We start from the raw sequence: 72,089 nt of genomic DNA, 5'->3' as shown, positions 1-72,089 counted from the left end.
AACATAACTGTTATGGTCATTGATAAGACAGCGTGTTGTAACGTCGTCAAAGGGACGAGGGTTACGTAATGTCCAACAGTCCCGTAACAATCTAAAAACCTCATTTCTTACCCCAATTACCGACTCCGTCACTTGTGGGAACGTTTTGTTTAATAGTTGTAGCCCGAGGTTCTTGTTCTCACTTTGGTGAGAAGCGAACATTACTAATCCGTAAGCATAACATGCTTTTTTATGTTGCATGTTAGCCGCTTTTTCTAAATCACGAAGTCCAATATTCGGATATATTGAGTCAAAATAATTTCTTAACCCCATTGCGTAAAATAGCATTTGGGTTCCCCGCAATATATGCGTCAAAGTAAACACATCGTAACTTATGGATTTCCCAATGTGATATCCCCCATCTTTCGAACGAAAGCCTTTTATAAACCAAGGCATTCTTGGAACGTTCTTCGAATGTCTTACAAACTGATCTCGCCTTAAATAGTTGTGCCGAAGAATTCTGACCGACTCTAGACAAGATTTCATCAATCATGTCTCCGGGTAAGTCTCTTAAAATATTGGGTTTTCTATCCATTTTGTGTTTTTATACTGTAAAATAGACAAGAGTTAGATTCATAAAAAAAAAATACTTATTAATACAAGCAATTTTTACATATATCATAAAGCATAAGCACACTATATTACATATATTACACCACAAGAATACAACTATCTTATTCCGACTCGCTTGTTTCTTCTTCTTCGGTTTTGGTTCGTTTTACCAGGTTTCTAGGGATATATGATGTTCCCCTAATACGAGCCGTAATTTTCCACATTGGTTTAGAAAAACCTGGTGGTTTAGAGGTTCCCGGGTCATTGTTACAACTTAAGGACTTCGGGGGTTGACGATACATATAAAGTTCATCGGGGTTGGAATTAGATTCCTCTATTTTTATGCCTTTCCCTTATTATTTTCTTTTGCCTTTTTAAATTCAGTTGAGGTAATTTCTATAACATCATCGGAATTCTCGTCGGAATCCGATTCATCGGAGAATTGGTAATCCTCCCAATATTTTGCTTCCTTGGCGGAAACACCATTGACCATAATTAACCTTGGTCGGTTGGTTGAGGATTTTCTTTTACTTAACCATTTTATTATTTCCCTCACCGGTTCTATTTCTTCATCCGGTTCCTCCTCTTCCGGTTCTGATTCTTCTTCCGGTTCTGACTCTTCTTCCGGTTCCTCTTCGGGAACTTGTGAATCAGTCTACGAATCATTCCAATTTACATTTGACTCTTCATTATTATTAGGTGAGTCAATGGGACTTGTTCTAGAGGTAGACATCTATCACATAATATCAAACGCGTTAAGAGATTAATATATCACATAATATTCACATGTTAAAAATATATAGTTTCCAACAAAATTTGTTAAGCAATCATTTTTCAAGTAAACACGGTCGAAGTCCAGACTCACTAATGCATCCTAACAAACTCGATAAGACACACTAATGCAAAATTCTGGTTCTCTAAGACCAACGCTCGGATACCAACTAAAATGTCCCGTTCTTATTGATTAAAAATGTTCCATATTAATTGATTTCGTTGCGAGGTTTTGACCTCTATATGAGACGTTTTTCAAAGACTGCATTCATTTTAAAACAAACCATAACCTTTATTTCATCAATAAAGGTTTAAAAAGCTTTACGTAGATTATCAAATAATGATAATCTAAAATATCCTGTTTACACACGACTATTACATAATGGTTTACAATACAAATATGTTACAACAAAATAAGTTTCTTGAATGTAGTTTTTACACAATATCATACAAGCATGGACTCCAAATCTCGTCCTTATTTAAGTATGCGATAGCGGAAGCTCTTAATAATCACCTGAGAATAAACATGCTTAAAACGTCAACAAAAATGTTGGTGAGTTATAGGTTTAACCTATATATATCAAATCATAATAATAGACCACAAGATTTCATATTTCAATACACATCCCATACATAGAGATAAAAATCATTCATATGGTGAACACCTGGTAACCAACATTAACAAGATGCATATATAAGAATATCCCCATCATTCCGGGACACCCTTCGGATATGATATAAATTTCGAAGTACTAAAGCATCCGGTACTTTGGATGGGGTTTGTTAGGCCCAATAGATCTATCTTTAGGATTCGCGTCAATTAGGGTGTCTGTTCCCTAATTCTTAGATTACCAGACTTAATAAAAAGGGGCATATTCGATTTCGATAATTCAACCATAGAATGTAGTTTCGATCACTTGTGTCTATTTCGTAAAGCATTTATAAAACCTGCATGTATTCTCATCCCAAAAATATTAGATTTTAAAAGTGGGACTATAACTCACTTTCACAGATTTTTACTTCGTCGGGAAGTAAGACTTGGCCACTGGTTGATTCACGAACCTATAACAATATATACATATATATCAAAGTATGTTCAAAATATATTTACAACACTTTTAATATATTTTGATGTTTTAAGTTTATTAAGTCAGCTGTCCTCGTTAGTAACCTACAACTAGTTGTCCACAGTTAGATGTACAGAAATAAATCGATAAATATTATCTTGAATTAATCCACGACCCAGTGTATACGTATCTCAGTATTGATCACAACTCAAACTATATATATTTTGGAATCAACCTCAACCCTGTATAGCTAACTCCAACATTCACATATAGAGTGTCTATGGTTGTTCCGAAATATATATAGATGTGTCGACATGATAGGTCGAAACATTGTATACGTGTCTATGGTATCTCAAGATTACATAATATACAATACAAGTTGATTAAGTTATGGTTGGAATAGATTTGTTACCAATTTTCACGTAGCTAAAATGAGAAAAATTATCCAATCTTGTTTTACCCATAACTTCTTCATTTTAAATCCGTTTTGAGTGAATCAAATTGCTATGGTTTCATATTGAACTCTATTTTATGAATCTAAACATAAAAAGTATAGGTTTATAGTCGGAAAAATAAGTTACAAGTCGTTTTTGTAAAGGTAGTCATTTCAGTCGAAAGAACGACGTCTTGATGACCATTTTAGAAAACATACTTCCACTTTGAGTTTAACCATAATTTTTGGATATAGTTTCATGTTCATAATAAAAATCATTTTCTCAGAATAACAACTTTTAAATCAAAGTTTATCATAGTTTTTAATTAACTAACCCAAAACAGCCCGCGGTGTTACTACGACGGCGTAAATCCGGTTTTACGGTGTTTTTCGTGTTTCCAGTTTTTAAATCATTAAGTTAGCATATCATATAGATATAGAACATGTGTGTAGTTAATTTTAAAAGTCAAGTTAGAAGGATTAACTTTTGTTTGCGAACAAGTTTAGAATTAACTAAACTATGTTCTAGTGATTATGAGTTTAAACTTTCGAATAAGATAGTTTTATATATATGAATCGAATGATGTTATGAACATCATTACTACCTCAAGTTTAGTAGGTAAACCTACTGGAAGTGACAAGAAATGATCTAGCTTTAAAGGATCTTGGATGGCTTGAAAGTTCTTGAAGTAGGATCATGACACAAAAACAAGTTCAAGTAAGATTTTTACTCGAATTAAGATAGTTTATAGTTATAGAAATTGAATCAAAGTTTGAATATGAATATTACCTTGAATAAGAAAGATAACCTACTGTATATAACAAAGGTTTCTTGAACTTAGATGATTACTTGGAATGGATTAGAAAGCTTGGAAGTAAATTAGTAAACTTGAAGGGATTTTTGAAGTGTTCTTGAAGTGTTCTTCCTATGATGATTATAGCTTGATTCTTGAAGTGATTTTTGATGAAGATGATGATTAACTACTAGAAAAATACGTTCATAATAGTGTGTGTGTGTTGAGAGAGAATTAGAAAGAGAATTGGAAGTGAAATGGAGTGAATGATGAGTGGTAATTGGTGAGTGGGGTTAAAAGGAGTTCTAGTTAGTTGACTAGCTCATGGTAGAAGTTAAAATTGATTAGTCATACATGACATAATCAAGAGTGGAATCCCATGCTAGTTTCTATTGTTATATACCCATAGTAAGTACGTTTTGAAGCTGTGTATAATACGGGTAAGAATACGACTAGAATTCTTGATGAAAGAAAAGAATGGGAAAGTAACTGTAACCATTTTCGTTAAGTATGAGTGTTTTGATATATGTCTTGAAGTCTTCTAAAAGTATTTTAATACATCTAAATACACTACATGTATATACATTTTAACCGAGTTGTTAAGTCATCGTTAGTCGTTACATGTAAGTGTTGTTTTGAAACCTTTAAGTTAACGATCTCAATTAATGTTGTTAACCCATTGTTTATTATATCTAATGAGATGTTAAATTATTATATTATCATGATATTATGATATCTTAATATATCTTAATATGATATATATACATTTAAATGTCGTTACAACGATAATCGTTACATATATGTCTCGTTTCGAAATCCTTAAGTTAGTAGTCTTGTTTATATGTATATAACTCATTGTTAATATACTTATGGAGATACTTACTTATCATAATCTCATGTTAACCATATGTATATCCATATATATATATCGTCATGTCGTTTTTACAAGTTTTAACGTTCGTGAATCGCCGGTCAACTTGGGTGGTTAATTGTCTATATGAAACATATTTCAATTAATCATGTCTTAACAAGTTTGATTGCTTAACATGTTGGAAACATTTAATCATGTAAATATCAATCTCAATTAATATATATAAACATGGAAAAGTTCGGGTCACTACAGTACCTACCCGTTAAATAAATTTCGTCCCGAAATTTTAAGCTGTTGAAGGTGTTGACGAATCTTCTGGAAATAGATGCGGGTATTTCTTCTTCATCTGATCTTCACGCTCCCAGGTGAACTCGGGTCCTCTACGAGCATTCCATCGAACCTTAACAATTGGTATCTTATTTTGCTTAAGTCTTTTAACCTCACGATCCATTATTTCGACTGGTTCTTCGATGAATTGGAGTTTTTCGTTGATTTGGATTTCATCTAACGGAATAGTGAGATCTTCTTTAGCAAAACATTTCTTCAAATTCGAGACGTGGAAAGTGTTATGTACAGTCGCGAGTTGTTGAGGTAACTCAAGTCGGTAAGCTACTGGTCCGACACGATCAATAATCTTGAATGGTCCAATATACCTTGGATTTAATTTCCCTCGTTTATCAAATCGAACAACGCCTTTACAAGGTGCAACTTTAAGCATGACCATCTCTCCAATTTCAAATTCTATATCTTTTCTTTTAATGTCAGCGTAGCTCTTTTGTCGATTTTGGGCGGTTTTCAACCGTTGTTGAATTTGGATGATTTTCTAGGTAGTTTCTTGTATAATCTCTGGACCCGTAATCTGTCTATCCCCCACTTCACTCCAACAAATCGGAGACCTGCACTTTCTACCATAAAGTGCTTCAAACGGCGCCATCTCAATGCTTGAATGGTAGCTGTTGTTGTAGGAAAATTCTGCTAACGGTAGATGTCGATCCCAACTGTTTTCGAAATCAATAACACATGCTCGTAGCATGTCTTCAAGCGTTTATATTGTCCTTTCGCTCTGCCCATCAGTTTGTGGATGATAGGCAGTACTCATGTCTAGACGAGTTCCTAATGCTTGCTGTAATGTCTGCCAGAATCTTGAAATAAATCTGCCATCCCTATCAGAGATAATAGAGATTGGTATTCCATGTCTGGAGACGACTTCCTTCAAATACAGTCGTGCTAACTTCTCCATCTTTTCATCTTCTCTTATTGGCAGGAAGTGTGCTGATTTGGTGAGACGATCAACTATTACCCAAATAGTATCAAAACCACTTGCAGTCCTTGGCAATTTAGTGATGAAATCCATGGTAGTGTTTTCCCATTTCCATTCTGGGATTTCGGGTTGTTGAAGTAGACCTGATGGTTTCTGATGCTCAGCTTTGACCTTAGAACACGTCAAACATTCTCCTACGTATTTAGCAACATCGGCTTTCATACTCGGCCACCAAAAATGTTTCTTGAGATCCTTGTACATTTTTCCCGTTCCAGGATGTATTGAGTATCTGGTTTTATGAGCTTCTCTAAGTACCATTTCTCTCATATCTCCAAATTTTGGTACCCAAATCCTTTCAGCCCTATACAGGGTTCCGTCTTCCCGAATATTAAGATGCTTCTCCGATCCTTTGGGTATTTCATCCTTTAAATTTCCCTCTTTTAAAACTCCTTGTTGCACCTCCTTTATTTGAGTAGTAAGGTTATTATGAATCATTATATTCATAGATTTTACTCGAATGGGTTCTCTGTCCTTCCTGCTCAAGGAATCGGCTACCACATTTGCCTTCCCCGGGTGGTAACGAATCTCAAAGTCGTAATCATTCAATAATTCAATCCACCTACGCTGCCTCATATTCAGTTGTTTCAAATTAAATATGTGTTGAAGACTTTTGTGGTCGGTATATATAATACTTTTGACCCCATATAAGTAGTGCCTCCAAGTCTTTAATGCAAAAACAACCGCGCCTAATTCCAAATCATGCGTTGTATAATTTTGTTCGTGAATCTTCAATTGTCTAGACGCATAAGCAATCACCTTCGTTCGTTGCATTAATACACAACTGAGACCTTGCTTTGATGCATCACAATAAATCACAAAATCATCATTCCCCTCAGGCAATGACAATATAGGTGCCGTAGTTAGCTTTTTCTTCAATAACTGAAACGCTTTCTCTTGTTCATCATTCCATTCAAATTTCTTCCCTTTATGCGTTAATGCAGTCAAGGGTTTTGCTATTCTGGAAAAGTCTTGGATGAACCTTCTGTAGTAACCAGCTAGTCCTAAAAATTGGCGTATGTGTTTTGGAGTTTTCGGGGTTTCCCACTTTTCATCAGTTTCTATCTTTGCCGGATCCACCTTAATACCTTCTTTGTTCACTATGTGACCGAGGAATTGAACTTCTTCCAACCAAAATGCACACTTTGAAAACTTAGCGTACAATTCTTCCTTCCTCAATACTTCTAACACCTTTCTCAAATGTTCACCGTGTTCTTGGTCATTCTTTGAGTAAATAAGTATGTCATCAATGAAAACAATGACAAACTTGTCAAGGTATGGTCCACACACTCGGTTCATAAGGTCCATGAACACAGCTGGTGCATTAGTTAAACCAAACGGCATGACCATAAACTCGTAATGACCATAACGTGTTCTGAAAGCAGTCTTTGGAATATCATCTTCTTTCACCCGCATTTGATGATACCCGAAACGTAAGTCAATCTTTGAATAAACAGACGAGACTTGTAGTTGATCAAATAAGTCGTCGATTCTCGGTAGTGGGTAGCGGTTCTTGATGGTAAGTTTGTTCAACTCTCGGTAGTCGATACATAACCTGAATGTACCATCTTTCTTCTTGACAAACAAAACAGGAGCTCCCCACGGTGATGTGCTTGGTCGAATGAAACAACGCTCTAAAAGTTCTTGTAATTGGCTTTGCAGTTCTTTCATCTCGCTGGGTGCGAGTCTGTAAGGAGCACGAGCTATTGGTGCAGCTCCTGGTACAAGATCTATTTGAAATTCAACGGATCGATGTGGGGGTAATCCCGGTAATTCTTTCGGAAATACATCGGGAAATTCTTTTGCGACGTGAACATTATTGATGCTCTTTTCTTCAGTTTGTACTTTCTCGACGTGTGCTAGAACAGCATAGCAACCTTTTCTTATTAGTTTTGGTGCCTTCAAATTACTAATAAGATGTAGCTTCGTGTTGCCCTTTTTTCCGTACACCATTAAGGGTTTTCCTTTTTCTCGTATAATGCGAATTGCATTTTTGTAACAAACGATCTCTGCTTTCACTTCTTTCAACCAGTCCATACCGATTATCACATCAAAACTCCCTAACTCTACTGGTATCAAATCAATCTTAAATGTTTCGCTAACCAGTTTAATTTCTCGATTCCGACATATATTATCTGCTGAAATTAATTTACCATTTGCTAATTCGAGTAAAAATTTACTATCCAAAGGCGTCAATGGACAACTTAATTTAGCACAAAAATCTCTACTCATATAGCTTCTATCCGCACCCGAATCAAATAAAACGTAAGCAGATTTATTGTCAATAAGAAACGTACCCGTAACAAGCTCCGGGTCTTCCTATACCTCTGCCGCATTAATATTGAAAACTCTTCCGCGGCCTTGTCCATTCGTGTTCTCCTGGTTCGGGCAATTTCTAATGATGTGGCCCGGTTTTCCACATTTATAACAAACTACATTGGCATAACTTGCTCCGACACTACTTGCTCCGCCATTACTCGTTCCGACACCATTTGTTCCTTTCGTTCTATTAACCCCTGGTCCGTAGACCTCACACTTCGCCGCTCTATGACCATTTCTTTTACACTTGTTGCAAAATTTGGTGCAGAACCCCAAGTGATACTTTTCACACCTTTGGCATAGCTGCTTCTGATTGTTGTTGTTGTTGTTGCGGTTATTATTGTTGTTGGGATGATTGTTGTAGTTGCTGCTGTTGTTGTTGTTGTTGTTGTTGTTGTTGTTGTTGGGCCGTTTGTTGTAGTTGCGATTGATGTTGCGATTGCTGGGATAATTGTTGCGATTATTGTTGTAATTGCTGCTGTTGTTGTATTGGTGATTCTTATCACCGTTTTTCTCCCACTTTCTTTTGACTTGCTTCACATTGGTTTCTTCAGCAGTCTGTTCTTTAATTCTTTCTTCAATCTGGTTCACTAGTTTGTGAGCCATTCTACATGCCTGTTGTATGGAGGCGGGCTCGTGTGAACTTATATCTTCTTGGATTCTTTCCGGTAATCCTTTCACAAACGCGTCGATCTTCTCTTCCTCATTTTCGAATGCTCCCGGACACAATAGGTACAATTCTGTGAATCGTCTTTCGTACGTGGTAATATCAAATCCTTGGGTTCGTAACCCTCTAAGTTCTGTCTTGAGCTTATTGACCTCGGTTTTGGGACGGTACTTCTCGTTTATCAAATGCTTGAATGCTGACCACGGTAGTGCGTACGCATCGTCTTGTCCCACTTGCTCTAGATAGGTATTCCACCATGTTAACGCAGAACCTGTGAAGGTATGTGTAGCGTACTTCACTTTGTCCTCTTCAGTACACTTACTTATGGCAAACACCGATTCGACCTTCTCGGTCCACCGTTTCAATCCGATCGGTCCTTCGGTTCCATCAAGTTCCAAAGGTTTGCAGGCAGTGAATTCTTTGTATGTAAAGACCCGTCCTTATCCACCTGGACAAAGTCTTCATCATTTGGTCCCATTGCGAGGTACTATCCTAAGTATGCCATGGAGGACTCCAAGTAATGTCTTTAAAATGAGCAAATGCACAGCGGAAGACTTAATTCGTACCTGAGAATAAGCATGATTAAATGTGTCAACCAAAAGGTTGGTGAGTTCATAGGTTTATCGTATCCATTATTTCAATATATTAATAGACCACAAGATTTCATAATCATAAACATAATACACTCGCAAGTGTATGTAAAGCATTCTAAGTGGTTGAGCACTTGGTAACCATACTTAACATTTAATCACGTCGCATATTCCCTTTATTATGAAATCTCACTACACCGTACCAAGTGTAGTCACCGAAACGAAGTACTGTGCAACCGTTGAATACTGGTCGTCCAGTCCGGTTGGGGTTGTCAGGCCCAATAGATCTATCAACAGGATTCGCGTTTACATTACCCATGTAAATAGTAGTTACCAAGCTACAGGAAAATATGCCAGTGGTACAACTCAACGTAGAATATAATTTTAAGTACTTGTGTCTATTTCGTAAACATTTATAAAAGCAGCGCATGTATTCTCAGCCCAAAAATATAAATTGCAAAAGCAATTAAAAAGGGAGCAAATTAAACTCACCATACTGTATTTTGTAGTAAAAATACATATGACGTCATTGAACAAATATAGGGTTGGCCTCGGATTCACGAACCTATATCATTCATATACTTATTAACACATAGAATTGTAATCGAATAAGTTTACATATTTTTATTGGTGATATACTTGTTATATTTAATAATTTATAAGTTTTATTTAATTAAATAAGTATGTTTATTTTATATACACTTTTAAATGAATAATTAATAAAAAATTTAATATAGTTATGTTATGTGTATTAAATATATTTTTAAGTAACTAATATTTATATGATAAAATAATATTGTTAATACTTATAATTTTAGTGAAAATTTTAATAAAAATTATAATTTTAAAAATAATGATTCTTTTAATAATAATAATGATAAATATAAGACTACCTTTAATGATAAGCTTTCAAAAAGAAAATGCCCCAAACAAAGATTGAACTTGCGACCTCTCGTTAACCCATAGCACCCTTAAACCACTCGTCTGTCTCTATATATCTGTCTTAGATCGTGATTTAAACCTTATAACCTATCACGACCTCATCATCTAAAATTCATGTATCGTCTATCATCCTTAAACCCTAATCCTAACATCATTATCATATGCTCAAACATCATCATCATTCTCTCATAAGATCATAACATTAACACTTCATACATCAGGTAATCATCATCATTTAATATACCTTCATCCGTTCTCATTATCATAGTTTTCTAAATAAATATTGGGCTTCGGCCCACAACCACTTAATCAAGCTCAATCCTCTAATTAAGCTCACGGCCCAAGTGGAAAATAACAGCCCAATTCATTTACTTCATACCCTAATCTATCTAGGATTCGTTTATTTATATACCCCACCATAAACTTATTATTCCACTAACATTAATCTAGTTGTCTTATAGCTGTACTTTAGTTTTAAATTGTAAAGAGTCCACAACCTGTAAACTTATCTTCAATCACTCATCTAGTCCCACAGTTACAGATTCCCATGAATCAGCAAGCATAATTTCAAATTATTATGGTGGTTGTTTAGCCTGCAAATCAGAGAGAAGGAAGAAAAGAACCACGCAGCAGTAGGGTTAGATGCAAACAGGTGGTTTTAAGTCTCGTTTACAGCTGCAACAGAAGACGGAACACATTAATAATGAAGGTGAAGCGGTGGTTAAATCTAAAACAGAAAAATTATGAAAGTTGTTAATGGTGGTGTGGTTGTTGGTGATAGTCCACGAAAGAGAAAATAAGAAAGGGGAGGGGAGATAGGTGGTTTACTATGGTGGTTTATGGCTGCAAAAACAGGAATAAAAGGGACGGTGGTGATGGTTTAATGGTGATGAAAACAAAAAAAAAATATAGCCTAATAGTTTATAATGGTGGCGGTTTAGGGTAGAAGAAGAAACACAATTTAAGAATGGTGGGTTGTGGGTGATTTGGGTGGCCGTTGGTGGTGATTGTTCCGGCTTTTTACAGCGACAACAGAAAACAGAAAAGATTAATATTAATGGCGGGTTTGTTGATGGTGAATGAAAACAGAAAATAGATGGAGTAGTATCATATAATCGATGGTGGTTTCTTGAGTTGAGTTCGATCTTTATAGTAGCTGTGATAGGAAATAGGTATTGAATGGTTTGTTCCTAAATCGTAAACCGTATGCTAGTAGTAAAACAAATGGGTTCGTGTTGAATTTTTGAGGTGGTTGTTGATGGTAGAAGGTGGTGGTTAAAGAAGGTGATCAAAGTCGATGGTGAGGTTGATAGAGTAGCCGGATGGTTGGTGATACGTGGGGTGATTCTGGGTGACGATGTTTGAGGTGGTACAAGCTTATAACCTAAACCAAATTTGGTGATGGTGTATGGAATGTGTTATGAAATGTGTAGGATATGTATATATATATAAATACATTTATGTTGTAAGTTGAGTTAAAGAGACAACAAGTACCAATTAACCATGGTATAATTCAATCAAACATTAATCATAACTCTAAAGAGATACAGTATTTCACAAGTGGGTTAGGTAGTCGAATATTTATTAAAACGATCAAGGAATTTGTTTAATGTTACACACTTACACACAAGAAAAATAGAAAATATTAGTAGTTAAGTGGAACCAATTATGTGTCGTACAGGTTGTGTTTGTTATAAACACACACACACACACACACATATATATATATATATATATATATATATATATATGTATATATATATATATATATATATATATATATATATATATATATTAAGATGATATAATAATAAAAATAGTGAAATGTGACGTTTGATAATTTTGGTTGATAGGCATGGTGTCAATTGTCTAATAGAAATATTAATAATAATAATAAAAATAGACTAGTAACAAGAAAACAAATGTATAAAGGTGATGAGTTTGAAAGGTAATAAAGGTGATGGGTTTTTGATGATAGAAAGCGATTAATATGTACGCATGTGTATGTAGATGGAATATAGATGCAATGTTTGTCAAAACCACAACAGTAACATATAAAAAAAAAATCAACCAAAGTTAAAATGTGTGATGAGAGGCAAAAAAAGATGACAGTTTCTTCTTTTCACTAATTCGATTAAGTCTCCTTTTATCCATCGATCAATTGCCACTCATTTGATAGTCTTACTTTTGCATTTTTATGTAGCACCATACAATAATTATTATTATATTATATTTATTTCAATCCTTGTTGAAGAGTAAAGGTATTAGCATTCACCTTGTCATTAATACAATATTGTCTTGTGGAGTATGAGTCAGACTCATGATTTTGATCCGGATATTTTCAGACTTCGTTTAACGGGAATTGAATGTCTTGAATGCTTATTTTAACGAGAGGTAAAATTCAGAATCGGGTGCCATTTAATAAGTGTAACCAAAACTATTTATATTCAATATACTCTATATATATACATATTTATTTACAATTAATTGTTCGTGAATCGTCGAAACCAGTCGAAGGGTAATTGAATTCATGAAACAATTCAAAAATTTTGAGACTTAACCTAACAGATTTCTCTTATCGTGTCAAGAATATTAAATCGTATCGAGAGTTTGGTTTAAAATTAGTCGAAATTTTCTGGGTCGTGACAGTACCTACCCGTTAAATAAATTTCGTCCCGAAATTTGATTGAGGTCGTCATAACTAACAATAAAAATGTTTTCATGATGAATATGAGTTGATAATTAGAGCTTTATCATTATTGATTAATAAAACTATTCGATTATGTGAAGCGTACGAGTGAAGCTGTCACAAAAGATTGAGATAGAGATTTAACTTTTGACGTAGTCACGGTTGATTTCCGAAATTCAAGGAATTTAAGGAAATCTTCTAATCATAAGTAAATGTAATAGCACGATTTATTAGCAGACTGTTGGAATTACGGAAGAACAGAAATATCAAAGAAATATTTCCGTGATATGCTTAGAAATTAAGTAGAATGAAAGAGTTATGTAACATGGCACATGATGAGGGTGCGATATGTGAACCTTTATCACGTTCCATTAGAAATTTAGCATGACTTACTGTAATATAACCACGTTGGCCCGACGTCATTATATTATACTAACTCATGCTTCAATTTCCAACACTTCTCCACTATTCATTCATAATTCATACTTAGATTTTACAAAAGTTTCCAATATAATGGAATACAGAAAACACGAAGAGGTAGATAATTTCGGACAAGAATATTTATGAAAATATCCTCAGAAATATCTAAGATATTTTATGATGATATTTTAGAATTTCTAAGTTCGAAGGTTGATAAAGAAAAATTTTCCGCAATATTTTAACATGAGTGAGGAGCAAGATATTCGCTGAAAATTTCATTGGATCCAGAATTACCTGGTTTCTTTGAATACAGAGTTTGATCCTTGTATTTGTCCTTGGTCTCCTTCGTGGTTAGCTCAATCCGTTTTTCAGTACAAATTTTCTATCGAGCGTTCCTAACACTTCCCTCTTTATCATCAACTATTGGCCATTAAGACCATCTACAACATGCTACTTCATCAGCATTTTCAAAGTTAACGGATCTGGGTCATCGGTTATCAAACTGAGGTGGTTTCAGGAGAATTGTATTATTAGATGATTAAACGCTGATGGTAATATGGTGGAATATAAAAGATTCTCAAGTAACAATAAAGAGTACGCATATATATCAAGGTTATAATAAGGTTATTTCGAATGAAAAGTCAGAGCTGACTTGCTGGAGCTGTGACAAAATTTTCTACTTTGAAAGGGATTACCAAATCATTTTGGGTAATAATAACACTAAACTAATTAGTACAGCTACGTGTTAAACGTTTACTCAGTTTCCGAGGGTTTTTCAGGTGTATAACTATATGCATCAATCTTTTCTTCCGTAGATGAAGTGCGGCTGGTTCATCCTCTCGATCAAGGTGTTTTCAAGAATCGTGAAAGGTTTGAACGCAGATTGTAATCGTCAAGATACGAATGAGGTTTAAGATGAAATTAAGTGGCAAACTTGAAGAATTATTTAGTTTCATATGTTATAATCAGTATTTTAATTCATTTTAATTGTCCAATATTATTCATCCACGGTCGATAGTCCACATTTAACAGTCCAATAGTTCATATATAGTTTAATATATAACATTCGAATTAATTAATACGTATCGTGACCCGTGTACATGTCTCAGACTCGATCACAACTCAAAGTATATATATATTTTGGAATCAACCTCAACCCTGTATAGCTAACTCTCACATTACTGCATATAGAGTGTCTATGGTTGTTCCGAAATATTTATATAGATGGATCGATATGATATGTCAAAACCTTGTATACGTGTCCCGATATTTAAATGCGTAAATAAATAACAGGAATTAAATGACGATAAATAAAATTGCGAGAATTTAAATTGCGATAAAATAAATTGCGATAAATAAAATATAATCAGTTAGCTAGGAACAGTTAGCTAGGATTTCGTTAGCGTGGATTCTTAACAAAATTTCACATAGTTAATTTGTTTGTTTCTAACAAATTTTATTTTATCCAATGTTTTCTTCATTATGCCACTTGTCGGATTCTGATAAGTCAAAACCCAATATGAAATTGAATGAAAATGGTTATTCTGTGGTGAACGGATTTGTAGGATAGTAATTGACTGTTGAATCAGATTCGCAGAATGTACCGTGTAACTTATTAATTTGAAATCAAAATATTCCTCGAGTATTACCTACCCGTTAAAATATTTTCACCATTAACAGTTTGTACAAAAGAATTTTTAATTACAATCTTTATGAAAATATACATACATATATATATTCTTCAGATGTAATCATGGATTTTATGAGTTAATAAGATATTAATCTCATTTTATTTATCGTTAGAACTAGATTACATAATCTCTAAAACTTTAGAAATTACATAATTGCCATGTCGAGCAAAGATAATCGATGTAGAACGATATGTAGAACGAAGATAAAGTAGATAGAACGATACGTAGAACGATGATTACGCTCGAGGTACAGAATGAGATGTTGAGGCATGTGATGTTGAAACTTGGGTTGCTGGTGGTACTGGTGTCTGTGATGTTGCTGAAGCTGGTAAGTTTTACACAATATTTTCCAAAGCTACTACTCGTACGCGAAGCTCGTTGACTTCTTCTATTACTCCGGGATGATTGTCGGTCGGAATGAGCGGATGAATAAATTCAGAATTGGAGATAGTATATAATTATGACGAGATATTCAGGAAATGAGGGTGGAAAATGGTGTTTCGGATTGGTTCTCCGGTAAGTGCTTCAGGTTCTTTGCCAAGAGGTGAATTCAGTTGGTGGAAGGAAAGGATCGTCTTCTTCTCGTCTCCATTGATTAAATCAACTACGAACACATTAGATGAATTGGGGATGGATGACTGGGTGATTCATTCTGGTAACGCTGATTTCGGAGCTTAGGTGAAACTCCATATCGGAATCCGAGGGACTTGAACTAGTGGTGAGTTCCATCTTGCACGATCAGATAAAGTATTTTCGATAGGAAATAGATTATAGGATTTAGTTTGGTATGCTTCAATACATAACTTACATATGTATATACAATACTAGAATCCCATAAGTCACGGAGGAATCTTCGAAAGTTGTCAGGCAAAGGTTATAGTAACAGATATGCTAAGATATGAATCTGTCTATACATTATCTATGCAATAAAGGCAGTAAGATGTGTCTAAACTTAGGAATGCTAAGAAGGAAATTTTTCCACTAGGAATGATAAACAATACTTATAATATGCAACTAAGGTCGAAGTCCAGAACCGCTAATGCATCCTAACAACTATCAGTTAGACACACTAATGCAAGACCTGGTTCGCTAGGACCAACGCTCTGATACCACCTGTAAAGACCCGTCCTTATCCACCTGGACAAAGTCTTCATCATTTGGTCCCATTGCGAGGTACTGTCCTAAGTATGCCATGGAGGACTCCAAGTAATGTCTTTAAAATGAGCAAATGCACAGCGGAAGACTTAATTCGTACCTGAGAATAAACATGATTAAAAGTGTCAACCAAAAGGTTGGTGAGTTCATAGGTTTATCGTATCCATTATTTCAATATATTAATAGACCACAAGATTTCATAATCATAAACATAATACACTCGCAAGTGTATGTAAAGCATTCTAAGTGGTTGAGCACTTGGTAACCATACTTAACATTTAATCACGTCGCATATTCCCTTTATTATGAAATCTCACTACACCGTACCAAGTGTAGTCACCGAAACGAAGTACTGTGCAACCGTTGAATACTGGTCGTCCAGTCCGGTTGGGGTTGTCAGGCCCAATAGATCTATCAACTGGATTCGCGTTTACATTACCCATGTAAATAGTAGTTACCAAGCTACATGGAAATATGCCAGTGGTACAACTCAACGTAGAATATAATTTTAAGTACTTGTGTCTATTTCGTAAACATTTATAAAAGCAGCGCATGTATTCTCAGCCCAAAAATATAAATTGCAAAAGCAATTAAAAAGGGAGCAAATGAAACTCACCATACTGTATTTTGTAGTAAAAATACATATGACGTCATTGAACAAATATAGGGTTGGCCTCGGATTCACGAACCTATATCATTCATATACTTATTAACACATAGAATTGTAATCGAATAAGTTTACATATTTTTATTGGTGATATACTTGTTATATTTAATAATTTATAAGTTTTATTTAATTAAATAAGTATGTTTATTTTATATACACTTTTAAATGAATAATTAATAAAAAATTTAATATAGTTATGTTATGTGTATTAAATATATTTTTAAGTAACTAATATTTATATGATAAAATAATATTGTTAATACTTATAATTTTAGTGAAAATTTTAATAAAAATTATAATTTTAAAAATAATGATTCTTTTAATAATAATAATGATAAATATAAGACTACCTTTAATGATAAGCTTTCAAAAAGAAAATGCCCCAAACAAAGATTGAACTTGCGACCTCTCGTTAACCCATAGCACCCTTAAACCCCTCGTCTGTCTCTATATATCTGTCTTAGATCGTGATTTAAACCTTATAACCTATCACGACCTCATCATCTAAAATTCATGTATCGTCTATCATCCTTAAACCCTAATCCTAACATCATTATCATATGCTCAAACATCATCATCATTCTCTCATAAGATCATAACATTAACACTTCATACATCAGGTAATCATCATCATTTAATATACCTTCATCCGTTCTCATTATCATAGTTTTCTAAATAAATATTGGGCTTCGGCCCACAACCACTTAATCAAGCTCAATCCTCTAATTAAGCTCACGGCCCAAGTGGAAAATAACAGCCCAATTCGTTTACTTCATACCCTAATCTATCTAGGATTCATTTATTTATATACCCCACCATAAACTTATTATTCCACTAACATTAATCTAGTTGTCTTATAGCTGTACTTTAGTTTTAAATTGTAAAGAGTCCACAACCTGTAAACTTATCTTCAATCACTCATCTAGTCCCACAGTTACAGATTCCCACGAATCAGCAAGCATAATTTCAAATTATTATGGTGGTTGTTTCAGCCTGCAAATCAGAGAGAAGGAAGAAAAGAACCACGCAGCAGTAGGGTTAGATGCAAACAGGTGGTTTTGAGTCTCGTTTACAGCTGCAACAGAAGACGGAACACATTAATAATGAAGGTGAAGTGGTGGTTGAATCTAAAACAGAAAAATTATGAAAGTTGTTAATGGTGGTGTGGTTGTTGGTGAAAGTCCACGAAAGAGAAAACAAGAAAGGGGAGGGGAGATAGGTGGTTTACTATGGTGGTTTATGGCTGCAAAAACAGGAATAAAAAGGACGGTGGTGATGGTTTAATGGTGATGAAAACAAAAAAAAAATATAGCCTAATAGTTTGTAATGGTGGCGGTTTAGGGTAGAAGAAGAAACACAATTTAAGAATGGTGGGTTGTGGGTGATTTGGGTGGCCGTTGGTGGTGATTGTTCCGGCTTTTTACAGCAACAACAGAAAACAGAAAAGATTAATATTAATGGCGGGTTTGTTGATGGTGAATGAAAACAGAAAATAGATGGAGTAGTATCATATAATCGATGGTGGTTTCTTGAGTTGAGTTCGATCTTTATAGTAGCTGTGATAGGAAATAGGTATTGAATGGTTTGTTCCTAAATCGTAAACCGTATGCTAGTAGTAAAACAAATGGGTTCGTGTTGAATTTTTGAGGTGGTTGTTGATGGTAGAAGGTGGTGGTTAAAGAAGGTGATCAAAGTCGATGGTGAGGTTGATAGAGTAGCCGGATGGTTGGTGATACGTGGGGTGATTCTGGGTGATGATGTTTGAGGTGGTACAAGCTTATAACCTAAACCAAATTTGGTGATGGTGTATGGAATGTGTTATGAAATGTGTAGGATATGTATATATATATAAATACATTTATGTTGTAAGTTGAGTTAAAGAGACAACAAGTACCAATTAACCATGGTATAATTCAATCAAACATTAATCATAACTCTAAAGAGATACAGTATTTCACAAGTGGGTTAGGTAGTCGAATATTTATTAAAACGATCAAGGAATTTGTTTAATGTTACACACTTACACACAAGAAAAATAGAAAATATTAGTAGTTAAGTGGAACCAATTATGTGTCGTACAGGTTGTGTTTGTTATAAACACACACACATATATATATATATATATATATATATATATATATATATATATATATATATATATATATATATATATATATATATATATAAGATGATATAATAATAAAAACAGTGAAATGTGACGTTTGATAATTTTGGTTGATAGGCATGGTGTCAATTGTCTAATAGAAATATTAATAATAATAATAAAAATAGACTAGTAACAAGAAAACAAATGTATAAAGGTGATGAGTTTGAAAGGTAATAAAGGTGATGGGTTTTTGATGATAGAAAGCGATTAATATGTACGCATGTATATGTAGATGGAATATAGATGCAATGTTTATCAAAACCACAACAGTAACATATAAAAAAAAAATCAACCAAAGTTAAAATGTGTGATGAGAGGCAAAAAAAGATGACAGTTTCTTCTTTTCACTAATTCGATTAAGTCTCCTTTTATCCATCGATCAATTGCCACTCATTTGATAGTCTTACTTTTGCATTTTTATGTAGCACCATACAATAATTATTTTTATATTATATTTATTTCAATCCTTGTTGAAGAGTAAAGGTATTAGCATTCACCTTGTCATTAATATAATATTGTCTTGTGGAGTATGAGTCAGACTCATGATTTTGATCCGGATATTTTCAGACTTCGTTTAACGGGAATTGAATGTCTTGAATGCTTATTTTAACGAGGGGTAAAATTCAGAATCGGGTGCCATTTAATAAGTGTAACCAAAACTATTTATATTCAATATACTCTATATATATACATATTTATTTACAATTAATTGTTCGTGAATCGTCGAAACCAGTCGAAGGGTAATTGAATTCATGAAAAAATTCAAAATTTTTGAGACTTAACCTAATAGATTTCTCTTATCGTGTCAAGAATATTAAATCGTATCGAGAGTTTGGTTTAAAATTAGTCGAAATTTTCCGGGTCGTGACATTGTAGGTGCAACCTACACGATTTCCTGTACTGCTAGATCTAAGGTTATTGTTGGTATGTAGCGCAGCCTGTACTGCGGCTATGTTTGAAGCTAGAAAAGTACGGAATTCCTCTTCATTCATATTCACGGTGTGTCGAGTAGTCGGTGCTATTTCCTTCAAAATAGTCAAATGGAACAAGTTAATCATACAGAATATTAAGAGTAGTTAATAGTATTTCGTAGCATAATATGAACTCATTTATAAAAGCTTTTTCTTCATATTAGCGTTTTATAAGTTTAAATTCGGGTAGTACCTACCCGTTAAGTTCATACTTAGTAGCTAATATACAATTCAACTACTACAATTCTATATGAAAAACTGATTATAATAATATTTCGCGTTCAAACTTTTACACAATATTTTACAAACTTACAATACCGCTTATTTTACATATAGCATGAAATATAGCACACAATAAATTTGATACAAGATGGTTGTGAAGATAATTCTAGCTAGTACACAAGTCGTTCAGCAAAGGCAATAAAGACACGTAATTCATACGTCCAGAAACAAGTCATGCATTCTGGTTTTACTAGGATTACTTCCCATCCTTGGTCTTGTGGAACATAACTGTTATGGCCGTTGATAAGACATCGTGTTGTAACGTCGTCAAAGGGACGAGGGTTACGTAATGTCCAACAGTCCCGTAACAATCTAAAAACCTCATTTCTTACCCCAATTACCGACTCCGTCACTTGTGGGAACGTTTTGTTTAATAGTTGTAGCCCGAGGTTCTTGTTCTCACTTTGGTGAGAAGCGAACATTACTAATCCGTAAGCATAACATGCTTCTTTATGTTGCATGTTAGCCGCTTTTTCTAAATCACGAAGTCCAATATTCGGATATATTGAGTCAAAATAATTTCTTAACCCCATTGCGTAAAATAGCATTTGGGTTCCCCGCAATATATGCGTCAAAGTAAACACATCGTAACTTATGGATTTCCCAATGTGATATCCCCCATCTTTCGAACGAAAGCCTTTTATAAACCAAGGCATTCTTGGAACGTTCTTCGAATGTCTTACAAACTGATCTCGCCTTAAATAGTTGTGCCGAAGAATTCTGACCGACTCTAGACAAGATTTCATCAATCATGTCTCCGGGTAAGTCTCTTAAAATATTGGGTTGTCTATCCATTTTGTGTTTTTATACTGTAAAATAGACAAGAGTTAGATTCATAAAAAAAAAATACTTATTAATACAAGCAATTTTTACATATATCATAAAGCATAAGCACACTATATTACATATTACACCACAAGAATACAACTATCTTATTCCGACTCGCTTGTTTCTTCTTCTTCGGTTTTGGTTCGTTTTGCCAGGTTTCTAGGGATATATGATGTTCCCCTAATACGAGCCGTAATTTTCCACATTGGTTTAGAAAAACCTGGTGGTTTAGAGGTTCCCGGGTCATTGTTACAACTTAAGGACTTCGGGGGTTGACGATACATATAAAGTTCATCGGGGTTGGAATTAGATTCCTCTATTTTTATGCCCTTTCCCTTATTATTTTCTTTTGCCTTTTTAAATTCAGTTGGGGTAATTTCTATAACATCATCAGAATTCTCGTCGGAATCCGATTCATCGGAGAATTGGTAATCCTCCCAATATTTTGCTTCCTTGGCGGAAACACCATTGACCATAATTAACCTTGGTCAGTTGGTTGAGGATTTTCTTTTACTTAACCGTTTTATTATTTCCCCCACCGGTTCTATTTCTTCATCCGGTTCCTCCTCTTCCGGTTCTTATTCTTCTTCCGGTTCTGACTCTTCTTCCGGTTCCTCTTCGGGAACTTGTGAATCAGTCTACGAATCATTCCAATTTACATTTGACTCTTCATTATTATTAGGTGAGTCAATGGGACTTGTTCTAGAGGTAGACATCTATCACATAATATCAAACGCGTTAAGAGATTAATATATCACATAATATTCACATGTTAAAAATATATAGTTTCCAACAAAATTTGTTAAGCAATCATTTTTCAAGTAAACACGGTCGAAGTCCAGACTCACTAATGCATCCTAACAAACTCGATAAGACACACTAATGCAAAATTCTGGTTCTCTAAGACCAACGCTCGGATACCAACTGAAATGTCCCGTTCTTATTGATTAAAAATGTTCCATATTAATTGATTTCGTTGCGAGGTTTTGACCTCTATATGAGACGTTTTTCAAAGACTGCATTCATTTTAAAACAAACCATAACCTTTATTTCATCAATAAAGGTTTAAAAAGCTTTACGTAGATTATCAAATAATGATAATCTAAAATATCCTGTTTACACACGACCATTACATAATGGTTTACAATACAAATATGTTACAACAAAATAAGTTTCTTGAATGCAGTTTTTACACAATATCATACAAGCATGGACTCCAAATCTCGTCCTTATTTAAGTATGCGATAGCGGAAGCTCTTAATAATCACCTGAGAATAAACATGCTTAAAACGTCAACAAAAATGTTGGTGAGTTATAGGTTTAACCTATATATATCAAATCATAATAATAGACCACAAGATTTCATATTTCAATACACATCCCATACATAGAGATAAAAATCATTCATATGGTGAACACCTGGTAACCAACATTAACAAGATGCATATATAAGAATATCCCCATCATTCCGGGACACCCTTCGGATATGATATAAATTTCAAAGTACTAAAGCATCCGATACTTTGGATGGGGTTTGTTAGGCCCAATAGATCTATCTTTAGGATTCGCGTCAATTAGGGTGTCTGTTCCCTAATTCTTAGATTACCAGACTTAATAAAAAGGGGCATATTCGATTTCGATAATTCAACCATAGAATGTAGTTTCGATCACTTGTGTCTATTTCGTAAAGCATTTATAAAACCTGCATGTATTCTCATCCCAAAAATATTAGATTTTAAAAGTGGGACTATAACTCACTTTCACAGATTTTTACTTCGTCGGGAAGTAAGACTTGGCCACTGGTTGATTCACGAACCTATAACAATATATACATATATATCAAAGTATGTTCAAAATATATTTACAACACTTTTAATATATTTTGATGTTTTAAGTTTATTAAGTCAGCTGTCCTCGTTAGTAACCTACAACTAGTTGTCCACAGTTAGATGTACAGAAATAAATCGATAAATATTATCTTGAATCAATCCACGACCCAGTGTATACGTATCTCAGTATTGATCACAACTCAAACTATATATATTTTGGAATCAACCTCAACCCTGTATAGCTAACTCCAACATTCACATATAGAGTGTCTATGGTTGTTCCGAAATATATATAGATGTGTCGACATGATAGGTCGAAACATTGTATACGTGTCTATGGTATCTCAAGATTACATAATATACAATACAAGTTGATTAAGTTATGGTTGGAATAGATTTGTTACCAATTTTCACGTAGCTAAAATGAGAAAAATTATCCAATCTTGTTTTACCCATAACTTCTTCATTTTAAATCCGTTTTGAGTGAATCAAATTGCTATGGTTTCATATTGAACTCTATTTTATGAATCTAAACATAAAAAGTATAGGTTTATAGTCGGAAAAATAAGTTACAAGTCGTTTTTGTAAAGGTAGTCATTTCAGTCGAAAGAACGACGTCTTGATGACCATTTTAGAAAACATACTTCCACTTTGAGTTTAACCATAATTTTTGGATATAGTTTCATGTTCATAATAAAAATCATTTTCTCAGAATAACAACTTTTAAATCAAAGTTTATCATAGTTTTTAATTAACTAACCCAAAACAGCCCGCGGTGTTACTACGACGGCGTAAATCCGGTTTTACGGTGTTTTTCGTGTTTCCAGGTTTTAAATCATTAAGTTAGCATATCATATAGATATAGAACATGTGTGTAGTTAATTTTAAAAGTCAAGTTAGAAGGATTAACTTTTGTTTGCGAACAAGTTTAGAATTAACTAAACTATGTTCTAGTGATTATGAGTTTAAACCTTCGAATAAGATAGTTTTATATATATGAATCAAATGATGTTATGAACATCATTACTACCTCAAGTTTAGTAGGTAAACCTACTGAAAGTGACAAGAAATGATCTAGCTTCAAAGGATCTTGGATGGCTTGAAAGTTCTTGAAGTAGGATCATGACACAAAAACAAGTTCAAGCAAGATTTTTACTCGAATTAAGATAGTTTATAGTTATAGAAATTGAATAAAAGTTTGAATATGAATATTACCTTGAATAAGAAAGATAACCTACTGTATATAACAAAGGTTTCTTGAACTTAGATGATTACTTGGAATGGATTAGAAAGCTTGGAAGTAAATTAGTAAACTTGAAGGGATTTTTGAAGTGTTCTTGAAGTGTTCTTCCTATGATGATTATAGTTTGATTCTTGAAGTGATTTTTGATGAAGATGATGATTAACTACTGGAAAAATACGTTCATAATAGTGTGTGTGTGTTGAGAGAGAATTAGAAAGAGAATTGGAAGTGAAATGGAGTGAATGATGAGTGGTAATTGGTGAGTGGTGAGTGGGGTTAAAAGGAGTTCGAGTTAGTTGACTAGCTCATGGTAGAAGTTAAAATTGATTAGTCATACATGACATAATCAAGAGTGGAATCCCATGCTAGTTTCTATTGTTATATACCCATAGTAAGTACGTTTTGAAGCTGTGTATAATACGGGTAAGAATACGACTAGAATTCTTGATGAAAGAAAAGAATGGGAAAGTAACTGTAACCATTTTCGTTAAGTATGAGTGTTTTGATATATGTCTTGAAGTCTTCCAAAAGTATTTTAATACATCTAAATACACTACATGTATATACATTTTAACTGAGTCGTTAAGTCATCGTTAGTCGTTACATGTAAGTGTTGTTTTGAAACCTTTAAGTTAACGATCTCAATTAATGTTGTTAACCCATTGTTTATTATATCTAATGAGATGTTAAATTATTATATTATCATGATATTATGATATATTAATATATCTTAATATGATATATATACATTTAAATGTCGTTACAACGATAATCGTTACATATATGTCTCGTTTCGAAATCCTTAAGTTAGTAGTCTTGTTTATATGTATATAACTCATTGTTAATATACTTATGGAGATACTTACTTATCATAATCTCATGTTAACCATATGTATATCCATATATATATCGTCATGTCATTTTTACAAGTTTTAACATTCGTGAATCGCCGGTCAACTTGGGTGGTCAATTGTCTATATGAAACATATTTCAATTAATCATGTCTTAACAAGTTTGATTGCTTAACATGTTGGAAACATTTAATCATGTAAATATCAATCTTAATTAATATATATAAACATGGAAAAGTTCGGGTCACTACATTCTGCAACCGAGGCAGCAAAAGCAGCAACTGAAGCAGCAGCCAAAGCAGCAACCGTGAACACAAACTCACGAAATGGATGCTCATACAAAACTTTTCAAGGATGTAAACCACAGACGTTTAGTGGGACCGAGGGACCAGTCGTTCTAACCCGATGGTTTTAAAAGATGGAGTCCGTTTTCAAAATCAGTAATTGTGCGGATGGAGTCAAGTCAAAGTATGCTTCGTGCACATTGCAAAACGGTGCACTTACTTGGTGGAGCAATTATGCTAAAGCAGAAGAAGTAGATACGGCATATGATATCTCTTAGGAAGAACTGAAAAAGATGCTAATCGAGGAGTACTGTCCTCGAAACGAGATGAGAAAAATGGAATCTGATTTACGTAATCTGAAGGTTTTCGGCGCGAATCTCAATAACTATGAAAAGCATTTCATAGAACTAGCCTTGTTGTGTCCCGAATTAGTGCCAAACGAGAAACGAAAGATAGAAATGTATATTGATGGTTTATCGATCAATATCAAAGGAAATGTTACATCGTCCAAACCAAATACGATGCATGAAGCCATGACAATGGCACACCAACTCATGGACCAGATCACGGAGAGTTCGATTAAGGCACCAATTACCGAAGTCAAGACAACTGAAGGAAAGAGGAAATGGGAAGACTATAAGGGCAAAAGTACTCACCTGAAGAAGCGAGAAACTTTTAAAGGTAAACAAGATGGGGCAACTGCAAGTACAAACTATAAGGGACCCCATTCGTTCTGCAAAAGATGTTACACACATCATGCAGGTTATTGCCAAGTGGTCTGTGATAAGTGCAACAAGAAAGGACATGTGGCCAAAGATTGTTATGCCACCGTTTCTGAAGTAAAGACAAAACCGATTGATGTCAAGAAATGTTTTGGATGCAGGAAGCCTGGTCACTTTATAAATCAATGCCCTGATAAGGAGAAGAACAAAGAACCCGCACGTGGGAGGGCATTTAATGTTAGTGCCAGTGAAGCACGTGAGGATCCTGATCTTGTCACGGGTATGTTTACCATTAATAATCAACTAGCTTCTATTATGTTTGATACGGGTGCTGATAGAAGTTTTATGTGTAAAGAATTTAGTTCTAAACTAAAATGTGCATCGTTGCCTCTAGACGATAAATATACTATTGAATTAGCTAATGGTAAACTGATAAAAGCCGATAAAATTTGCCATGGTTGCGAAATAAATCTCGCTGGTGAAACCTTCAAAATCAATTTAATACCTGTAGAATTAGGAAGTTTTGACGTAATCGTAGGCATGGACTGGATGTCCAAAATAAGAGCGGAAGTTGTTTGCATTGAGAAAGCAATCCGCATCCCTCGTAAGGATGAAACGTCATTAATGATTTATGGGGAGAAAAGCAACTCGAAGCTGAACCTTATCAGCTGTATGAAGGCCCAGAAACTTATAAGAAAAGGTTGTTATGCTATTCTAGCACACGTAAAGAAGATCGATACTGAAGAAAGAAGAATTGATGACATGCTGGTTGTAAGAGAATATCCTGGAGTATTTCTCGAAGAATTACCAGGGCTACCTCCACACAGATGTGTAGAATTCCAGATTGATCTCGTACCAGGAGCTGCACCTGTAGCCCGATCCCCATATAGACTTGCACCTTCAGAAATGCAAGAATTATAAAACCAGTTGCAAGAATTATCGGACCGTGGATTTATTCATCCCAGCTTTTCACCTTGGGGTGCTCCTATTCTATTCATCATGAAAAAGGATGGATCTATGAGAATGTGCATAGATTACCGAGAATTAAACAAATTAATGATCAAGAATCGGTACCCATTACCAATGATTGATGATTTGTTTGATCAATTGTAAGGATCAAGTATTTATTCTAAGATTGATCTACGCTCCGGATATCATCAGCTGAGAGTGAAGGAAGAAGATGTTCCTAAAACCGCGTTCAGAACCCGTTACGGTCACTATGAGTTTTTAGTCATGCCTTTTGGATTGACTAATGCTCCAGCAGTATTCATGGATCTAATGAATCGCATCTGTAGACCGTATTTAGACAAATTTGTCATTGTTTTTATCGACGACATATTGATTTACTCGAAGAACAAGGAAGAACATGAGCAACATTTAAGACTGGTACTAGAGATACTCAAGAAAGAAGAATTGTACGCAAAATTTTCAAAGTGTGATTTCTGGTTACAAGAAGTACAGTTTTTGGGCCATGTTGTCAGTAAACATGGAATTAAAGTTGACCCCGCCAAGATCGAAGCCATTAGTAAATGGGAAACACCGAAGACTCCAACACAAATCCGCCAATTCTTAGGTCTTGCTGGTTACTACGGAAGATTCATTCAAGATTTCTCTAGAATCGCCAAACCCTTAACTGCATTGACTCAAAAGGGAAAGAAGTATGATTGGTCTACGGAACAGGAATCCTCATTCCAGTTATTAAAGAAGAAGTTAACGTCTGCACCGATTTTGTCATTACCAGAAGTTAATGATGATTTCGTGATCTATTGTGATGCTTCAGGCCAAGGTTTAGAATGCGTATTAAAGCAACGCACAAAAGTTATCGCATATGCCTCATGACAACTAAAAATTCATGAAAAGAACTATACGACGCACGAATTGGAACTTGGAGCAGTAGTTTTTGCACTCAAAATATGGAGACACTATCTATATGGCACCAAGTGTACAGTGTGCACTGACCATAAGAGTCTTCGGCATATTTTTGATCAAAAACAACTCAATATGAGGCAACGTCGCTGGGTAGAGTTGTTAAACGATTACAATTGTGAAATCCGTTACCACCCCGGAAAGGCTAATGTTGTAGCTGATGCCCTAAGTCAGAAAGAAAGAGTAAAACCTCTTAGGGTCCGAGCTTTGAACATTATAATTTGCACCGATCTCACAAAGCAAATTCAAGCAGCACAGTTAGACGTTTTAAAAGAAGAAAATGAAAAAGGCGAAATGAGCAAAGGATTAGAAAAACAGCTTGAAGTAAAAGCCGATGGAACCCTGTATTTTGCTGGTAGGATATGGGTACCAAAACATGGTAATCTAAGGCAACTAGTACTGGATGAAGCACACAAAACGAGGTACTCAATTCACCCAGGAAACGGGAAAATGTACCACGATCTCAAGAAGTTCTATTGGTGGCCTAATATGAAGACAGAAATTGCTACTTATGTAAGCAAATGTTTGACGTGTGCAAAGGTCAAAGCTGAGCACCAAACGCCTTCAGAATTACTGCAACAACTAGAAATTCTGCAGTGGAAATGGGAAAGAATAACCATAGATTTCATTACAAAATTTTCAAGGACTGCAAGTAGTCATGATACTATTTGGGTGATAGTTGATCGTCTAACTAAATCAGCTCACTTTCTACCAATAAAGGAGACAGACAGTATGGAGAAATTAGCACACCTATATTTGAAGGAAGTAGTTTCCAGGCATGGTGTACCTATCTCCATCATATCTGATCGCGACACCCGATTCACATCACGTTTTTGGCAGTGATTACAAAAAGCATTGGGAACTCGATTAGATATGAGCACCGCTTATCATCCACAGACAGATGGTCAAAGTGAAAGAACAATATAAACATTGGAAGACAGTTGGGATCGACACTTACCTTTGGCAGAATTTTCATACAATAACAGCTATCATACGAGCATCAACGCAGCGCCATTTGAAGCACTTTACGGTAGAAAGTGCAGATCTCCTATATGTTGGAGTGAAGTAAGAGAAAGCCAACTTACTGGACCAAAAATTATTCATGAAACCATTGAAAAGATCATTCAAATACAACAGCGATTGAAAACGGCCATGAGTCGCCAAAAGAGTTATGCTGATGTAAGAAGAAAACCGCTAGAATTTCAAGTGGGCGACAAAGTCATGTTGAAAGTGTCACCTTGGAAAGGCATTGTATGATTCGGTAAACGAGGAAAGCTAACTCCTAGGTACGTAGGACCCTTTGAAATCACAGAAAGAATTGGAGCAGTTGCTTATCGATTAAAGCTACCGCAAGAACTTAGTAGTGTTCACGACACATTTCACGTGTCAAATTTAAAGAAATGTTTAGCTGATGAGGATGTCGTAATTCCTCTTGACGAAATACGAATCAATGATAAACTCCATTTTATCGAAGAACCTGTTGAAATCATGGACCGTGAGGTCAAACAATTAAAACAAAGCAAAATACCGATAGTTAGGGTTTGTTGGAATGCTAGACGAGGACCTGAGTTTACTTGGGAACGTGAAGATCAAATGAAGCAAAAGTATCCACATTTGTTCACTGATATCGCTTATAAAACAGGTACTACTCAAAATTTCGGGACGAAATTTTCTTTAACGGGGAGGTACTGTGATGACCCGAAAAATTTTGGCTTATTTAAACCAATTCTCTATACGATTTATTATTTTGACATGTTAAACAAAGTCTGTTAGATTGAGAATCAAAATTTTAGAACTGTTTCATATATTCAATTACCTTTGACTGCTCTCGACGATTCACGAACAATTATATGTATGTGTGTATGTGTGTGTGTATATATATATATATATATATATATATATATATATATATATATATATATATATATATTATAAGATGTAACAGTAAAAACGACTTTGCTACAGTAAACACTATTTGCTACAGTGAATAATATGTCGACAAACTAGCAAACAAAAGGCCAGACTAGCCATGCGATCGCATGGCAGATACACCAAAAGCCCATACGATCGCATGGGGACCAAAAACACTATTTTCTACAGTAAATATTATGTTGATGAACTAGTAAACAAAAACATGTTGAGCTGTCCAGCCTAGCCATGCGATCGCATGGCAAAAGCACTGAAAACCCATGCGATTCAGGAAATGTGCCTATAAAAAGGCCATTTTGTTCGACGAAGTATACACAAATATATTCTCTGTAATAAATAATTATATTTATAATTATAATTTTAATTATAATTTAAGTTTAATAATAATAAAGTATATACGAGGGTATTTTTAAATCGGGTTTCAAACCATTTTAAACTAAGGAAATATTGGGTATTGTTCGGGGTATTGTTCTTGAATCCAAGGCCAACCATACAGTCGTCTACCATCATTACGTCTATGTAATTTGCCTACAATATTGAATCTCAATATTGAACCGTGAGTTTATAGTCTCCCTTTTTAAATACTTCAAATATTTTTGGGCTGAGATGTAACGACCCGCACTTTTTCGATCGTTCTATACTTATAAGATTGATATTTACATAAATTAAACATTACCAACTTGATAAGCAATCCAAATTGTTGAGACTTATGTTTCCGAAAAGAGTTTTACACAACGTTTGACCGTCTAGTTTGACCGATGATATCACGAACTATACAATATATGATAATTATACGTTTGTGTATATATATGTATATATACATATTTAACATGATTAAAGAATGTTTTAATATCTCATTTTGTATTAATAACGATAAGTTACAAGTATATTTTGAAACTACTAACTTAAGTTTTCAAAACGATAACTATACGTAACGTTATTTGACATAAATACTTAAGACTTATAATGTTATACATATATTGTATAAGTAATGTATTTAATCACTTTTAAAGACTTAAATACATAAAACCATATAAGTGTATTCACAAAAGATAGCTATATTTGAATCCTCATTCCATTTTTCACAAAATTTCTATACGTATATCTACGGTATATGTACCGTATCATATCCAGCTCCTATACGTATTTACTAATAGTAAATACACATCAAAATCACCACCTAACCAGCCATTGTTCATGCCATGAGGGCTAGGTAATTGAACTTGGATGCAAATAAGACTAGATACATAAAATGATAGCTTGAATTTTTGTCTCCATACCCCCCATTCACGTTTTTTTTGGTGTATATATACATGCTCATTTTGATCCATTTTTACTACCATTTTCTTATCAAAAACACACACTCTTTCTTACTCTCTAAACTCCATAACAATCCAGCAAATAACCAAGAAGATCTAGCCATAAAAACCATACTAAAACACCATAAGAAAACTCTTACAACAACACTTCAAGAAAACCTTCCAAGAACACCAACTTACTTCCAATCTTTCATCCACTTCTATCACCCTTTTGATTCTAGCTTCTTACTCCTCTTTTACAGCAAACTTATCCAAGGAACTTGAGGTAGAATCTATGTTCATAACCTTATTCGATTCATATATATATAGCTATCTTATTTTGTGGTACAAAAGTTTAACAACAAGAACATAGTTTGAATGTTTTCAAACTTGTTTGCAAACTAAATAGATCCTTCTAACTTAACTTTTAAAATACTTCAAGACATGTAACATAACTTATTTATATGTTAATTTAACAAGGTAAAACTTGGTTTTTCAAAGTATAGGTATTTTTGGAAAAATGGTCATTAAATGATTTTGTTGTAACAAAAATGTTTAACTTCATATGTTTCACTAAACTTTCACCTATGCCGTATGATTTCGAATATAAACCAAGGTATTTACAGTTCATAGTCTTAAAGAAGAACTCGATCCAAGAAGATGGCAATTTGAATCAACGAAAACGGACTTGTAACGAAGAAACTATGACCGAAACAAAATTGGTTATCCAAGACTTAATTGACTTCGGGATTCATTGGAAAAATTTACATAAAATCACATCTTTATAAGATAACATGATATTTTATATATATGTACTCATAATTCAATTTTATATGGTTCAGGATCACCCGTAAACAACACGAGAAGATTAATCATAAGATCCCATGATTGTACGCAACACGTCATTTGACAACACCGGTACTTTATGTACGCAACACGTCATTTGACAACACCGGTACCATGGGTCAAGATTAATCTCGACCAATACATATATGATGGGGTTTTATTTATTTCGTTGGGGGTTTTATTTATTTCATTGCGGGTATATTAAACATCTAAAAATGAACCATTAAAATTGAATTACTAACAACGAACTGCTAACTACGGACTAAGGAAATATTCAAAATATTAAAAGTATAACAAGTATATATATATATAACGTTTGTTTTAAAATGAAAACATATTGATATATTATATATGGATAGGTTCGTGATATCAACCGGAAGACCGAGTCAAAATATATATATCATCAAGACAAGAGTGAGTATATAGTCCCACTTTTAAACTCTAAATATTTCGGGATGAGAATACATGTATTTTATGTTTTACGATATGGACACAAGTAACTGAAAAATATGTTCTACGTTGAGTTGTACCACTGGCATACTTCCCTGTAGCTTGGTAACTAATATTTACAGCGGTATTGTAAACGCGAATCCTGTTGATAGATCTATCGGGCCTGACAACCCCAACCGGACTGGACGACCAGTATTCAACGGTTGCACAGTACTTCGTTTTGTGACTACACTTGGTACGGTGTAGTAAGATTTCATATTAAAGGGAATATGCGACGTGAAAATGTTAAGTATGGTTACCAAGTGCTCAACCACTTAGAATAATTTTATTAAACTGTTTATATACGAAATCTTGTGGTCTATATATATATTGCTGCCGGCATTAAACCTATATCTCACCAACTTTATGTTGACCTTTTAAAACATGTCTATTCTCAGGTGATTTCTAAAGCTTCCGCTGCATCATGTTGGATCTAACCAGGATCTTGCGTACGCATGTTTGTGTCAAAAATAAAACTGCATATCCGAGATGTTGTATTGTAAAATATGCTAGAAACCGTGTTGTTGTCATCATTTGTAAAGTTTGTAAGTCGAAGATTATCGCTAAACGTTAATCTTCTTTTTATTGTCTTAAGCTTGTAACAAAAATAATGGTTATGGTTTGTAATGTATAATATATGCAGTTTTCTTTCAAAAATGTCTCATATAGAGGTCAATACCTCGCAATGAAATCATACGTTATCTAACGCGTTCTTATGGTTAAGGACGGGTTATGACATGTGGTATCAGAGCGTTGGTCTTAGCGAACCAGGTTTGCATTAGTGTGTCTAACTGAGAAGTCGTTAGGATACATTAGTAAAGTCTGGACTTTGACCGGGTCTGAAAAAAAAAAAAAAACCATTGCTTATCACTGTTGGTTAAAATTTATATGTAAATATTATGTAGTACTAATGGGTTAGTTGTTGTGTGATAGATGTCGGGCTCGAAACTTATTATCACATTCAGCGACTCCGAATCAGAACCTTCAGATTGTGTTTCAGTCATTAACATATCCGATGACGAAAGTGGTATTTTTGGGGAAGACTCACAATTTCCGGATGAACCAACTATAGAAATATCGGAAAGTGAACCCGAGGAGGAAAGTGAACCCGAAGAGGAAAGTGAACCCGAAGAAGAAAGTGAACCCGAGGAAGAAATACTAGAAATTACGAAAGAAAAATTCGATCAAGGAAAGAAACGAAAAGCGAATGAATTAGAAAATTCAAATCCCGAACTTAGTAAGAATGACGTAGCACCAATTCCACTCAACACTACCACCCCTATTCCCGCTATTCCTATTAGTGCTATCCCCGCATCTAGTTCTTCGGCTCCTCAGCCAAAACGTAGGCAGACAGCTAGGATAAGCGTTAGGCCATTCATTGGAACTAAACGCCCTAGAAAATAGACCGAACGATGCACTGCCGTATTAAGCCATGGAATCATATAATGTTTTGTATAATATTATTAGTGTGGTTTGCTTAAAGTTTGATGTAAGATAAGCATATGTAAAATAGCGAAGTATGAAATGCAATAATTTTCCATGGTTAAGTATTATTTAGATTGTAGTAATTGATTCTGTACTAAGCTATTAAGTATGAACATTAACGGGTAGGTACTACCCAAGATATAATTATAAAACGCTAATAAGAAGAAAAGGCTTTTATAATAATACCTGGTTCATATTATTAACAAGCTATAAATGTACTATAAATACACACTACATCTATAATATTCCATGTGAATAATTATTTTCTTTCATTAGGAAATGGCGCGATTGAATCGAATGACGGAACAAGAACTCGAGGAACTCATCAACCAGCGAGTGAACGATAGAATGCTATGGGTCGAAGCTGCAAGAGCTGCTGCAGTTAACCCAAATCCTCGTGTAGGATGCTCCTACAAGACGTTTCAAGCTTGCAAGCCATCATCATTCAGTGGAATGGAAGGACCGATCGGTTTAACCCGATGGATAGAAAAGATGGAGACGGTGTTCAAAATCAGTGGTTGTGATGAAAAAGACATGACCAAGTTTGCATCGTGCACTTTACAAGATAGTGCACTCACATGGTGGAAGAATTATGTGAAGGCGGTAGGAGGAGATGTAGCTTATGATACTCCATGGGAAGAATTCAAAGCGATGATAATCACCGAGTATTGTCCAAGGAATGAGGTTATTAAGTTAGAAGATGAGTTACGAAGTTTGAAGGTGGTTGGTACTGAAATCACCAACTACAATCAGCGATTCATGGAATTGGTTTTACTATGTCCTGAATTGGTTCCAACCGAAGCACGGAAGATTGAAATGTACAAAGGTGGTTTGCCCAAAAAGGTCAAGGCAAACGTTACAGCATCGAAACCTAAGACAATTCATGAAGCTATAACCATGGCGAACGAGTTAATGGATCAGGTCATTCTGGATAAGAAAGCATCCAATACTGATGTGAAGGTATCAGGTAACAAAAGAAAGTGGAATGGAAATTATGATCGAGGTAACCAACAACAATCTTTTAAGAAACAAGAAACAATACAAGGTGCAGGTGGTGGTTCAAGCTTTGGTTATAAAGGACAAAGTCCTTTATGCAACCGTTGTCACAAACATCATTTTGGTTACTGTAGTGTGTTGTGCACTAAATGCAATAGACAGGGACATCTTGCTGAAGATTGTAAGGCTCTCGTTACAAATGGTAACAAGACTCCTGCCACCAACGCAAATAGAACTGCTTTGGCTAACATTACTTGTTTTGGGTGTGGAAAACAAGGTCACTATAAGAGCCAGTGCCCGAATCAGAATGGCGGACCTGCACGTGGAAGAGCGTTTGTTATTAATGCTAGAGAGGCACGAGAAGACCCGGAGCTTGTTACGGGTACGTTTACCATTAATAACTTATCAGCATCTATTTTATTTGATACTGGCGCCGATAGAAGTTACGTGTGTATAAATTTTTACACTAAATTGAATTGTTCATCATTACCTCTAGATGCTAAGTACTTGATTGAGTTAGCTAATGGTAAACTAATTAAAGCCGATAAAATTTGTCGTGATTGTGAAATAAATCTAGCCGGAGAAACGTTTAAAATCGACTTAATACCCGTGGAATTAGGAGGTTTTGATGTAATAGTCGGCATGGACTGGATGTCCAAAATAGGAGCGGAAGTTGTTTGTGCCAAGAAGGCAATTCGTATTCCTGGTAAGGATAAAATACCGGTGATGATTTATGGAGAGAAGGGTAATTCAAAGCTAAAACTCATTAGCTGTTTGAAAGCCAAGAAGTGTTTAGAAAAGGGATGTTACGCTATTTTAGCACATGTTAATAAAGTCGAAAAGAAAGAAAAGTGCATCAACGACGTGCCTGTGGCAAGAGATTTTCCTGAAGTTTTTCCGGAAGAATTGCCGGGATTACCTCCATTTAGATCTGTAGAATTTCAAATAGATTTAGTACCAGGAGCTGCACCAGTGGCTCGTGCGCCATATAGACTTGCACCGTCCGAATTAAAAGAACTTCAAAGTCAGTTAAAAGAATTACTAGACCGTGGATTTATACGACCAAGTACTTCACCGTGGGGAGCTCCGATTCTATTTGTTAAAAAGAAAGATGGATCTTTTAGGATGTGCATAGATTATCGTGAATTAAATAAGTTAACTATCAAAAATCGGTATCCACTACCGAGAATTGACGACTTATTTGATCAACTCCAGGGATCATGTGTTTATTCGAAAATCGACCTAAGATCGGGCTATCATCAACTACGTGTCAAAGAAGAGGACATTCCGAAAACTGCTTTTCGAACACGTTATGGTCATTACGAATTTTTGGTCATGCCGTTTGGGTTGACAAATGCGCCAGCTGTATTCATGGACCTCATGAATCGAGTTTGTAGTCCGTATTTGGATAAGTTTGTTATCGTTTTCATTGATGATATTCTTATCTATTCCAAGAGTGAGCAAGAGCATGAAGAGCATTTAAGGTTGATATTGGAGTTGTTAAGAAAAGAACAGCTATATGCTAAATTTTCTAAGTGTGCTTTTTGGTTGAAAGAAGTGCAATTTCTTGGCCACGTTGTTAATAGCAAAGGAATTCAGGTTGATCCAGCAAAAACTGAAGCTATTGAAAAATGGGAGACTCCTAAGACACCAACACAGATACGCCAATTTTTGGGTTTAGCCGGTTATTATAGAAGGTTTATTCAAGATTTTTCCCGAATAGCTAAGCCGTTGACAGCATTAACACAAAAAGGGAAGAAATACGAATGGACCTCGGAGCAGGAGAACGCATTTCAATTACTGAAGAAGAAGTTAACTACGGCGCCTATTTTATCGTTACCTGAAGGGAACGATGATTTTGAAATATATTGTGACGCTTCGCGACAAGGTTTTGGTTGTGTTCTTATGCAACGAAAGAAAGTAATTGCATTTGCATCCCGACAATTGAAGATTCACGAGCGGAATTATACGACGCATGATCTAGAATTGGGAGCAGTCGTGTTTGCATTGAAGATGTGGAGACACTACTTGTATGGGGTTAAATTCGCTGTGTTTACTGATCATAAAAGCCTTCAACATATTTTCGATCAAAAACAATTGAACATGAGGCAACGTAGGTGGGTCGAGTTAATAAACGACTATGATTGTGAAATTCGTTATCATCCCGGGAAGGCGAATGTGGTGGCTGATGCTTTAAGCAGAAAAGAACGAGAACCAATTCGAGTACGAGCGATGAACATAAAAATTCGCATGAATCTCAACTCACAAATCAAAGAAGTTCAACGAGAAGCACTTACTAAAGAAAATATAGGAAATGAAATAATGAAGAAGTATGCGAAGCAACTCGTTATGCGGGAAGATGGAATTCGATATTTTGCAAATCGTATTTGGGTACCGAAGTTGGGTGGATTAAGGAAGTTGATATTGAACGAGGCACATAACACAAGATATTCGATACATCCTGGAGTTGGAAAGATGTACCAAGATCTTAAGACGCATTATTGGTGGCCTAATTTGAAGACAGACGTTGCAACATATGTTGGGGAATGTTTAACTTGTTCCAAAGTCAAAGCAGAACACCAGAAGCCGTCAGGGTTACTTCAACAACCAGAAATTCCAGAATGGAAATGGGACGGTATTACCATGGATTTCATCACGAAGTTACCAAAGACTGCCTGGGGATACGACACAATTTGGGTAATTGTTGATCGTCTTACCAAATCTGCACATTTCTTGCCTATAAAGGAAACAGATAGAATGGAGAAATTATTACGATTATATATAAAGGAAATAGTTTCAAGGCATGGAATACCTATTTCCATTATATCTGATCGTGATAGTAGATTTACCTCAAAGTTCTGGCAATCACTACAGGAGGCACTAGGAACTCGTTTGGATATGAGTACCGCATATCATCCGCAAACGGACGGCCAGAGTGAAAGAACAATTCAGACTCTTGAAGACATGCTCAGGGCATGTGTGATCGATTTTGGAAACGGATGGGATAAGTATCTACCGTTAGCAGAATTTTCGTATAATAATAGTTATCATGCAAGCATTAAAGCTGCACCATTCGAAGCATTGTATGGAAGGAAGTGTAGATCTCCTATCTGTTGGAATGAAGTAGGAGATCGACAATTAACTGGTCCCGAGATCATACACGAAACGACTGAGAAGATAGTACAAATCAAGGAGAGATTGAAAACAGCCCGAAGTCGCCAAAAGAGCTACGCCGATGTCCGAAGGAAACCATTAGAGTTTCAGATTGGGGACATGGTTATGCTAAAGGTGTCACCTTGGAAAGGTGTGATACGTTTTGGAAAAAGGGGTAAACTGAACCCAAGGTACGTAGGCCCGTTTAAGATCATCGAACGCATTGGACCGGTAGCTTATCGGCTCGAGTTACCGCAACAACTCGCTGGAGTACATAATACCTTTCACATCTCAAACCTGAAGAAGTGTCTTGCAAAGGAAGACCTCACCATTCCTCTTGAAGAAATTCATGTCGACGAGAAACTACAATTCGTCGAAGAACCAATCGAAATCATGGACCGTGAAGTTAAACAGCTCAAACAGAGCAATATACCGATTGTTAAGGTTCGTTGGAATGCTAGAAGAGGTCCCGAGTTTACGTGGGAACGAGAGGATCAAATGAAACAAAAGTATCCACACTTGTTTCTCGATAACGCAAAATAGGTACAATTTTAAAATTTCGGGACGAAATTTATTTAACGGGGAGGTAATGTAACGACCCGCACTTTTTCGATCGTTCTATACTTATAAGATTGATATTTACATAAATTAAACATTACCAACTTGATAAGCAATCCAAATTGTTGAGACTTATGTTTCCGAAAAGAGTTTTACACAACGTTTGACCGTCTAGTTTGACCGATGATATCACGAACTATACAATATATGATAATTATACGTTTGTGTATATATATGTATATATACATATTTAACATGATTAAAGAATGTTTTAATATCTCATTTTGTATTAATAACGATAAGTTACAAGTATATTTTGAAACTACTAACTTAAGTTTTCAAAACGATAACTATACGTAACGTTATTTGACATAAATACTTAAGACTTATAATGTTATACATATATTGTATAAGTAATGTATTTAATCACTTTTAAAGACTTAAATACATAAAACCATATAAGTGTATTCACAAAAGATAGCTATATTTGAATCCTCATTCCATTTTTCACAAAATTTCTATACGTATATCTACGGTATATGTACCGTATCATATCCAGCTCCTATACGTATTTACTAATAGTAAATACACATCAAAATCACCACCTAACCAGCCATTGTTCATGCCATGAGGGCTAGGTAATTGAACTTGGATGCAAATAAGACTAGATACATAAAATGATAGCTTGAATTTTTGTCTCCATACCCCCCATTCACGTTTTTTTTGGTGTATATATACATGCTCATTTTGATCCATTTTTACTACCATTTTCTTATCAAAAACACACACTCTTTCTTACTCTCTAAACTCCATAACAATCCAGCAAATAACCAAGAAGATCTAGCCATAAAAACCATACTAAAACACCATAAGAAAACTCTTACAACAACACTTCAAGAAAACCTTCCAAGAACACCAACTTACTTCCAATCTTTCATCCACTTCTATCACCCTTTTGATTCTAGCTTCTTACTCCTCTTTTACAGCAAACTTATCCAAGGAACTTGAGGTAGAATCTATGTTCATAACCTTATTCGATTCATATATATATAGCTATCTTATTTTGTGGTACAAAAGTTTAACAACAAGAACATAGTTTGAATGTTTTCAAACTTGTTTGCAAACTAAATAGATCCTTCTAACTTAACTTTTAAAATACTTCAAGACATGTAACATAACTTATTTATATGTTAATTTAACAAGGTAAAACTTGGTTTTTCAAAGTATAGGTATTTTTGGAAAAATGGTCATTAAATGATTTTGTTGTAACAAAAATGTTTAACTTCATATGTTTCACTAAACTTTCACCTATGCCGTATGATTTCGAATATAAACCAAGGTATTTACAGTTCATAGTCTTAAAGAAGAACTCGATCCAAGAAGATGGCAATTTGAATCAACGAAAACGGACTTGTAACGAAGAAACTATGACCGAAACAAAATTGGTTATCCAAGACTTAATTGACTTCGGGATTCATTGGAAAAATTTACATAAAATCACATCTTTATAAGATAACATGATATTTTATATATATGTACTCATAATTCAATTTTATATGGTTCAGGATCACCCGTAAACAACACGAGAAGATTAATCATAAGATCCCATGATTGTACGCAACACGTCATTTGACAACACCGGTACTTTATGTACGCAACACGTCATTTGACAACACCGGTACCATGGGTCAAGATTAATCTCGACCAATACATATATGATGGGGTTTTATTTATTTCGTTGGGGGTTTTATTTATTTCATTGCGGGTATATTAAACATCTAAAAATGAACCATTAAAATTGAATTACTAACAACGAACTGCTAACTACGGACTAAGGAAATATTCAAAATATTAAAAGTATAACAAGTATATATATATATAACGTTTGTTTTAAAATGAAAACATATTGATATATTATATATGGATAGGTTCGTGATATCAACCGGAAGACCGAGTCAAAATATATATATCATCAAGACAAGAGTGAGTATATAGTCCCACTTTTAAACTCTAAATATTTCGGGATGAGAATACATGTATTTTATGTTTTACGATATGGACACAAGTAACTGAAAAATATGTTCTACGTTGAGTTGTACCACTGGCATACTTCCCTGTAGCTTGGTAACTAATATTTACAGCGGTATTGTAAACGCGAATCCTGTTGATAGATCTATCGGGCCTGACAACCCCAACCGGACTGGACGACCAGTATTCAACGGTTGCACAGTACTTCGTTTTGTGACTACACTTGGTACGGTGTAGTAAGATTTCATATTAAAGGGAATATGCGACGTGAAAATGTTAAGTATGGTTACCAAGTGCTCAACCACTTAGAATAATTTTATTAAACTGTTTATATACGAAATCTTGTGGTCTATATATATATTGCTGCCGGCATTAAACCTATATCTCACCAACTTTATGTTGACCTTTTAAAACATGTCTATTCTCAGGTGATTTCTAAAGCTTCCGCTGCATCATGTTGGATCTAACCAGGATCTTGCGTACGCATGTTTGTGTCAAAAATAAAACTGCATATCCGAGATGTTGTATTGTAAAATATGCTAGAAACCGTGTTGTTGTCATCATTTGTAAAGTTTGTAAGTCGAAGATTATCGCTAAACGTTAATCTTCTTTTTATTGTCTTAAGCTTGTAACAAAAATAATGGTTATGGTTTGTAATGTATAATATATGCAGTTTTCTTTCAAAAATGTCTCATATAGAGGTCAATACCTCGCAATGAAATCATACGTTATCTAACGCGTTCTTATGGTTAAGGACGGGTTATGACATGAGAATACATGCAATTTATTTTAAACGCAATAAGACACAAGTACATACTAAATTTTACACTGAGTTAAATCGAAAATCTCTTAGTTTTGGTAACTAGTAGCTGCCAGTACATAGGATATGAACTGGTGGGCGCGAATAATTGTATATGGATCCATAGGGATTGACATCCCCGTCCGAGCTAGAGCGCTAGCCTTTTAATGGACGTATGTTATTTGAGTTTATGACACGTTGGGTTGCGTGTATTAAAATGAATAGGGTAATCATCATTATAGCGTTAAGTTTAGTTATCAGGGTGCTCTGTTACGTAGAATCTATTGATAAACTATTGATGAAATCTTGTGGTCTATCTTTATATACTTATGACTCGAGCAATTAAACCTATAACTCACCAACATTCGTGTTGACGTTTTTAGTATGTTTTATTCTCAGGTCCTTAGACTGCTTCCGCTGTGATATGCTTGTTGCCTGCATGGAGTCTCTCATACTTTGTATAAAGTTTATTGCATTCGAAACAAAACTACGCTGTGTAATAAATAATTGTACAGTGATGTCAACCTGTAAAATAAAGACTTATGTATTTTGGAGATTTGCTTATACCTAAGCACTCGCCCACATGCTTATAACTTTCTATGTTTAGAAAATCACTTATTTTAATCAATGCAATATTTTATCAAAACGTATCATATAGAGGTCAAAACCTCACTGTGGAATCAATGATTAACGCGCCGCGTCAATAGCGATTTTGACGGGTCGTTACAAGCACTTTGCTCAGAGCCGATCACAGATGGAAGTACCCTTCTAATACGAATGGAAAGAATCTTCGCAAGGATCTTATAATAGCATCCAATAAGACTTATGGGACAGTACTTGTAGTGACTCGTCCTAATCCACCTGGACGAAGTCTTCAACAGCTGGTCCCATTGCGAGGTACTGACCTCTATATGCCATGTAATATCTCTAAAATGAGCAAATGCACAGCGGAAGATTTCTTTCATACCTGAGAATAAACATGCTTTCAAGTGTCAACCAAAAGGTTGGTGAGTTCATAAGTTTATCATAAACAATAAAATTCATCATTTTGATAGACCACAAGATTTAAATACAGTACACCTATCTCGTGTACGAAACCATTTTCATAGTGCTTGGAAGAGTAGGTTCGTATCCTTTCTCCCCCGTAGGTTGCCTCGTGATTTTTAATATCCGTACACATATATCGTGCACAAAAATAACATACACATAACCTGTGTATAAAAATTATTCTCTCAATGCATAACATTCACTTTACTTTCATTGCTCAGCTTGGTAACCGACCTTAACATATAATGCGCATCAATAATATCCCCAAAAAATAGAACATCTCGTCTGTATAATATATAAACTTCGAAGTACTAAACACCACGCCCACTAGCTCTTCCGTCTAGTGAACATTCTGGGTGGAGTTTTTAAACCCGGTAGCTACCTTTAGGAATCACGTGAATTATGGCCATAGCCGATTCTAATTCTTAGGTTACCAAGCAATAATAATCAGGGGAAAAATATTCACATCAATTGGTGGCAATTATCATATCCACATAATTCAATAATAATCCACATAACTTCTGTCTGCATAATAATTCATTCGAGGAATGTTTTGCTTGTGTCTATCTCGTCAAATATTTATAAAAGCATTTCATGTATTCGCAGTTCAAAAATATATTTCAAAAGCATTTAATAAAGAAGTTGTAAAAACAGCGCATGTATTCTCAGTCTCAAAAATGTAAAGAGTAAAAGGGAATCAAATGAACTCACCATACTGTATTTTGTAGTAAAAAATACATATGACGATATTGAACAATGCAGGGTTGGCCTCAGATTCGCGAACCTATATCATTTATATATATATATATATATATATATATATATATATATATATATATATATATATATATATATATATATATATATATATATATATATATATTAAAACATATAATAATATTTAAATAACTATATATATTTTGATATTAGTAATATACTTGTGATATTAAATTTAATATTAATAATTATTTAAATATTTTTATTTTATATATATTTTATTAAATTATCATAATAATATATTATATACCTTATTAATATATTTTGAAATAATACTTAGCATTAATATTTTTAAATACTCATAATTTTTAATATGATAGTATTTTTAATAGATTCGAGTTATTTTAAAACGTAAATGAATGAAAAGTATTTTATTAGTAAAGGTAGTATACTTATTATATATACTTTTCTATATCTAACGTTTGTATCTATCTTATGATATCTATCTTTTTAGTTTAAGATCATAAAAATATAGTTATATTTATATACAAAATACATTTAAAACTAAAGTTATAGTTAGTAATGTTAATAATAATAATAATAATGATATTAGTAGTAAAAATAGTAATGATAATGATAATAATTTTGATATTATTAATAATAATACCTATTTTAATTTTAATAATAATAATAATAATAATTGAGTTTTTGAACGGAACTTGTTAAATAATGTGAGTATTGTTTTCTCTCTTTTCCTCTCCTTTATTTTTCTAAAAGTAACAAATTAAATAGAATGTAAATGTTTGATTAATGCTGTAATAAGAATTGATTTCTTGTTGTATTGTAGTGATTAGCTGAAGTCGACTGGTAACAAGATCCGACAATAAGTACATAAGATTTTCAATTAGTAAAATAAAAAGAATAATTAGATAGATATGGCTAACAGAATTTGATTGAGTTTGTTTTGTAGTGAGTTGGAGTCGATAGATTACAGAATCGTGAGCAGGATAGAATGGAAGAAAATGTGAATTCTGATAGTGATATGAAACAGAATTTGATTCCTTTATCTGATTAATATCTAACAAATTTTGTATTTATCTGTTTGATTCTTTTCAAAATTACAGAAGGAATAAAGATTTACCATGACGTGAAACAAGCTACACTAGTGATCCTCTATAATCTCTATAATCTCTATAATCTCTATGTATACATATATATTATTTACAGAGTGATATAGAAGCAATGGACTATATACTCTTTACAGCTCACTAAATTGCTTGTCAACAGGTTATATCAATCACACAGATAATATTCGATTCAGAAAGCAGAAGAAGAATATACATATTGATTTTGATATGTACTAAGTTTGTTTGTTAGTGTGGTAAATTGGAATCAATCTGTACGGGTTGCAGACAGATAACAAAAATTGTATACAGTTTGATGTAGATATGAAACAGATTTTTGATTCTGTAATTAAAGCTGATATTGTAATACTTATTCATTTAATCTAAATTTTTAATTATATTATTAATTCAATAATACTGATTCCTATAATATATCTGTATATATCAGTATATATCTATATATATTTGTATATATGTGTCTGTATTTATAAATTTGTATTACTAGTTTATAAATAAATACTGTTAATAATTTAATAATAATAATAATAATAGAAATAATATTAATAAAAATAATGAAATAATAATATCTAAGATCATAATTTTATTACTAATTATAATAATAATGTTATTAGTAATGTTAACAATAATATTAGTAATAATAATAATATTATAAATCAAATGTATATAATGATTTTAATAATTTTTATAATACTGATTATTAATAATAATATAACAACTATAGTTAAACTTATAATTACATTTAATTTATAAATATTACAATATAATAATTATCAATAGAAATCATTTATATATATATATATATATATATATATATATATATATATATATATATATATATATATATATATATATTTATATATTCCTTTTAATAATAACTCTAATTATTTTGTTTATCATTTTACATTTTTAATTCAAATTGGTTAAAGTGTATTTTATAAATTCATAGTAGGATATATACACTTATATTTGTATTTATATATATATATATATATATATATATATATATATACATACATATTTATTTACACATAATTGTTCGTGAATCGTCTAGAGTAGTCAACAGTCAAATGAATCCATGTAAATAGTTCAAAAATTTTGAGACTCAACATTACAGACTTAGCTTATCGTGTCAAAAATATTAAATTATATCGAGAGTTTGGTTTAAAATTTGTCAAAAATTTCCGGGTCATTACAGTACCTACCCGTTAAAGAAATTTCGTCCCGAAATTTGAGTGGTGATAGCTGAAATTGAAATCAAGAATATTTTAGTGCCAGCTTTGAACTAAAATCCTTAATGGAAATAATTTATTCATCAAAGAATGTTTCATCGAAGAAGAAAATGATAAAATTAGAGATTTTCTTCGTGATTAATACGTAGATAGTTTTATAAATGCCCTACTCGGGTCGAGTTCGGGGTCATAATGAATTCGAATCGAATAACATGGTTCATGATGAATACAAGTCAAGTAACACGGCTCATGGTGATGGTAATGTTGATCAAGTATTACCATCATCACGTTCCATTAGAACTTCCGCATGACTTACTGTAATATAATAACGTTGATCAAGTGTCATTATATTACATTAACTCATGCTTTCATTCCAATATTACTCAAGAATATCCAAGGATTTAAAACTCCTAGGGTTTCACTAAAATTTAGAAGTCAAAGCAGTTTCCGATATGAGATACTAAGGATAGAATGACAGCGAAGATAATTACAAACAAAAATGATATAAAGATATCTTTGGAAATGTTGAGGATATTTACGACTAAGGAAGATATAACGATATCATAGAAATATTGAAGATATAATAATGTAGAAAGCAGATTTCGATGTTTTTTCGAGCTTTTTTCCAACGTACCATTCTTTTATTATCAAACTTTTGACTGTTACGGTCATCAATAGTTTTTGCTGCTTTATCAATTCTTTTAATACTCCGAGAATTTATTTCGTAAATTGGGGTGCTTATTCAGAATTTCGGAATGGAAGATTATAATTCTAAAAGATACATGTTATATGTATACATATAACTGTTGATGTAGAAACGCTGCGAGGTTCAAAATAATGATTGAAGCTTTTTTTTTTTTTTTTTTTTGAATAACAACTATCGTCACAAAATGCAGATGGGCACATGATGGGGTTTCGACAAATATAATGATTTTTTGAAAAGTCAAAGATCAATGAAGTTGCCGGTAAGTTTACTGCTAATGTGATGAGATATAAAGGGTTCTCCGGTAACAATGATGAAAGGCAAACTTATATATCAAAGTTATAATAAGGCTAATCCGAATGAAAGTCGAAGTTGATTTGCTGGAGCTGTGACAAAATTGGCTAATTTTGGAAAGGTATTGTAAAGTTATTTTCAGTAATAACACGCCAATGGATCTGGCACAGTTTGAATTCAAAGTATTGCTTCGAAAAATGTAGGAATCTAAAAGTGATCTCTTCCGTTAAATCTTGACTTGGATTTTGATTGGTCAAAATCCGAATATGAAATTAAATTTGAATGAAAATGGTTGTTCTTTGGTGAACGGATACGTATATGTGCAGATTTGAGTAGTTTTGTTAATAACCGCTGAATCAAGACTGAAGAGTGTACTGTGTAACTTATTAATTTGAAATTTAAATATTCCTCAGGTATTACCTACCCGTTAAAATATTTTCACCATTAACAGTTTGTACAAAAGAATTTTTTTTTAATTACAACCTTTATGAAAATATATATACATATATATTTTCTTCAGATGTAATCATGGATTTCATGAGTCAATATAATATTAAACTCATTTGATTTACCGTTAGAACTAGAATACATAATCTCTAAAACATTAGAGATTACATAATCGCCATGTAGAACGAAGATAATGATGTAGAACGATACGTAGAACGGAGATCATGCTTGGGGTATAGATTGTGATATTGTGGCATGTGGTGTTGATCGTACGGGTGCTATTGTTGGTGGTTCTGTTGGTGTCGATGATGTTGTTGAAGCTGGTAAGTTTTGCACCATATTCTCCAATATCATTACTCAGGCGCGAAGCCCGTTGACTTCTTTTACTACTCCGGGATGATTGGCGGTTGGAATGAGCGGATGACTAAGGTTCTGAATTTAAGATAGTATATAATCATGGAGAGATATTTGGGAAATGATGGTGAAAATGGTGTTTTGGACTGGTTCGCGGGTAAGTGCTTCAGGTTCTTCGCCAAGAGTTAAATTTGGTTGATGGAAAGGATCGCCTTTTTCTCATCTCCATTGATTAAGTCGACTACGAACCTATCCCCAATTCATCCAGAATAGATGATGGCTAATTGGTTGATCCATTCTGATTACACTGCTTTCGGAGCTCAGGTAGAAATCCATATCGGAATAGCTGTCGAAATCCGAGGAGCTTGAACTGGTTGCAGAATTCTTCTTGCACGGTTGGATAAAGGATTTTCGATATGAAATGAATTTCGGATATCAGATGATATTCTAATTACATAGAATACTTATATATAGTACAGAAGATCCCGTAGATTACGGAGAGAATTAAGGAAATATGTCAGGCAAGGTTTAATGTGATGGGATATGAATTTGTCTCTACACCATCTATGCAATAATTGTAATAAGACATGTCGAGACTGAAAATGATAGGTAGATATTTTTCGACAAGGAATGATATGCAAACTTTTGACATGCAGACCAGGTTCAAGTCCAGACTTATTAACATATCCTAACAACTACTAGGTCAAAGTCCAGACTCATTAATGCATCCTAACAAATATCAGTTAGACACACTAATGCAAGATCTGGTTCGCTAAGACCACCGCTCTGATACCACCTGTAGTGACTCGTCCTAATCCACCTGGACGAAGTCTTCAACAGCTGGTCCCATTGCGAGGTACTGACCTCTATATGCCATGAACAACGCCATGTAATATCTCTAAAATCAGCAAATGCACAGCAGAAGATTTCTTTCATACCTGAGAATAAACATGCTTTCAAGTGTCAACCAAAAGGTTGGTGAATTTATAAGTTTATCATAAATAATAAAATTCATCATTTTGATAGACCACAAGATTTAAATACAGTACACCTATCTCGTGTACGAAACGATTTTCATAATGCTTGGCAGAGTAGGTTCGTATCCTTTTCTCCCCCGTAGGTTGCCTCGCGATTTTTAATATCCGTACACATATATCGTGTACAAAAATAACATACACATAACCTGTGTATAAAAATCATTCTCTCGATACATAACATTCACTTTACTTTCATTGCTCAGCTTGGTAACCGACCTTAACATATAATGCGCATCAATAATATCCCCAAAACACAGAACATCTCGTCTGTATAATATATAAACTTCGAAGTACTAAACACCACGCCCACTAGCTCTTCCGTCTAGTGAACATTCTGGGTGGGGGTGTTAAATCCGGTAGCTACCTTTAGGATTCGCGTGAATTAGGGCCATACCCGATTCTAATTCTTAGGTTACCAAGCAATAATAATTAGGGAAAAAATATTCACATCAATTGGTGGCAATTATCATGTCCATGTAATTCAATAATAATCCACAGAACTTCTGTCTGCATAAGAATTCATTCGAGGAATGATTTGCTTGTGTCTATCTCGTCAAACATTTATAAAAGCATTTCATGTATTCGCAGTTTAAAAATATATTTCAAAAGCATTTAATAAAGCAGTTGTAAAAACAGCGCATGTATTCTCAGTCCCAAAAATGTAAAGAGTAAAAGGGAATCAAATGAACTCACCATACTTTATTTTGTAGTAAAAAATACATATGACGATATTGAACAATGCAGGGTTGGCCTCGGATTCACGAACCTATATATATATATATATATATATATATATATATATATATATATATATATATATATATATATATATATATATATATTAAAACATATAATAATATTTAAATAACTATATATATATTGATGTTAGTAATATACTTGTGATATTAAATTTAATATTAATAATTACTTAAATATTTTTATTTTATATATATTTTATTAAATTATCATAATAATATATTATATACCTTATTAATATATTTTGAAATAATACTTAGTATTAATATTTTTAAATACTCATAATTTTTAATATGATAGTAGTTTTAATAGATTCGAGTTATTTTAAAATGTAAATGAACGAAAAGTATTTTATTAGTAAAGGTAGTATACTTATTATATATACTTTTATATATCTAACGTTTGTATCTATCTTATGATATCTATCTTTTTAGTTTAAGATCATAAAAATATAGTTATATTTTATATACAAAATACATTTAAAACTAAAGTTATAGTTAGTAATGTTAATAATAATAATAATAATAATGATATTAGTAGTAAAAATAGTAATGATAATGATAATAATTTTGATATTATTAATAATAATACCTATTTTAATAATAATAATAATAATAATAATAATAATAATAATAATAATAATAATAATAATAATAATTATAGAAATAATAAAAATAATAATAATAATAATAATAAAAATAATAGGAATAATAAGTATACTACCTTAAGGAAATAGCTAAAAATATAGTGTCGCAGCCCGGGCTCGAACTCACGACTTCGCGCTTAATTACAAACATGCCTAACCATCGAACCATTGCTTACTTCCTGAAATGTATCATATCTGAAATTCATTTAACCCTATGTTTTCTTTTCGGCCCAACACAAGTAAAAGCTCTCGGCCCAACTTCAGAATCTAAGTAAGCCCAAAATCCTTTTAATTGTGGTATCTTCTATTGTTGAAGAAAAAAAAATTATGCCATGGCTTAGTTTCGAACCCACGACCTGTCATTCAACCCCCAACTCTCTAACCATTATTCTGACTTGCTTTTCTATTTGTAATCACATACTAATTATTTACAAACTGTATTCTTCTGTTTCCCTATTTCTCCTTTATCTTCCTTGTACATCTTCATCATCATTCTTAATCACAATCCTAATCACAATTATTCTATCATAACTATATCATCATCAACTTAATTCATCAACTGCATGTTTATCATCATTGTATCATCAATATCGTTGTATTATCGTTATCGTATCATAATCACCATTCATCATCATCATCATTAATATCATTTCCTAATCCTAATCTAGTCATCCTCTTCTAAACCATTATCATCATCTTTAGCTTTAGCCTATATCATCATCATGCCTCGCTAGTTACAGAAACAAAAGCATGACCTTCATTGATCTTACATATGATCATAATTATCAATTCCTTGGCCTATCATGTTAATAGATTAACAAGCCAAAACTAATAGGTGTGCTGTTTGGTTTTTCTCGAATGAAACCCAATAACATGTGTTGATTTGAACGAGATTAATGGGGTGGGGTCTTCGGTTAAAATAAAACAAACAAACCGTAGGAAAAAAAAATAATATGGTGACTATCGGCTCATCTTTCCAGCTCATCATTCCACCTTCGTCCTCTTAAACGATATCATTTACCATTTGTTTAATCATACCTATCCCACCTTCCATAAAGTAATCGCCCCACTAGAGTTAAAGAAAAGATAATATGTTGCTATCCTGGTCCCCTTCCCTTCTTCTTTTCATTCGTAAAAAGCAACTAATAATGCTCTATTTGCTGTTAATTATACGAGGACACAACAATAAATATGGAACAAGGTGACTGCAATTCAGACAATAATTTAAAAAAAATACTTGAGGTAGTTCCACCAGAATAATAGCAAATGGGTGACGGCTGTTTTGGGATGTCGAATGATAGCAGTCATGAAGAAGAAACTGACAAAGCAGCAGCAATGTGCTCATGAGTGTTTGTTCAATACACTAGAATGAGTATAGTAGTGGGAATTAATGGTTATACAATTTGATTACTTGATGGTAATTAATTGTTGCAAACAGAAAAAGAAAGCAAGAAAGTGGTGGTGATTTATAGTCGATGGTGTTGGTTTAAGATCATAGTGTGGTGATTTTATGTATGTGTAAGGGTGTGTTAGGATATGTATATATATAAACGTAGAGAGATGGGTGGTGGTGCTCAAGTGACTGTAGAATGATGATCGATTTAATTGAGTTTTTGAACGGAACTTGTTGAATAATGTGAGTATTGTTTTCTCTCTTTTCCTCTCCTTTATTTTTCTAAAAGTAACAAATTAAATAAAATGGAAACATTTGATTAATGCTGTAATAAGAATTGATTTCTAGTTGTATTGTAGTGATTAGATGAAGTCGACTGGTAACAAGATCCGACAATAAGTACATAAGATTTTCAATTAGTAAAATAAAAAGAATAATTAGATAGATATGGCTAACAGAATTTGATTGAGGTTGTTTTGTAGTGAGTTGGAGTCGACAGATTACAGAATCGTGAGCAGGATAGAATGGAAGAAAATGTGAATTCTGATAATGGTATGAAACAGAATTCGATTCCTTTATCTGATTAATATCTAACAAATTTTGTATTTATCTGTTTGATTCTTTTTAAAATTACAGAAGGAATAAAGATTTACCATGACGTGAAACAAGCTACACTGGTGATCCTCTATAATCTCTATGTATACGTATATATTATTTACAGAGTGATATAGAAGCAATTGACTATATACTCTTTACATCTCACTAAATTGCTTGTCAACAGGTTATATCAATCACACAAATAATATTGGATTCAGAAAGCAGAAGAAGAATATACATATTGATTTTGATATGTACTAAGTTTGTTTGTTAGTGTGGTAAATTGGAATCAATCTGTATAGGTTGCAGACAGATAACAAAAATTGTATACAGTTTGATGTAGATATGAAACAGATTTTTGATTCTGTAATTGAAGCTGATATTGTAATACTTATTTATTTAATCTAAATTGTTAATTATATTATTAATTCAATAATACTGATTCCTATAATATATATGTATATATCAGTATATATCTATATATATTTGTATATATGTGTCTGTATTTATATATTTGTATTACTAGTTTATAAATAAATATTGTTAATAATTTAATAATAATAATAATAGAACTAATATTAATAATAATAATGAAATAATAATATCTAAGATCATAATTTTATTACTAATTATAATAATAATGTTATTAGTAATGTTAACAATAATATTAGTAATAGTAATAATAAAATTATAAATCAAATGTATATAATGATTTTAATAATTTTTATAATACTGATTATTAATAATAATATAACAACTATAGTTAAACTTATAATTACATTTAATTTATAAATATTACAATATAATAATTATCAATAGAGATCATTTGTATATATATATATATATATATATATATATATATATATATATATATATATATATATATATATATATATATATATATATATATATTCCTTTTAATAATAACTCTAATTATTCTGTTTATCAATTTATATTTTTAATTCAAATTGGTTAAAGTGTATTTTATAAATTCATAGTCGGATATATACACTTATATTTGTATTTATATATATATATATATATATATATATATATATATATATATATATATATATATATATATATATATATATATATATATATATATATATATATACACATATATATATACATATATATATATATATATACATATTTATTTACACATAATTGTTCGTGAATCGTCGGGAGTAGTCAACAGTTAAATGAATCCATATAAATAGTTCAAAAATTTTGAGACTCAACATTACAGACTTAGCTTATCGTGTCAAAAATATTAAATTGTATCGAGAGTTTGGTTTAAAATTTGTCAAAAATTTTCCGGGTCATTACAGTACTCATGTAATCCAAGGGGATCATTTTTCTTATGCACCAACGTAATAAACGAAGCGTTGCAACCTTTCAAAATTTCGCAATTTTCCCAAAACCAATGGAGTGCCATCATAAGATCATTCTTGATTAGGTCCCAATGTAAATTAAAGAACTTGAATTTGAAACCATCGGGACCGGGCGCCTTTGAACAATCACACTCTTTTATTGCATCTAGAACCTCCTTTTCAGTGAATGTAGCCTCGATAGCAGCAGCAAATTCAACACTTATTTTGGAGACGAGTATCTGGTCGGAAGGGTCACGGAAGGCAGAAGCCTCGACAGGCAAAGCAGCCGCAAAAATAGCATCTGTACCAGCACCTGTTTCGATCACTGTTGGCGACGAAAGAGCAGGAGAATAATGCTCAGAATCTAATGTTGAGGGGACTGTTACCCTGGCTTCTGAGCCAGTCGTAGCAACAACATGATCTGCTGCAATACTCCCTGTAGCTGAATTGATAGGGACCGAAGCATTGGAGCGTGCAAAACGCATTTTATTAACATTTCTTTTTTCGTATTGCAACTTGAAGTGATCGTGAACCACTTGATTAATCTCTATAGGGTCTTCACACCATGTACCATCGATAACTAAACCCCGAATGTTCCTCTTCGAGTGTCTTCTTTTAAAAACCGAGTGGAAATATTTGGAGTTTTCGTCCCCATCTTGAATCCATTTGACCCTAGACTTTTCTTTTGCCATGTATTGCCTTGACCTTCTCTTTCTCGATCCATTGTTTCCTAAAATCAATCCAACTCAATCTCTCATCATCACTTAAATCCCGACTCTACACAACTAATTCCCATTCACAAGCTTCCTTTTTGAGGTCTTCAATTTCAGTATCGAGACTACCAAAAGTATTCTTGCTTCACTCTTTCAATGCTTGCTTGACATCCTTTAACTTGTTTCGAAAGACACAATCAAGCCTATTGCCATCTACATTGAGTCTCAATGCATCTTCAACAACTTTCTTTGACTCCTCACCATTTAACCACTCATCAAAGATTTTTGTCAGTTTTGGTCCATAATCAATTACTATATCTCTTAAAACTAGAGGATAATGATCCAACAACTTCCTTTCAAGGGCTAATACCGAAACATTACCCCACATGTTGACAAAACCTTCGGAGACAAGAAACCTATCTAACTTGATAAACTTCAACCCATTATCACAAATTCTCGTGAATTTCTTACCTCCTATCGGAACATCAATTAGGTGGGTTTTGTCAATAAATTCATTGAACCACTTAGCCCGTCTCTCTACAAACTCACAATTTTTCCTCTCACTTTCATCTCTTACTTCATTAAAATCGCCACATAGCACCCATTCCGCATCGTGTGTACCTAGTAAGGCTTCAAGACTCGACCACATAATTAACTTGTTAGCATCATCAAGAGGGCCATAAATGTTGACAATAAAGGTGAGATCATCCCTCCCCCTCCATCTACCCGCAATCGCAATATAAAAATCATTAAAGAAGGATTGTTCAACCACAAATTCGTTTTTATCCCATATTATCAAAAACCCTCCCGAATTACCGATTTGTTCCTTTTGAATGTAATCAAAATCATTAGAACCGCATAAAACACTCACCCACTTGTTATCAACATTATTCAATCTTGTTTCTTGGAGAGCAACAATACACGGATTCTCACGAAGTAAAAGTCTCCTACATTCACCGATTTTACTAAGTTTACCCGTCCCAAAACCATGAATATTAAGACATAGAATCTTCATAAGAAATGAACAAAACGAATAAACACAAACATGAGACGAAAACTTAAACCTGATGGTTGTCGTCTGATAGTTAAAGCTAAGGTGTATATAAAATAGCTTAAATTTTACTAGGAAATACTATTAAATACGATACAATTTTACACAAGATATTTATTTATTTATTGAATGGATATACTTAAACCTTGCTACAACACTTATAGGCAGTGTACCTAATCGTACAGTAGTGTAGTTTTTAGTAAGTCCGGTTCGTTCCACAGGGAATCTTTTTCACAAAGCTTAACGCTATATTAGTTTAAATTTATAAAAATACAAATATATATATAAGTAATATTATTATTATAAAGGGGGGTTTTTACCGTTTAATGACCGGTTTGTCGATTTTAAAACTTTAATCGCAGTTAAAACAAAATGTAAAATATTAAATAAATAAAAGACTTAATTTAAAGCGTAAAGTAAATAATGATAATGAAATTGCGATAAATAAAAGTGCGATAAAATAAACTTGCGATAATTAAAAAGTACGATAATTAAAAGTGCAATTAAATACAATAACAATAAATAAAAGTGCTATAATTAGAAGTGCAATTAAATATAAAATAAAGGAAATTAAATATGAAATAAAAGAATTATGCTTATTTAAACTTCCGTAATCATGATGTTTGACGTGTTGATTTTAGTTTTATGCCCATGGGTTAATTGTCCTTTGTCCTGGATTATTTAATATGTCCGTCTGGTTTTTGTCCATAACAGTCCATCAGTCATAAATATAAAGTGCGAGTATCCTCGTCAAATTATCCTTATACCCGAAGTTAAATATTCCAACTAATTGGGGACTTAAACTGTAACAAGATTTTAATACTTTGTTTAATAATTACACCAGGATGTCGACTGAATGTAACCCAAGGTTTTAATACTTTGTTATCAATTATGCCAAGTGTCCTTGTACATAATTTCACCCCTGTTTTAATAATTCTAGTGGCTATTAATCCATTCCCGTGTCCGGTTAAATGAACGATTATTCGTACATATAAATACCCCGCCCATCGTGTCCGATTGAGTGTATATGGTTATTTATAGGGACGTTCAATTGTAAATCTTTATATTAAAATCAAAAAACTATCATTTAGTTAAACAAATATAAAGCCCATTAATAGCCCATAGTCTAATTTCCACAAGTGTCGTTCTTTTGTCCAAACCCCAATTATGGAACAAAGCCCAATTACCCAATTTTAGTAATTAGCTCAACATCATGATTACTTCGTTTTAAATAAGCATAATAATAACTTAGCTACGAGACATTAATGTAAAATGGTTGAACATAACTTACAATGATTAAAAATAGCGTAGCGTTACACGGACAGAATTTCGACTTACACCCTTACAACATTCGCTAACATACCCTTATTATTAGAATTAAAATTAAAATATAAATATAAATATATACTACGTATGAATGAGGAGAAGAAAAAGATGTATTTTGATGTTCACCAAGCTGCGAATTTTATAGGTATGTGGGCTGGAAAAGTGGCTCATGCGATCGCATGAGCTTTACCCTTCAAGGCCATGCGATCGCATGGCCAGCTGGAGAGGCTCACATGCCTTTGTTTTTTCTGCCAACGTTTTTTAATAATATAATATATAATATATAAATAATTATAAGAATTATTTAAATATTATATTATATTTATGTGCATAGTTGACTTGTAATTTTTAGTCCGTTGCGTCAAGCGTTGAGAGTTGACTCTGGTCCCAGTTCCGGATTTTCGAACGTCCTTACGTACAATTTAATATCTTGTACTTTGCATTTTGAATCTTGTACTCTTGTAATTTTGAGACGTTTCTTATCAATAATTGGAACCTCATTGATTGTATTTTGTACTTTTGAGCTTTTTGGTCGTTTGCGTCTTCAATTCGTCGAATCTTCCTTTTGTCTTCACCTTTTATTATTTAAATGAATATCACTTGTAAATAGAACAATTGCAACTAAAAGCTTGTCTTTCTTGAGGAATAATGCTATGAAATATATGTTCGTTTTTAGCATTATCAAATATTCCCACACTTGAGCGTTGCTTGTCCTCAAGCAATATAGTCTTGAAATACTAGAATCACTTCTTTATTCTTCACACTTTGTATATCAGTGATTTCTTTACGGCGGTATAAACAATGGTAGTAACGATGTGGTTTACAGTCCCACATGACTATAAAAATTTAGATCCTTTAAGAAATTGGATCTTTATGAAAACATTTGATCTTTTTGAAAATTCAATCTAGCTTTTACCCTAGATAAGTTTTCCGGAATAACCCTTCACCGGTGTTTGCAAAATATTTTTGTGGGTTTGGTGGGTTTCAGATTTGAAAATTTTAGCTCAAAACTTGTGATTTTGTGTCACCCACTTGCTAACCTTGTATTGGGAAAGCAACACGTCTAGTATACTTGCTCCGTATATTACCTTTCGGTAAACTACCGTCCGGTTGTAAAGGAAAGCGTTTGAACAAGCAACTGTTAAGGCAATGTCCCCTGACATGCTTTTAATTATGGTCTATAACGTGTCGGACGCAATTACTATCCTTGGTAGGAGCAATAGTAAAGCTCACCCTTATGATTTTTCGGTCTGGCACAAGGTCCTGTCTTTGACCATGCTATGCAACCACCGTTCTTATGGTTGACACCCGATTTGGTTTAGGTGACCTAATGAATTCCAGGTGAATTCCTAGGATTTTACGTTCAATGGTAATGAACGCATTGAAAATGGGTTTTCAGAAAACAAATCGGTTTGTAATTTTGATCAAAATATTTTCTCGTTCAAGCCCGAGTTTAGATATCATTGAATTCCATGAGTTTGAATTCTCAATCTTTAAGGTCAATCTCAAGGATTGAGTAATATCAGTCTTAAAAGCTGATTTTTAATCTTTAAAAGAGATTATCCTTTCTGGGGATCTGATTTATTAGTCTTATCAAGCTAATTTGCACGGTGCCCCCCCCCCCATTGTACGAGATAAATCCTTCTCATGGTTAGGATAAATCTGACCACTTGGCGACCCTGTTTGATGCTGAGGTCCGTGGATTTCCTGCTGATTTTAGTGATGACTTTTCTAGGTTTTTCGTCAACCTACAGCTGGTCTGGACGACAACTTCATGACCTAAATCAAGAAGCGCGTTTCTTTTTCTAAAGACTTTACTTCCTTTTAACGATGGAATTGATTCATCGTGTAGATCCATCTCTTCTTTTCTTTCATCGGGTAAAACAGTTAATTATCGTCCAAAACAAAAGTATTTTCAATTATTTGTACAAAAATATGTGATATATATTTTGAATAACTCGGTGAAAATTTCCCACACTTGGCTTTTATTTTCCTTTTTATTGTCCTCTATTCCATTTTAAATGAATTATAACATTTTGGTTTGTTTCTCAATTTATGTCCTTTCCGAGGTAACAATAATTTCGGTGTTAACACCTAGTTTTATCGTTCATAAATATGTATAAACATGATTTTGAGTTTATTTAATTGAAAATTTTGAAAAATTTTACTAGAATTGGGTAGTCAGTATATAAGACTAGGGCTGTTCTTTATTATCAGAGAGCACTAGATTCTAATACAACTACTACTTTACTAGTATTTCTAATGGTAACCAAGTGTATAAAGTAAAAATTTTAAAATCCGAAAGAATTTAACCCCTTCCCACACTTAAGATCTTGCAATGCTCTCATTTGCAAGAAATCAGTAACAATTTAAATTATTGAGGGTGATTAGCGTAGAAAAATGATTAAATTTTACCAAAGTTTCCAAACATATTGGCGTTTGTTTGTTGAATGATAAATGGTGCATATCATTTGTTCATTCCGTCTGTTGTTACATCACATTTATTTGTCATCTTGTCGTCAAAATTAGTAGCTTTGCTGAACTTAATGCCAGTCTTTTAAAATGCGCCGTTTTACCCTGTTTTGTACAATTTACAATATACATACATACAAATATAAACATGCATGGCAATTTGAAATGGGACTTAATATCCCACTTTCAAATCCTAAATGTGAAATATTAGTACACAATAATAATAAAAATTACATAAGTATATTCAATAACATAAGTTTAAACATGAATAAGTAAAAAGATAAAAACATAAAAATCATATAAATAACCAAATGGAACCAAATCAGTCTGGATAGGGGTTCCAGTTCATCTCATCAGGTGGGTTCCATTGTTGGTTATAGGTGTTCTGATAGGCTTGGTTATAGTCATACCGGTTAAAGGGTGGTCGGATATCGGGGCTGTGTGGCGGAAAATGAGCAGGTCGAGTAGGTACATAGTTATTTGGTACCTGATATGATAGCTGGCTCATGATTTGGTGCTGATGAACTACCCAGCTATCGTGTTGGCGTCGCCTATAATCCTCGTATACTCGCTCGGAGTTCCACTGCTCATACATACTATGTCTGGCCGCGTTCGTCATTGCTTCCTCATCTATACGAACGTGGACGTCAAGAATAGCATCTCGAAAGACATCCCTAATGTCTTCCGCCTCCTCCATTTCCTCGTCTGAGCCTCTCTCTACCTGAGGATGAGATGCCTCATAGGGTACTGCCTGGTTACGTCTACTTTTCAATACCTTAGCACCCACATAAACTTTCAATCCTAAGGGCTCAACCTGTTCTCTACAAAGCTGTAATGGACCCCCTTGGTTCCTATCAACACCTAAATACTCTCCAATGAAAGTAACAAAAATAGCTCCTCCTATTATACTCCAGTCCTGCATTCCCTCTACCATTTTAGATAAATAAAAAGCAATACAGTAAGGGATATTGACAAAGCTTCTAGGATCCCGAATACACTTTAGGTAGAATAAATCATGTAAGGTAATTTTTTCTTTATTGTGACCTCTCTGTGTAATTGAGTTAGCCAAAAATCTATGAATAATACGAAGCTCGGCTCTATCAATATGTGTATAGGAGTGTCCTCCTGCTCGTGTAAAAACATCAAAATGTGACATACGCCTCCAAATGGCGTCAGCGTCAAAGTTACTAACTACCCTTTCACCATAATGAATCAAATTTGTACAATCGGGTAATAGCAACTCACCAGGAGTATATATCTGTAAGGCCCTGGCCATGTCCAGCATGGACATTCTGTACATCCTACCGCCAAGGATAAACCTAAGAAATCTTCTATCATCTATTCTAACTATATTTGTATCAAGTGATACAGTACTCATTAACTCAACACACCATTCCTTATATACAGGTCCACGAATGGTGAAAAGACGTTCCCAATCTGTAAAAGAAGAACTGCCATACCTTTGTACCAAAATCTATCTAACACAGTCAGCTAGATGGACCGTTTCCAAAGGGGCCCAATCGATTACCCTTGGCACCTCTACATTTTTTGTTACCAATTTGAATTTGTTCCTTTGATATGTCTCGTAATCTCTCCATCTCCTATCAAATCTCAGATTAGGATGCAGAGTGTGCTCAGGAATCGTTGAGAATTCTACTGGCGACCTCATTGGGAATACAATGAATTCATCAACAAACTGTACCGGATCATAATTAGGTACGTGCTGATCAGGCTGTTGTTGTTGTTCCTGTTGTAGTTGTTGTTCGTGTTGAATTTCTGGTTCTGGTTCTGGTGCTGGTGCTGTTCGTCTAGATGATGATGCTCCTGAACCTCCAGTATCGGCTTTCTGCAAAATACATTAAACATAAAATTTGTGCATCTAAATATGCATTAGTGTTAGCAAAATAACAACTTAAAACAATCACTATAACATGTTAAATCAAAATTAAACTTATACACATTTTCACAATTTTTCACAATTCTACACTTTTCAAATAAGCACATATGAAAATGTATACAAAATTCATAAGCATTTTACTCAAATAACATGTCAAAATAGTCATTACTAATAATTAAACAAGTCTCAAATGGCAAATATATCAAATTAATCAAGTTCATGAATTTTAGACTTAAAAAGTCCACTTTAATCTCTAAAAATCATGTTTAGGATCAATGTTTGGATCATTTAACTATCTAAACATGTTACACTACTCAATTTAGCAATAATTCATGACAAAAATCGGCCATAACCTGTTTATATCAAAAAGCCCCAAATTGCTCAAGAACACAAACCCTAGATTTCTAAAAATTTTGAAGTTTTTGGCTTCAAATCATGTTAAATAGCATCAATCTAGGTTATACATGCATAAAATACTAACAATTTAACACTAATTACACTAGAAATTAACAAAATTGCATTAGGTAAAAAATTGGTAATTATCACAAAAATTAGGAATTTATAGAGTTTAGGGGTGTAATTTTTACCATTTTGCCGAAGAATGAGAATCTAGGCATGATTAGAGCAAGAAAAATGACGAATTACGGTGGAAAATTGGCGAAATTTGGTGAAGATTTAAGAGAGTTTCGTGTTTGTGTGTGTGTTGTGTGGAAAAGACAGACCTGCTGTCTGTTTTGAGTCTGGCCTGCATTTGGTCCCCATGCGATCGCATGGGTTCCAAGTGCAAACCCCATGCGATCGCATGGGGTGCCGGCTACAGTGATTTGGCTTTTTTTTTTTTTTAAAAAAAAAAGGTTATACTTTATAAAACATAAAATTAATAAAATTTTAAAAATTTGTTTCTTTTTAGGATGAGGGCGTTTCGGATCGATGTCCTAGTCTGTCCCTCGACAAAATTTTTAAAATTTGTCAAATCAAAGCGCGGTTTTAAATGTAAAGCTTTTTGGATTTTTTAATGTTTTTGGCATACTTTAATTCAATAAGATTAGAAATAATGATAATAAAAGTTCTCGTCCCTCCCTTGGGTAAAGCAATTTCGGTTCAACGACCTAGTCTTCAACTCACGACGAATTTTAAAAAACATATTTTTAACTTAGCGAAATAAAGTAAATTTTTGTTTTTAAATTCACACCAATCTTAAATTTAAAATATGCATAAAATTAAAAATTCACATTTTTTAAAAAATTAAAAATTCACACCAAACTTATATTATATTTTTGTTTTTATACATACAAACTTAAAAATATCAATTGCTCAAATATTTACAATTAATTTAAAAAGTTTGCAATATTAATTTAAGATTTAAAATAAAATTAAAAATCTTTTTGGCGTTTATCCCACTTTAATCAATCAAATATTATCAAAAATATACGCCCCTCTTTTCGGTAAAGTAATTTCGGTTCCATGACCTAATTTAACTCATGACGAATTTTTGAAATATTTTGGGTTGATTGATTAAAGATATTTATACCTTAAGAATAAATGTTAAATTTCGCAGTGATGTAATAAATTTTTGAACGATATCAATAATTTCGGTCGCCAAACCTAATTTTATTCAATACCAATTTAATACTTTATAGCGAACAAATTAGCGTTTATTATCAAAAGGTTAAAAATAAAAATAAAAAATAAAAACTGTACAGACTTACCTGTGAGATAGTATTCTTAGTTATATGATCTATCCCATTCATAAGATAGTCGGTTTAATTGGTTTTCCATAGCTACATAGGCGTAACCTCTAGCATTCAGTGTTTTTTCTTCTAAACATATGAACGGTCCGTCTCTGCATAAAGTAACAAATTCGGTATTTGAATAGGTTTGATTATTTGAACATTTACCTCCATGTGACCATTTTCCGCATTTGTGACATCTTTCAAGGTGTCGTGCTCTTCTTTTAGCTGCGGATTTTGATTTTCCTTTACCAAATTGTAACTTATTATCTTCGCATCTGGATTCTTTTCTTACTCCGTCCAATCTTTTTCTGATTACTGATACTAGTTCACTCGGAAGTGTGTCATTATTACGTTTAGTGATCAAAGCGTGTAGCATTAGACCATGGTTTAGTTCACAGGCAGTCTTCATTTCGTAAAAATCTAAAAAAAATAAAAATTCAGAATGGGGGGAGAAGACTAGTTCTTTAGGGTCTGCTAGGGAAAGACCATTCGGGTTCCATTTTCGAGAACTACACGAAAACAGAAAATCTAACTCTAACAGAAATACATATTATCCTTTAAAGACTTGATTCTCCCCACACTTAGTTATCTGTGGTATCAAAATTGTGATTAACTTCATTGTCGATTTCCATTGGACTATCTATGTAGTGTTTAACTCTGTGACCATTAACTTTAAATTCAATTCCATTTGAATTTATTAATTCTATCGTTCCGTATGGAAAAACTCTTTTGACTATGAATGGTCTAGACCATCTTGATTTCAATTTCCCAGGAAATAGCTTGAATCGTGAATTGAAAAGAAGAACTCTGTCTCCTTCTTTAAATTCTTTTGAACTTCTGATTCTTTTATCATGCCATTTCTTCGTTCTTTCCTTATATATCAACAAATTTTAGTATGCTTCTTGTCTTAATTCTTCTAATTCGTTTAATTGACTTAACCGTAAACGTCCAGCTTCATGTAAATCAAGATTACATGTCTTCAAAGCCTAAAATGCTTTGTGTTCAATTTCTACTAGAAGATGACATTCTTTTCCATAAACAAGTCTAAAAGGTGTGGTTCCAATTGGAGTTTTGTAGGCTGTTCTAAAAGCCCAGAGTGCATCCTCCAATTTAATGGACCATTCATTCGGATTTGATCCTACGGTTTTTTCTAGAATACGTTTTAATGCTCTGTTGGTATTTTTAATTTGTCCACTTGTTTGTGGATGATATACGGTGGAGATTTTATGAGTTACTCCATATCTTTTGAGAACTTTCTCAAGTTGATTATTACAGAAGTGATGTGACGACCCAGAAATTTCCGACCAAATTTAAACTTAACCTTTATATGTTTCTGACACGATAAGCAGAATTTGTAATGTTGAATCTCAAAAAGTTTAGAACTACATTCATGTAATCAATTACCCTTTGACCGTGTTCGACGATTCACGAACAATTATGTGTATATAGATATGTATATATAATATATAATATTAACTGAAAACATTAACAAAGTATTAGATATATGATACTTTACATAAACATATTTGTTTCGATATATTTATCGACAGAATTAAGAGATAATATCAAATGATTGAATTATCAGATACATTATGATATGATTACGAGCCTATGTTATGAGGTCCACTGTGATTTAAGAAATCTATTTTTTTTTTTTGACAACTCATTACTTAACCAGTATGATAAAGATAACGATATTTATATTTTATTTTATTAATATATATATATATATATATATATATATATATATATATATATATATATATATATATATATATAACGATTTAAATTAATATTATATATATTTTTATACGTGTATTATACGTACATAGTTTTATACTTTTACTATACTTTAACTTTACCTTTACTTTACTTTTACTTTACTTTAACTTTAATAATTCATACATTAATAATTCACTTTAATAATTCATACTTTAATAATTCACTTTAATAATTCATACTTTAATAATTCACTTTAATAATTCATACTTTAATAATTCACTTTAATAATTCATACTTTAATAATTCACTTTAATAATTCATACTTTAATAATTCACTTTAATAATTCACTTTAATAATTCATACTTTAATAATTCACTTTAATAATTCAAAAATCTATTATAAATAGAATTCAATAGGTTTCATTATTTCATAGAAACTTGAAAATATATTTCTCTAATCTCTCTCAATCGAATTACATATATATATATTTACTTAGTATTATTTCAAGATATTATTAGTGTACATAAAATACTACGACGGAGTTATATTCAGATGATTTCAAAATAAGTTTTCAAATGGGATAGAGCTAAGGAAATTATGGGTTATAGCTATGAAGGTTATGGGTATTGATCGAGGGTATTGCTCGTGAGGTCAACCTAACGTTTATCATTTTCGTTGCGTCTACGTACTTTCCTGCAATATTAAATCACAATATTGATACGTGAGCATTCATATCTTATCTTTTATATATTAATAGTGTATCCCTGACCAGTGCTCGAGTATATATGATTATGCATGTTTGTATGCTTAGTTTCATCATTAAATAGTTTATGATAAATCACGAATTTGATACATATGCTACTGAGATAAGTTATATGATATGCATGTCGTTGAAAATCTGAAGAAAAAAAAATTAATAACTTTTCATTTAGAAATCGTGTGGTTTCGATGAACGGATTAAAAGATATGATCAACTGAATTATCATTAATTTTAATATTATTATTAAAACGATTATTATAACTGTTATCAGTTGATGTTATTACTAAAATTATCTTTATTAATAAAAATTAATATTTTTATTGAAACTATCATTTTATTATTTTTATCATTATTATTATTATTATCAATATTATTTTATCAAATAAATATGCGTACAAAGATATTTTTACCACACGTAATGTAATTACATTAATAATACATACCACTATATTTTTATGATATTAAGTGAATTTTAAAAATTTTATTATTTGAGATATATAAAAGTATATTTTTATCATATATAAATTTTAATATAAATTTTTATTTATTAATAAATGACTTGTATTATTTAGTATAATAAGATCTGATAAATATATTTAAATATATAAAACTACTATATATAAGTTATATAATAAACATGTATAGATTTTGGAAGTCATTTTGGGTCAAGTTGACTTTTGTTGACTTTTGCATGTCGGTCTCGAGCATTAGGATTGTGATACACTACGACTTGACCTAAATTGTTAGACAGATATTGACCAACATATAAATATATATACTTAATATAGGTTCGTGAATCCGAGATAAACACTGCACTTGTTCAGTGCCGTCATATACATAATTGCTACGAAATACAGTATTGTGAGTTTCATTTGCTCCCTTTTATATATATTTTTGGGACTGAGAATACATGCGCTGTTTTTATAAATGTTTTACGAAATAGGCACAAGTACTAAAACTAATTCTACGTGGGTTTAAACCAGAAATATACCCTTAGCTTGGTAACATTAAACTACTTGTCTATGTACGGTAGGCGCGAATCCTAAAGATAGATCTATTGGGCCTGACAAACCCCATCCTGACTATGGGATGCTTTAGTACTTCGATGTTATTTTAAACACACCTGATCTGGTGTACTTCAGAGGGTAAAACATGAAAGTTAAAGCTTGTTACCGGGTGCCTACAACTTATAGAATACTTTTATACACTTGCGAGTGTACGGATATTTATAGAAACTGAAATCGTGTGGTCTATTACTATTACGGAAATGAAGGATTATGATAAACTAATGAACTCATCAACCTTTTGGTTGACACTTTAAAGCATGTTTATTCTCAGGTATTAAAGAATTCTTCCGCTGTGCATTAGCTCATTTTAAGGATATTACTTGGAGTCATTCAAGACATACTTTGAAAGACGTTGCATTCGAGTCGTTGAGTTCATCAAGATTAATATTAAGTCAATTATAGTTGGATGTAATATGAAATGGTATGCATGCCGTCAATTTTTGATGTAAAGAAAGTTTGTCTTTTAAAAACGAATGCAATGTTTGTAAAACGTATCATATAGAGGTCAAATACCTCGCGATGTAATCAACTATTGTGAATCGTTTATAGTGTATATGAACGGGTCCTTTCAGTTGGTATCAGAGCGGTGGTCTTAGCGAACCAGGTCTTGCATTAGTGTGTCTAACTGATAGTTGTTAAGATGCATTAGTGAGTCTGGACTTCGACCGTGTCTGCATGTCAAAAGTTTTGCTTATCATTTTTAGTCGGAAATCATCTACTTACCATCCTTAGAAAATTACCTGCTTATCATTCTTAAGTCTAGACGCGTTTTCCTACATTTATTACATAATAGTGTATAGACGAATTCTTATCTTAGCATATATGTTACTGTGAACTTTGACTGACATCTTTCAAAGATTCCTCCGTAATTTATGGGATTTTGGTATTATATATACATATGTAAATTATATATTGAAGAATACCAAATCTAAATTCTACAATATATTTCTTACCAAAAAAATTCTTTCCCTGATCATACAATATGGATCCCTCAACCAGTTCGAGTTCCTCGGATTTCGACAGCTATGCCGATATGGATTTCCACATGAGCTCCGAAAGCAGCGTGACCGGAATGGATCAACCAATTAGCCATCATCTATTCTGGATGAATTGGGGATGGGTTCGTAATCTACTTAACCATTGGAGACAAGAAGAAGGCGATCCCTTTCATCCACCACATTGCCCTCTTGGCAATGAATCTGAAGCACTTACCGGCGAACCTGTCTGAAACACCATTTTCTCTCTCATTTCCAGAGTATCTCGTCATGATTATATACTACACCAAATTCTAGATCTTATTTATCCACTCGTCTGAACCGACAATCACCCCGGTGTAATAGAAGAAGTCAACGAGCCATTACCACCACCAACAACAACCGCATCGCAAACCTCAACTTCACAATCTGTCCCACGAGATCGACGTCATACGCCATGTAGATACCAAGGAATACCACAACGATGAAGTATTGATTCATAACTTCATTGGGGAAACATTCTACGGCGATTATGTAATTTCTAAAGTTTATAAATTATCTATCTTAGCCTTAACCATAAATCAAATGAGTTTAATTTAATATTAACTCATTAAATCAATATTACATCTGAAGAAATATACACATATATATTTCCATAAAGACTGTAATAAAATTCTTTTGTACAAAATATTAATTGTGAATTTTTTTTTTAACGGGTAGGTAATACCCGAGAGATATATAAATTCACAATTAATATGTTACATTCTTCGAATCTGATTCAGCAAATCATCCATTATACTCCCTACTTTCAAAACAATATACATTCTTTTATAGAAATCAAAACAACCATACTCATTCAAAATCTAATTACATATTCTGATTTTGAAATCTCAGAATTCAATTCAAGATATAACCGAAATCATCACTCTTAGATTCCTACATCTTTCAAAACTATACTTTGACTTCAAAACTGTCCTAGAACCTCATTTCTATTCATGGAACTCACAAAAATATTTGTATCATTCAAAATCTTAGAACATCATATGCATATTAACAATTACAATATGTGTTCAAACACTTCGAAATTCCTAAAGACATGCGAGATGATGATCCAACCACATATTACCCACTGTCATGCATCTGAAAAGCTCTCGAAACCAAAGTTATAGTTTAACACGTATCCGTGTCAGATCTTTTGATATTTATTACCAAATATAATTTTTCAATCTCTTTCCAAAATAGACAGTTTTGCCACAGCTCCAGCAAATCACCTTCATTTGTTTTTACGAATAAACCTTATTATAACAATTACCCCTTCATCATTGTTACCGGAGAACTTTTCATATCTCGCCACATTAGCAGTAAACTTATCAACAACTTCATTAACCTTCGACTTAAGCCTCTCCGAAAAGCCACTATACTTATTCATTAAAACCCCATCATGTACTCACCTACATCCTGTAACAATAATTGTCACACCAACTACTGGGAATTAGCAATCAGTATTTTGAATTTCGCGACAATTTTACGTCAAAAGTTATACATATAACGTCTATCTCCTAGACTTACATACTTCGAATGTGAATTTTCTGAAAAACATCCCAAACTATGAACTAGTTCTCCGAAATTGGAAAAATGCTGATGAAGCAGCAAAAACTGTAAACGACTTTAACAGTCAAAAGTTTGATGATAAAGAATAGTATGGTGGTAAAGCTGAGAAAAAGAGAAGGTTTAAAACTGGAAAACGGATTGAGCAGACCATGAAGGAGGCTGTGGATAAATCACAAAGACTAAACCTGCCTTCAAAGGATCCAAATGATTCAGTGTCTACTGAAATCGTTAGCAAACACCTTACTTCTTATTCTAAACCTTCACAGACAAATCTTCTTCATCATCCATATTATCGTATCTTTTATTATAATATCTTCAATATTCCTGAAGATATTTTCACAACTATTCTTATCCGATATCTTTTATCTCTTCGCAATATCTGCGTTACAACATAAAAAGAAACTGTGTTAGTTTCTAAATTTAAAAAAAAAAATTGAATTTAAAATAGAAATGTTTTTGAAGTAGTGTTGGGAACTGAAGCATGAGTTAGTATAATATAATGACACTTGATCAACGTGATTATATTACAGTAAGTCATGCTGAGTTTTTAATGGAACGTGATGATTCACAGAACATACCGTCATCATGTACTGTTTACACGACTCTTACATTCTACCCAATTTTCAAACATATTAAGAACATATCATCTTGATAGCTCTATATTTTCGGATATTCTGGTAATTTGCCAAATCAAGATCGTGCCGTTACGATTTTCTTCTTGGAACATTAACTATGTTCATCCAAAAATTCATATCTACGAATTCTGGACTATTATCCGCTTGACTTAAGATCGGGAAGAGAAAACGAAAGCATGAAGCTCCGAAATATAATGGAGAATATAAAGCCCGATAACAACCCCGAAATTACAAACCGTGTATATAAATGCGTATAGCAATATAAAGACACGGTAGAATGAAAAACACAATAACCCCAAGGTAATGGTAGAAGAAAATAACTTCCTCCGGTGGTAGATGAAAAACAAGAATGACAGATATGAAAGTTAAAAGTATATCAAGAATCAATACTGGATGAAGCATATTAACGACTGCTTTAAAGTATGAATTGGGGAGAAAGACTAGAAGGTGTGAGCTGTGGAAATAAAGAAACGAAGGGGGTGGAATTATAGTAAAATATCAGACAGAGAAATCGAGACAGATTATCGCATTTAATCAAAGAAGATCCTGATTTCCTTAATCGCCGAAGAACCAAATCTTATTGCAAAGATTTTCTTTAAATCCCATGAATTCCGGAAATCAATCATAACTACGTCATCGGTTAAAACGAATATACGTTTACTCATTTCACTCTCTTGCGATAGCTTCACTTATACTCTTCGCGTAATCAAATTGTTTTATCTATATTACTCAATGATGATAAAACTATATTTATCAACTCATATTCGTCATGAAACCATTTTTATAGTTAGCCATGACGACCTCGATCAAATTTCGGGACGAAATTTCTTTAACGGGTAGGTACTGTGACGACCCAGAAATTTCCGACCAAATTTAAACTTAACCTTTATATGTTTCTGACACGATAAGCAGAATTTGTAATGTTGAATCTCAAAAAGTTTAGAACTACATTCATGTAATCAATTACCCTTTGACCGTGTTCGACGATTCACGAACAATTATGTGTATATAGATATATATATATATATAATATATAATATTAACTGAAAACATTAACAAAGTATTAGATATATGATACTTTACATAAACATATTTGTTTCGATATATTTATCGACAAAATTAAGAGATAATATCAAATGATTGAATTATCAGATACATTATGATATGATTACGGGCCTATGTTATGAGGTCCACTGTGATTTAAGAAATCTATTTTTTTTTTTGACAACTCATTACTTAACCAGTATGATAAAGATAACGATATTTATATTTTATTTTATTAAATATATATATATATATATATATATATATATATATATATATATATATATATATATATATATATATATATATATAACGATTTAAATTAATATTATATATATTTTTATACGCGTATTATACGTACATAGTTTTATACTTTTACTATACTTTAACTTTACCTTTACTTTACTTTTACTTTACTTTAACTTTAATAATTCATACTTTAATAATTCACTTTAATAATTCATACTTTAATAATTCACTTTAATAATTTATACTTTAATAATTCACTTTAATAATTCATACTTTAATAATTCACTTTAATAATTCATACTTTAATAATTCACTTTAATAATTCATACTTTAATAATTCACTTTAATAATTTATACTTTAATAATTCACTTTAATAATTCACTTTAATAATTCATACTTTAATAATTCAATTTAATAATTCAAAAATCTATTATAAATAGAATTCAATAGGTTTCATTATTTCATAGAAACTTGAAAATATATTTCTCTAATCTCTCTCAATCGAATTACATATATATATATATATATATATATATATATATATATATATATATATATATATATATATATATATATATATATATATATATATATTTACTTAGTATTATTTCAAGATATTATTAGTGTACATAAAATACTACGACGGAGTTATATTCAGACGATTTCAAAATAAGTTTTTAAATGGGATAGAGCTAAGGAAATTATGGGTTATAGCTATGAAGGTTATGGGTATTGATCGAGGGTATTGCTCGTGAGGTCAACCTAACGTTTATCATTTTCGTTGCGTCTACGTACTTTCCTGCAATATTAAATCACAATATTGATACGTGAGCATTCATATCTTATCTTTTATATATTAATAGTGTATCCCTGACTAGTGCTCGAGTATATATGATTATGCATGTTTGTATGCTTAGTTTCATCATTAAATAGTTTATGATAAATCACGAATTTGATACATATGCTACTGAGATAAGTTACATGATATGCATGTCGTTGAAAATCTGAAGAAAAAAAATTAATAACTTTTCATTTAGAAATCGTGTGGTTTCGATGAACGGATTAAAAGATATGATCAACTGAATTATCATTAATTTTAATATTATTATTAAAACGATTATTATAACTGTTATCAGTTGATGTTATTACTAAAATTATCTTTATTACTAAAAATTAATATTTTTATTGAAACTATCATTTTATTATTTTTATCATTATTATTATTATTATCAATATTATTTTATCAAATAAATATGCGTACAAAGATATTTTTACCACACGTAATGTAATTACATTAATAATACATACCACTATATTTTTATGATATTAAGTGAATTTTATAAATTTTATTATTTGAGATATATAAAAGTATATTTTTATCATATATGAATTTTAATATAAATTTTTATTTATTAATAAATGA

The sequence above is a fragment of the Rutidosis leptorrhynchoides genome, chromosome 11 (genome assembly GCF_046630445.1).
Source record: "Rutidosis leptorrhynchoides isolate AG116_Rl617_1_P2 chromosome 11, CSIRO_AGI_Rlap_v1, whole genome shotgun sequence".
In the NCBI taxonomy this organism is placed as follows: Eukaryota; Viridiplantae; Streptophyta; class Magnoliopsida; order Asterales; family Asteraceae; genus Rutidosis; species Rutidosis leptorrhynchoides.
This window is presented reverse-complemented; position numbering follows the sequence as displayed.